Consider the following 72,089-nt stretch of genomic DNA (forward strand, 5'->3'; position numbering starts at 1 on the left):
TATTGGTTCTGTTTCTCTGGACAACCCTGACTCATGCAGACTGTGGAGTTCTGTGCTGGAACATGATCCCCGGGGAGAGCAGGTTCTTGAATGGGGCCTGTCCTCATTTTCTGCCCGGACAACCTGCACATCCAAGCTCCAGTCTCCCCATCTTGCAAACAGATGCTCCTTGGTACCACTCTGAGGCCTAAAGGTGCAGATACCATTGGCATGCACCTCTCAAAGGTCCCAACCACCCAGGCATAAAGGAGGGCACAGAATTCTGAGGTCCTGAAGCGAGGGAGAAATGAGGGATTCGGATGCACACATCCTCCTGGCCTCTTTGGGCTCCTTGTCCCACAGGGAAGTGCAGGTAGAGGGGGACAGGGAGGGACTCTTTAAAATGTGGGGCCCAGAGTAGGGGACCGCTTGCCTGGGCCTGACATGAATGGGTAAGTGCAGGTCTCCCTTAAAGCCGGCAGCCAGCCTCAGCTACTCCACCCCATGGGCAGACAGCCACTGTGGGGATATTTCTTTTTGTCAAGAAACCCACATTTTATATCACTGTTGTTGGCAACTGCTTAAAATGCAATTCACAACACTGTGCAGGCTGAAGGGGTTTCTGGAGGAGCTGAGAATACTTGGCTTATTGACCTGAGTCCTTGGTTTATGGGTGTGATGACTTTGTGAAAATGTATTAAGCTGTACAGGCATCATATGTGCATTTTTCTGCCTGTATGTCATGCTTCAATAAAAAGCTTTATTAAAACAAAACAGAGCCATCCCCAGGCTCAGCAGAAGATGTCTCATGGCTGGCTCTGGCACATGACCCACCAGTTTGGACCCTAACTTCGATGTCTGCTTGGCATTTATTTCTTGGGGCAGGGTCTGGGTGCAAAAAGGAGGTTTTGATCAATTTTCCCCGTGGTTTAGGGCTACTCTCCATGCGGGAACAGAACCTACCAGATGGTACCATCTCAGAGCTTCTTCCAGAGCTTGCCTAGTTCTTACCCAGTAAGGGGCAGAGACGGGCTGCTCACAGCGCTGGCGCCACACTGACCCCTGCTGGTCATGGCCTACTGGGTTTTTCCGTCTGACTTTCTGGGCCCCGCAAGTCAAGGGGCTCCCTGGGGGCAATTTTTTTGCAATGAATTAAATGCATGGGAGTTTCTGGGCAAAGCAGGGCTTTGGATGGGTTTCCAAAGAGTTGAAAAGTGAGCGTCCACACAGGTAGAGACAAATGCACATACTCCTTTCTTGTAGGAGGCGACCCCAGGTGGAGAAGAATTCTCACAGCTCTTGCCAGATGGTCCACCTCTACACGACCCCCTTGCTCCTCCAGGCCAATGGTGTAAGAGCTCGGCTGTCACTACTGCGCAGCCAGGAGCCCACCAGGGATTGATTCCTCCTCTGCCTGGCTTCTGGCAGCGCCCCATGCCCCAACGAAATTCCCCAGGGTCATCCCACATTCCTCTTTCCACAGCTCATCTGTCAGCAATCACGCCGCATTTTCATATTCATATTCACCAAATAATGCTCCTGTCCTCCTCTCCCCTCCCTCATTCAAGTCAAAACAACCCTAAGCACACTGGAAGGGATAGGAGGGTTCTTGAAGGGACATAAGGAAGTTTAAGTAAGTGGCTTCATAACAAGCATTTTTCCCCCCAAGTTAATGGAAACAAGTCTTTATTACATTTTAATATCAGAAAGCTAAAACTCTTATAATTGTATTAACAGCAAATATATAATATCAGTGTGTAACGGAATGACAAGGCAGAAGCCTCCCAGATGGTAGAAAGGGAGAGATATTCAGATAGTAAGAAACCCAATTCAAATCCCAACAGGAGCCCTGGGGAAAACTACCGTGGGGAACGAGGGGACTGATTCTTAATGGGTGTCTTTTCAGAATGGGTAGAGGCTTACCCCACCTGAACAGGAAAGGCTTCCGAAATGGTTAAAGCCCTTCTGAAGAGCAAAGGCTTTAAAATGTAAAAATTAGCTGCATTAAAAGTGTTACAAAAAACTGATACAGAAGGGAAAAATCTTGCATTGTTTCTCTGTGTTTTGATGCCATGAATCTTATCATGTCTTTGAAATGTAAACACAGCCCACTTTCACCTGAAACTGAAGGAAAAAAAAATGGAAAATGAGGCCTTTTAAAAAACAAATGACTATGAAATCATCCTTGCCTGACAGTTGAGCCCACAGCTTATAAAAATGAAGAGAAAGATGTTATGGTGACTGATAGCAAATGGGTTAAGGTTTTTGAGGGTTGAGTAAACTAGGATGTGTGTTGTAGGTAGAAGGTATGAGAAATGGAGATACTTTTTTATTGAAGGAAGAAAGAAGAAAGTCATTTTGTCTTAAAGTAAAATGGTCCAGAGTAAAAAAGGAAAAAGAACAAAACCTAAACAGATATAGTAAGTTGCAGGTTTGTGAAAAAGGAGTCTTTTAAGAAAGGAATTTTATGTATGGTTAAGCTAAGATTGGGATGGATTTATGTAAGTTAAGAATAAAAGGAAAAAGAATTTTACTCTCAGAAGTACATTGTAAAATTAGAATTTTACAAATGCTTTTCTCTCTGTTAGAAGGACAAAGTTTCCTGGAACTATTGGTCTGGTCTTGATAGTAAGAGATTATGAAGAGTTTTTCTTTGCCTTAAATTAATTGTTTTATCAGAACAATTGCATGTGCTTCAAGCTGTCTTAGACCTTCAATTACCTAAGAAAACTGAATCTTCTCAATACTGAGAGTTAAATTTGCTCACGTCAATCTAACCTTCTGTATTTGTTTTTAAAATCTTTTATTGTCACTTGGGTTAAAATCAATTACTAAGCATTTTTTTGTAATGATCTGTGATTCTATTTAGAATTTCCAGAACAAATGGAAAAACCTGGACTTCAGCAGGACAAGAATTAATAACACAGGGCTGAACAAACTGAGGGAAATGATTGGAATTTTTGTGACTTTTCTTTAAAACATTGCTGATTCTCTAATGTTTGCTTTTCCAGATTTAAAGAAACTTTTTCTTCTGGGCCATCTATAGCTTACAACAGTTTGGGAAATCATATCTCTGTAAACAGAACATAAGACGTGTTTCTCCCTTACCTGATCCCTCCAGAATTCTGAAGCTCTCAGTCTTTTTATATTTTTATGCTAATATAATTATTTGCATAACCTCATTAAGCATCTGTTCCCCTTGAAGTAGGGCACAGTTGGAAACCTTGGGTATATTACCAAGGCTTTGATTGGAACGCTGTATTTGAAAAAGAGATAGATACATACTCAGAACTGACCTAACAGCTTTAAGGAACTAAAGTTTAGTGACATTATGAAGCCAGTGAAGCCCTTGGACAATGGGCCTGGTACCTTGCTTACAGGGTTCCTAGGAGCCTTACCAGGTGAGTAAGGTCACTTCCTGGCAAGTGCAGGAACCTCGGGATAGTCAAGAAGAGAGGAATTCACCCAAATCTAAACATATGCAGACAAAGTTTGACTTGGCTTGGCTTCCCTGACCTTGAGAGGCCTTTGTAAATTCAATCTGAGATTCCTTATGAAAACTTCCAGCCAAGCAGAATTAAGAGGATATCACTATTCTTACTGCATTTATGAGAATAGTTGGGCCAAGTTGGTTGGACTTAATTTGCAAACAAATGGTTCTTGTTGATGAAAATGAGTGTAATTTAGAAAGAAAAAATATGTTTCAATAACACACCTTTATGGATATTAAATTCTGATTCAAGTTCTGACTGATTAATTATCTTTGAGGATTTGTTTTTAAACTGGACCGGACAGTGAATTCTTCTGATTTCCTCAGATAACGGGTTATGACTGTCCAACTAACGTTTCCAATTTTCTCCCATCCTTTTGATTTGGCATTGTTGAGAACAGAAGCCTGACAATCTGAAACTAGATGCCTTGATATAAAATTCAGAATAATCACCCTTCACCAATCCCATCCAGCTGGAAGTAGTCAGGTAAGCGATGAGGTCCCTTTGTCCTTGACCCCACAGGATGGTGGAATGGACCGCTGACAGTGGGGAGCGGTGACAGGGTGTGACAGCCTGGAAGCTCTGCCTTCGTATCATCTCGGTCTCCTTTGCTGCTTAATCTTGGGTCAAAAAATCTTCTGCTCACCCCCGCAGCCCTGCACGTAGGCTGGTTAATCAACAAAAGGAATTTTGCTCATGACTTAAGACTGATGCAACCAGCCCTTCACCCTAAACCGGTTTCCTCTGAGGAGATAAGGAAGAATATACAAAAATGACTAGTAGATTGTCAAGGCCTTATAGGGACATCGTGGCCAGACCCACATCAATGAAATGACTGGAGTCGACTAGCCGAAGACCAGGAGTTTGACAGTCCTGCTCAGACCCCTGCTGATATCCAGGTGTCTGAGGCTGGTGTCATCACCTGGCCATAAGCCCCTCCTGCCCCCCTTCCTTAACGTAAAAGAGGCTTGGAATCAACCTTGGTTAAGACGGGGCTTTAGGACGTGAGCCCACGTGGCTTTCCAAATAAAGCCACTCTCCTTGCCCCATCACCTTGTCTCAGCTGACTGGCATGTCGTGTGGGGAGTGACATGAGCTTGGACTTAGTAACAAAGGCTTTGGCCATCGTAAGTGGATGCCCTTTACCAAAAAATACATGGTTTTAAACTTTACTCAAATTGAATTTATAATCCCTTTGAGTTCCTATATGTGCATAGCAAAGAAAGTGGTAAAAGTAGCAAATCCTAAACTATACTGATCATATGTCATTTGTCATTCTTAGTTTGTGGCTTTAAGAAATAGCACACACACCTGACACATGTCCACTCTGTGTCTTTTTAGTTGCAGTGCACAATGTAACAAAATACAGGCTGGGTGAATGTTGCTCACACCTACCATGACCTGTTAAAGGTTAGGTTTCAATACTGACATTTGTAACAAGCATCTGTTCCGCTGGGAAGCGGTGTGGTTGTGCTCGGCCCCTGTAGCAGCTGCTCACACTGCTCCGCTTCGGGGGTAGTAGGGATGGACAGATGATGGCCTCCATCCCAGGATCCACACTAGTGACTCACAAAGCAAGAAAAAGGATGCGGCTGAAGGCCGACCCCGCCTGCAGACCCAGAGGAGTACACATCGTGGGGGATGGGAGGCAGCACGCTGAAATCTAGCTTTCGGAGACTGATTGCTGGTGGCAGCTTTGGGTAACTAATCAGTCAGTGGAGGAGTGGGTAGAAGGACTGGGTTTGAGCAGGCTGTGTGACCTTGCACGTGTCACCTAACATCTCTGAGCTTCAGCTTCCCCGTCTCTAAAAAAGTGAGTGTATTTAGCTCTCAGGGTAAATGGGGTGATTGCTTTAGATGCGTTTCCCAGAAACAGACCTGACACAAGGTTCATTGACAAGTGACTTATTAAGGCGGTGCTTCTGGGGACTTGGGGAGAAGTTGGGGAGGACAGGGAAGGTCAGGGAGCAGGCAAGGTAGCAGTTCCAGGCTGCGTCCTGCAGAGGGCAGCCTCAGCCTGATCCTGCAGGAAGCAGGGGGCTCCGGAGGGTAACTAACCACCCGTTAGACGCAAAGGAGCGGAGCCCATCAGTCCCTGGTTAAGGGCCACTCCAGAGGTGACGGTGGAGGGGCCAAGCTCAGGCGTTTCTGACAGCTCCCTCCATGAGGGCAGTTTGTGGCTGACACAGCTGGAGGAAGACGATGGACGCTAGCAGCCCAAGAGGGGCACTCACTCTCCTCAGAACCCAGCAACCTGGCCTGACTGCAGTGCTAGGGCCCAGGGGCACCCGCGGGAGTCGCCACCTGGGCACACACTGAGCCTGTGTAGTGAGCACATGTAGACTCTGCTGGTGATACGGCGCGTTCAGCGGCTTGATCTCAGTGAAGAGCTGGGTCATGTCGTTCTGACTCTGTTCATGACACACAGTCGTGTCTCCGAGTGGGATTCCCAGGCCGGACGGGGAACGCCTTGCGGGCACGGACCAGGCTGCATTCCTGTCTGTTTAGCTCCGTGTGGAGGCTCAAGGAAGGCTTGTTGAATGAATGAATGGATGGATGAATGAATGATGCCATTTCCAAAGGCACTTCTGGGATAAGACCATGCTTTATAAAAACTGGGTATGCCACCCTCCTCTCTGCCTCATTCCTCAGATCCTGGGCACCTTGCAGCACCTCTGAACTACCATCCTAGCCTGAGCCACCAGCTGCTCTCCTCTGGGACTAAGAGTTCTGAGAACTGCAAAGAGCTCCTTCTGCGAATCCCCCTTCAGACCTCTGCACTGAAGAGCCTTGACCAACCCCAGCTCAGCTCCCAGTCGCCCCTTTGAGCTCCTGTCTGGAAAAGCTCTGGGATGTTCAAAGAATTTACTGTCTTTCCTCCTAACACGGGACAGAGGCCCCTGACCTCCCTTTCTTAGAGCATTTACTAAAAACAAGGGGGGGTGCTTACATCGTGACTCCTCTGCCTGTCCCTTTGAGATCTTTCTGTATCTCCTACAACTCAGGAGTGTCTTCCTCCAGGAAGTGGATGCCATTCCTTGGAAATGTGGCTGTCGGAAGACAGGGCCTCTGCCTCCCAGTCTCGGAGGGAGAGTAGACTTAATGTATAGGATTTCCAGCCAGCGGACACGCTGGCCTCATTGTATTTACACTGCCCCAGCCTTCGTAAGTTTTCACCTGCCTGACTCTACTTGAGTCCCCGGCCCCCCACCCCAGCACGCACCCGCTCCTGCTTCCCCAGGATTCAGGCCCTTTGATTCAGGTCACCTCTGCACAAGTCCTGCTGGCATTCGGCACCTTCCCTGCCCTCGGTGGTTACTGAACAGACCATTGTGGTGGCTCTAACTCATGCGTGGCTTTATCTCTGCGCCAGTTTCCTGACATCCTTTTCCAAAACAGCATGCCGCTTCATTCTCCCCTGAAACTCACTTTATTTTTCTCCATAACATCTATCACTGTTCGGTATTAAAAGAAAACTGTTCTTCTGACACCAAAAGTGTGGGTTTTCCCCCCACCAACTGTGCTCCAGCTCTTGGACACGAACTGGGTGGCCTATAATTGATTTTGGCTCTGACACCACCTGGAATTAACATCAGACCCCCACAGGTTAAATGGCTCAGTCCCACAGGACCACCCTGCTTCAGACGCCAGTCATAGATACCAGGTCCCCCCGGTCCCCAGACTTCTGTCTGACCAGCTCTAAATTGAGGCTTCCTGCGACACCTTCCCCAGGTCTGGTACTCAGCTAGAACGGCTCACAGGGCTCAGAGAAACACTCGACTTACAGCTACCTGTGTCGCCGAGGATGCAGATGACCAGCTGCATGAGGAGGAGCGCAGAGCAAGACCTGGATGGGGCCTGAGTGCAGGAGCGTCCATCCCCGTGGAGCCGAGGCGCGCCACCGTCCTGGCACGTGGGTGTGCTCATCAACCTGGGAGTTCTCCCAGCCCTGTAGCTTAGGGATTTGTGTGGAGGCTTCATTTCGTAGGCATGATCATTCATTTACTCAGTTGCCGGCCCCTCTCTCCTCCCTGGAAGATCGGGGGGCAGGTGGGACTGAACATTCCAAGCTTTGAACTGTGGCTTGGTCTTTCTGGTGACCAGCCCTCATCTAGGAGCTGCCTTGTCAGAACAAAAGACACTCCTATCACCCAGGAAATTCCAAGGGATATAGAAGCTCTGTGTCAGAAACCAGGGGCATAAACCAAAAATAAGTATATATTTATTTTCTTTTTTTAAACCACTTCACTGAGGTAGGATGATATGTAAAAAGCAGTACATATTCAATGTACACAACTGGATGGGTTTGGAGATAAGTATATACTCATGAAACCTTCACTGCCGTCAAGGCCATGGACAGATCCGTACCTCTCAAAGTTTCCTCCATCCCCCTATATTATTATTGTTGTTGTTGTTGTTGTAAAAACATTTAACATAGGATGTACCCTCTTATCATGTTTTAAATAAACATAGTAATGTTAGCAATAGACACTATTACATATTCCTTATGTCACAGTTATCATATGTTTAACTATTCACTTCTTGTTCACCACCAGAAGGTGATAGGTATACTTTGTTCCTTTTTGCACCCCCAATGTCTAGAATAGTGCCCAGCACATAGTAGGTACTCAGTCATGAATGAATGAATAAATACATGAACTTTGGTTTTCTTTTCTAAAAACTGGACACATGGCGTCTGGCCTGAGGTACCAGCCTGGTTAGAGGCCTTCCTCTGGCTCCCCAAGCCTGTCCCCAGGCTTCCCACTGTCTGCATTTGCACCCTGTTGTCTTCAGCTGATCACATGCACCCCTCACCCCCAGACAAAGAATAGGGGCCCTGCCTTCTATGCATCTCAGAGCCTGGCCCAGATTGGTGGTGCGGAGAGGCTGAGCAGATGTCAGCTGGGAGGGACCAAAGCTGGTTTGGAAAGTGTTTTGCACACCCCTAGGGCAGCATGGCTCCAAGTGCCGGTTATCAGGGTGGTTAGGTTATTTCTATAGTTTGCAGATAAGGCCCCAGCAGCCTAGATTGCACAAATATTAATCATTTCTGCAGCCCTGGCCAGGCCAGCACTCTGCAGGAACCTGAGCAACTGGGGGCCTGCCCAGGGCAAATGGAAAGTCACCAGGGAGGGCAGGCTTTGGAGCCGTGCAAACAGGCTAGGCCCCCGAATCCCAAGGGGGCCCGTGTGGGCCCTGGACACCTGCCCTCCTCTCTCCCTCCTCTTCTTCCACCCCTGTGCTCAGTCTCCAAGCAGGGAATGGCCATTCTGCCAGCACGGAGGGCGGCTGCTTTCTTCAGCCCATCTGCTCTCATATATTTATTTCCCAACTTCTGCAAGTATGGCCCTATGCCACGCCTGAGCTGGGCATTGTGGGGGACACAAGGGTGAACCAAAGGGGGCTTTGCCCTCCAGGGGTGCACAGCTAGTAGGACAGGTAGGCTTGTCCAGAGGAGGGCGCACACTTGCCCCACCAACTCACAACTCAAGCGCTCCTGAACAAAAGTGAAGAGCTGTGGTTCTTTGCACATTTATTCCTCTACAGACCTAATATTGCATTATCAACTTTCTGCTCCAGGAAACCCATTTCAAACCACTGAAATATCAAGATTGATCGCAGTAGGCAAATAGAATACAGATATGTGTATTTGCAAATCAAATTTGTAAAACCAAGCATTTAGTATAAACGCTAGCAGAGACATGGCAGTGGGGAGTAGGGATGACATTTTGGGTAGACTGACCTAGTTGCAGCCTCTTAAAATATAAATGTGGCAGTACTGGACTGTGGATACTGCCTCCTTTTCTTGAGAAATCTTGCTTTATTTTGAAATGATGCTCTTCAGTCTTGAAACTGCAGGGCGCTGGGCTGCACGAGTGGCTCTGCCATCCTGCATGTGCACGAAGGGGAGGGGAGCCCAGCTACTGGCCCGAGCTGGAGGCAGAGTGGAGGGGCCAGGAAGATGGCCTGAGGCGCAGGTTTGGGAGGCATTTGGGAGTCACTTCTCAGCGTCCTTGCTGCCTTCCTGTTCCAGACACTGGGCACTCTGAGGACCAGCCCTGCTTGGGTGTAGCTGATGGCAGGCAGCCACTGCCCACCATGACTTCTCACCCTGATGTTCAGGGCCCCGTCTAGCTGGCTTTGTCTGCTTATCTGCCTTTTCTGCCTTGACTTCCAGGGTCCAGCCTGGCCTCCTATCCCCCAGCATCCATGCAACCCTCTGTTGTGCCCCTACTTCTTTAGATTCTAAGCACAGTAGGGTCTTGCCTCCTCAGGCAGCCCTCAGTGATCTATTTGGCTTTACCTGCTGCCTAGGGAGTGCCGTGCAGCCCTTGACATTGTGGAGCACCTTGTTTTCCTTGGCTTTCTCCCCTCCCTTGGCTGGCTCACCTGTGGGGCAGCTGGGGGGCGCTTGACTGGGGCTTAGAGGGTGGCCATGCTCTGGGCTCTCCTTATCTAGCAGGCTGCTAGTCTTGGGTCCGCAGGGCTCCAAAGTCATCAGAAGAGGTCCCTGCAAGCCTTCCAGGGGCCGACTCCCAGGACTGGCCCAACGTCAGTCCTGCCAGACCCTGTTGGTGGAGAGGCAGGTCACAAGGCCAACCCAGAGTCAGAGGTCGGGGAGATAAATAAGGTCCACCTCTGGATGGGGTACTGCCAAGTCACACTGTGAAAGAAGCTTGCCTGTAGGAATGGGAGCATTTTCTGGCCCTTTCTGCATCTCCCATGAGTGGTCAACTTTAACTTCCTGAAAATTTGAGAAGCCTCCTAAGACAGAAGGTAGCGTGGTGTGGTGTGGAGTGTGTTAATCTACCCCTTGCTTGTCTTGGCTGCATATTCAGAATGGCAGCGGCCAGGGCCGGCTTTGTGGGCGTGTAACCTGGGCAGTCACACAGGTCCCCGCTCCCAGAAGAGCCTCACACATGGTTTAATGTCCTGTAGACACCATCTTGAAATTCTTAAAACCTTGAATATGAGCCCCGCATTTTCATCTCATGTCAGGCCCCGGACCTGATGGTGGCAGGTGTTGGTTGTCTGCAGGCACAGAATGGCCTGGCTCTGGGCCCCTGAAGGCACTGGGTCTTCCTGCCCAACAGAAGGACTGGGAGAGCTGGAGCTAGTCCAAGGCCACAGTTAGGGGTGGAGGGGGGACACCTCCGCAGCCCAAGGCTCCTTGGTCATGGAACTCTTGACTCTTGGCCCAAGAATCTTTTGACTGGCAGGCACCCTCCTCCTGCACCTGCCCAGAGGTGGACCCCTTCTACCTTTTAGGATGACTAGGCTCTGGGTTTAAGTTCCCATTAGCTGCCAGCTCTTGCCTAAGCCACAGATGCCCATGAACTCCTTGCACCAGTCCTGCTTCAATGCCGTCCTGACCGCTGCGGCAGACCTCCTTTAGGACTTGATGTAGAAACCCTTTGGGAGGGACCCTGGTGCAGAGCACACACTTAGCCCCCTATCCTTGCAGCATGTGACACCTGACAGGGACATCATTTTGTGCCTCTCTCCCTCTCAAAAATGTATTCTGAGTAGGTTGCTCACTTGCCGCCGGCTTCCCTGCTCCCAGCACAGAGCCGCCATCTCATAGCCCTGTGCATATGGACTCCGAGCCAGTCCTGGAGTCCAGTCCCGGTTCTGCCACTCACTAGCTCCATGGTCTTGGGCAAGAAACCTCTCTTGCCTCAGTTTCTCCATTTGTGAAGACAGGAAAGAGGGTAGCAATAGTGTCTACTTTGTATACTTGTTCTGAAGACCAAGAGTCACCTCTATGAAAAGGGCACAGAGCTGCACAGAGCACCTTGTAAATTACATGTTTGCTGTTCTCGGTGGATGAATGAATGAAACCATAACCATTTAACTCTGTCCCGCGTGTCATTGAAACGTACTGGGCGGGTCTCTCAGACATCACTCATTCATTCCCCGAGCGTCTGCAGGGTGTGTACCATGGCCCAGGTCCTGTGCCAGGGCCGAGGCACGAGAAGTTGAATGTGGCAGCTTGCTCTCAGGACGTGGAGGGTGGAAAGCGCTGCTGGGGAAGTGCAGGTAGCTACTATTTGCTACAGGTGTGAGGACAGAGGGGCCCTGGAGGGGCCTGGGGGAGGGGATCTGTCCCTCCTGGGGTGGGGTGGGAGGGGCACCAGAATGGAGAGGACCTCAAGCTGACTCTGGCAATGATGAGCAGACGCTCTCCTTTAGACAAAGCAGAGGCTGGATTCAGACACTGAGGATTAATGTTTTTTTTAATTATCATAATAGAAAACGACAACAGCAATGGTGTAACAGTCAAAGGAACACAATTCCACAGCCACAATTTTACAGTCACTAAGGTTGGGTATTTCTCCCCAAAGGACCACACTGAAACCCTATCTTAAGAAATAGCCTTTTCACTGTAATAAAAGTTAGTGATCTTATCACGAAACCAGGGGGCCTGAGTAGCAAAGGACAAGAATAGTTAAAATACCTTTTTATTCAGTAAACTACTTACATTTACAAGTTGGTTATGAAAACATTAGTAAGACACAAACATTTCCGATTCTCTCGGAGTGAAGAATTGGTATCTGGGGAGTGGCGAGTTACAAGAATAAGGTTTCTGTAAAACTTGAAATAGTAGAAAGTGTCAATATGCCTTCCACTGGGGGAAACAGAGCAGGGACATGGAAAAGGGTCAGAAACAGAGAAGCAGGTTCGCACAAGGGCTGCTAAGCAACCCCCAACTCCACCCCTTCTTCTCCAAAGTGGTGCTTTTCAGATGCATTGGTGAGAGGCCAGGTCCCTCAAGGTCCCAGGGACAGTTCCTGGGTGGGGAGAACAAGGGCGAAGCTCAGCCCCATCCTCCCATCCACGTCCTAAGATGTTCTCCATCCAGGCTGAGACTGCTCACGAAAGCCAAGACAGCAGAAATGGAGGGTTATGTGGATTTCCAAAAGGCTTTCTACAGTCCAGACCTCCGCCCTCGGCTGGAGTTATTTGAAATCAGGGCAGCAACCATGATCACTGCTGTCGCTTGGAAGAGCTTTGATTTATTCAAAGATTCACAAACGGGGAAAAGTAGAGCTTCGAAAACACCCATCGTTGGGAATCCGAGATAGTATGTCTGAGTGCTCGATTTCCCAACCAACCAAAATTGTTTCTGCACATTGCCCAAGGTTCTCCGGGGAACAAGATTTTCCCCAGTTAAGAACCACTGGCCTAACAGTTCAGAAACTTTGTGGATAGATGCCCTGGGTGACCTGCTGACCAGCCTGACCTGCAACTCTCCCAAACCTCTGAGACACTCAGTTTCCTCAAGTGTAAAAGGTTGGCAGCCCCCTCCCTGCCAGCTTACAGAGCCCTGGTCAGAACCATCTGGATTGTTGGGACAATTCTCTGTAAATGCGGGAACTCTCCAGTTTGTTAACACAGTGAGACAGACACTGGGGCCCTGGTGGCTGCTTGGTCACACGAAGGGGACTCAGTGAGGAATGGAGCTCTGTATTTCTCCAACAGCCACAAAACACAAATTCCCTGAAAATGTTTCCTGTGTATCAGTCAGGATCTATTCCCAAGGCAGGACGGGTCTCAAACCTCTTCCGGAGAGGTGTGGGCAGGCGCAGGTCAGAAGACGGGTGCTCGGTACGTTCAGGGTACTGTACAGCTTGCCCACTCTCACCAAGGGCTTTCTCTGCTTTTATTATCTAGTGTGATAAAAAACGTATGACTTTTACAGTGACTCAGAACAAATAATGTGGATATTTACATGACATAATTTGTGGAGTCAGTTTTATGTACTTCTGGCCATTCCATCATGCTCTGGCTGCGTTACTGCCTCTCGCTCTGGGGGAAGCTGTCCTCTCTTCAGTCGTCACAGTTTCCATTTTGAAAAACAAAAGGAAAGAAAATGCTCAAGGTCCAATCTCAGAAGTGACTCACTGAGCTGGGAATACTGGCCACAGTTTAATTCTGATCACCTGGGTTTCTTAGAGAGGCTTCTTTTCTCCTTGTAGGTTGTGAAGTCTGTCCCTTTGAGCTCTCAGCACTCAGCCTGCCCTCAGCCCGGCTCACTGAATGACCAAGGTCAGGGGCCTGTGGAGTGTGTGGGGTAGGAGAGGTGGGCCGGTGGGCAAGGGTCATTCCAGCTCTGACCACTCCCATGGGACCCCTAAGCACGACTCCCCGAGTGACCCCTCACAGCAGCCCAGTGAGCCCAGGACTTGCCCTGGAGACCAAGGGCATTTGCCAGGACATGGTGAAGGGGGCTGGGTGACAGCTGGCAAAGAACATGATGCCCGTCTCAGAGCTGAGGCTGGTCATCCAGGGCCACCCTGTACTCCCCGGGGAGTGCAGAGCATGCTGGGAGATGCGCCCTGGGCCAGGCATAGGGCGCCAGGCATCCAGGCACTTGTCAGCTCTCCACTAATTGACTAAGTGGCCCCAGCTGCCCTACCCCAAATTAGAGGTCCTATTAGATGCTCTCTAATGCCTCTAACTGCTTTTCCCAGGACTTAGACCTAAACCTGGTTCTCTGGGACCAAACAGCCCCAGCCTGAGGGGCCCTGGCTTGGGATGGGCCATGCCGGAGGCCTCATCCTAGAAGGTGTGGACACAGGGAGATAGACGCAGGGTCACCCCCCGGCCTGTGCAGCCAACTGAGCTGCATCCCAATCTCAGCTCTTCCACTGTGGGTTCTCAGGCTTACGAGCTTAGCCTGGCCTCAGCTTTCCCAACAGAAAAATGGGGCAATAATTAATGTGCATTTTTCTGCATCCTCACTCCTGCCCCCAAGGGGTGATTTGAGAAGTAAATGAAATGCAAAAGGCACACAGCACAGGAAGATGAACAATAAATGCCAGCAGTAAGAATCATAATTATTAACGTCACTACTAATGAGGAACTGGAAGGTCATGCCCCTAGGGAAGGAGAGTACCATCTGTCTGCAAGGATTCAGGTGGCAGAGCAGACAACGGCCAAGTCTCACGTCTCCAGGGAGGGATTCCAGCATATGCTAGGGGTTGGGCTGGCATCCAAGCCCTCCTTTACAATGGGTACAAAATGGCCTGCTGCCTCCCCAGCCAAGTGGTACTAGTCTGTCCTCCCTAAATTTCTCCTCAAATCCTGGGGGATTCCTAAAGGGAAATAATCACCTCTCTGGGGGGCAGAGAGAGGTAGGGGAGTCTCATTTGCCTCTTGACTTGAGCTCATGGAAAAGGGAAGGGACCTGAGTGGCAGCGCAGGAACCGGCAGAGCGGTCATCTGCCCAGGCCCCTCCGGGAGGGTGTGGACACACCCTAAAACACGCCTGGCTGGTGTCCTGGGGTCTCTCCTCCAAAGCTCCGGTGATGGTCCCGTGCCTCTCTTCTGCAGTCCTGGCTTCCTGAGGCACCCCCTGCATGGGCTCCTCTGCTGGCCTTGGCCAGGCCCCTCTTCATGCACCCTAAGGAAGCTGGTCTCTAGGAGTTTCTCTGGCCACACACACTGATGTTCAACTTTACAGGGTGGGAGAGGGGCAGGTGAGAGGGACCATCACCCCTAAAGCCCGGGAGAGAGAGGGCACCAGGCAGGGGGACGAGGGTGCCGTATTCTGGCGATGCTCAGAGACGTAGAAGCCAGAACTGGCCCAGGCCACACCATGAAGTGAGGCTTTGGAAAATGGTTCTCTACAGACTCAGACCTGGTTTAAATGTGCCCTGGAGAGGCCTCCAGCCCCCAAAGGCTGCATGACATGGCAGAAAGAGCCAGATGAGCCAGATTCAAATCCCAGCTCATCATTTTGGTGCTGTGTGGCCTCAGGCAAGTTACTCTACTCTTCTGAGCTTCTGGTTCCTTACCTGTGTATTCGAGCAGTGATGCTGTAAAGGAATTGTAAGGAGTAAATATGCACATGTGGATCTAGCCCAGTGCCTAGACATAATACTCAGACAGTGGTGTCAGAATTCTTGACTTAGCCTAACATCCAGACAGAATACCGGTACCGGCCAAGGCAGGGGGCAGAGTGTAGCACACTCTCTGCCTGGAAAACCTCCCCCTACCTCTTTCATCAGACGCTGACACGCACGTCTATCCTCGTCACCAGAGTGCAGGTAAAATAAAAATAGATAAAGACACCATAGGAGATGAGATGGAGTGACCCTAAGCAGTCTCTGTGATGCAAAGTTTGGACAGACTGGTCCCTAGAACTCCTGACCACCTATGGCCTTGGCACTGAAAAGAGAGAAAGACAAGAGGTGAATTTAACTGACATTTAAATCAGGGGAAAAAAGCATTCATAAGGGAGACCCCTGTGCGCAGAATGACCCGGAGAACACTGGCGCCCCTGGGCTCCTGAAGCCACCCTGTCCTCCTCATGGCAAAATGGGACCCTCTCTCCCACTGCCATCCCCACAGGCCATCTGGAGCACAGGGGACAGCCACCTGCTTTCTGCAGGCCTGCAGGCTTCCCTGGGGATGTGGGGTAGGAAGGTGAAGGTTCCTCAAGAAGGCACCAAGCATGGCCTTGCCTCCCTGCCCAGGCACTGGACCTCCCTCCTTGGGTCTCTCACGAAGACCCTGTCTAAGAAAGACCTTGCTCATGGGGCAGACACGGGCGCTTGACAGAGGGGAGTCTGCTGAGCAAGCAGCTGGGATGAGGGGCACACAATGGCTAATATCCAACCCAGCCGGAGGGCTGCTCCTGCAGACACCAGCGCCCTGCCCACCACTCCAGGAGTCCAGACAGAAGGCCTCACATCCCTTCTCCCTCTCTGCAAAGGTCACGCCAGCTCTCTGCACTCCTGACCTCCACTTGGGCTGAAGCGTTTGTGGATGGACGTGTGGCTACACTGACAGATGGGGCCAATAAGAGGTGGCAGCCCACTGCCGGCACTGTCTGGAGCTTGACTGGTAATCCTGTTATCAGAGCAGCTCGGTGCCAACCTACCAGACATGAGTGGCTGCCTCTGGACAATTAAGATGTCCCTTTGCCTCTCATTAAAAACACTAATTTCTCCTGAGACCACAGTGACAAATTCAGGCTGTTTTCAATTGTCCCCAAACATGCACAAGGGCTTCTTAATCAGCTTTCTAAATTTCTCAAGCACAAGGGGGGTGTGTTTGCCATTTATTTGCTTTTGTACAGTACAGGGAGATGACAAGGAGAAAGCCACTCCTGGCCTGCCAGCGAGTGAGCCCATACGTGAGCCCCTGCCACTGTAGTTGGCAAAGGGGGGCTCCCTAAGAAAGGGGGTTCTGTCCAGGGACTTAGTTCCTAAGGACAGAAGAAACTGAGCCCTCTGCCATACTATTCCTTTAGCACTAAAGCCATACTATCTGTCCCAGCCTGCTCCAGTTTTTATAGGGCTCTCTCGTTTGCTGGGCCCCTCAGCCACTGACTTTTAAGGATGTAAGGAAACTGCCTCAGACAGAGCACATTCACACCTGCAGCAGAGTGCATGGGAGCCACGTGAGTTTAAGTACGTAGGTGTCCAAACGTCCTGCCACCTTGCACAGCTTCAAGACCCTCTGGATATATTCCCCGGGGGCAGCTGAGAAGGCAGGAGTCTGCCCAAGAGAGTGCTTAGCTGGGGTGGAGGAAACTTGGGCTGAGTCAGGAAACATGCCTCCTATTCTGACCCCTCCATTAATTTGCCCACTGACGGCAGGCAAATCACACCCCTCACCCTCCCATCCATCAAATGATTAGGTGGACACAAGCCTTACTCATCTCTAAAATTCCATAACTTCCCAGAGAAGAAAGAGCATCTTCATGCAGGAGGCCTGAAGAGTTAGCTGCTTGGCAGATCAAGTTTTTAAAGGTGCTTCTCTTTTTAAAAAGAAGAGAAAGTCCATCCAGTAGATAAAAACCCCACCCCATCCTGGAAATCCCATCGCGTCAAGTAATGTCCCCAGTCCTTGGGTTTCCTGATGGATTTGGGTCTCAAAAGGGGTCAGGTGACAAAGGTGTCATTCCCAACTCAAACGAGGAACATTCTATGGCCCTTCAAGTGACCACCATCAACATCCCAAGGGGCCGAGTGGGAAACCAAGATTGGGTCGGGAACAGTCAAGTTCTGGTGGCTGCTCTTGCCTGGCACCCCACACACCAGGTGTGCTAATTTTGCATAAAAACAAGACACATAAGTGATTATTTACCGCCAGCAAGCTAGCATCCAGCCACGTCGGTAATGTTAGCCCAATGGGCTGTTCCCTCTGGTCTCAGGTTCTTGGAACGCAGTTCCAAGAATTCCCAATATGCTCCTCAAAGGCTTTGGCTGGTCCTGCCTCTGCATCCAGAAGTTCATGCTCCCAGGTTTTCAGGATCAGCTTGACCACAGTATGGAATATTTAAAATCAGGACTGCTTGGGGATTCCTGATGCACAGACGCTGGCCCTGGAGAGGCCATGTGCACGGCCAGAGCTCCTGGTTCCAGAACATGGGTGCAGCCGCAGGCCAACAGTCCCTCAGAAGGTGAAGGCGTACACCACCCCCACCACCACAATGTTCCCAAGTGTTGCTATGATGGCAATCCAGAGCAAGACGGCGTCATTGGAGGACCGAGGAGGCTCCTCCGGCTGGCCCTGGCCGTTGGAGGCCGCGTGGACGTTGGTGGAGGAGTTAAAGAGGGAGTACTCGGTGCTGAAGTCCTCGTTGGGCGAGTCCATGAAGGCGCCTCCCATCATGGGCAGCTGTGAAGGAGGGAGAGAATTAACCAGGGCTCACAGGGGCCTGGGAAGAACCGCCTCCAGAGGGACCCCTGCCTGGAAGCAAGCCCATACCACATCTAACAGGGCTTCTTCACCTTTTTTAAACTGTGCATATTATAAGCTACAAGCATGTGTATTCACAGCAACCTTTGAGGCAGACACTCTGATGCCCACTTTGCAGATGGAAGCACCAAGGCAGCGAGCGGCTCAGCATCTCACCCCAGAGCTAGCTGGCGTCTCGCTGAGACTTACAGACCCTCCCTCTCTAAATGCGAGGTCCTTCCACGACAGCACACGTATAAAATGCCTTTATTTCTCTTGTAATTTTCAAAGTAACCTACACCCAGTTTAGAGCATTAAGAAACTATAGAAGACGAAAAAGAAAAAAATGCAAATCATTATCTTACCACTTTGGGATAATCACTGTTAACATTTTGACATTTTTCTTTACAATCTTTTTTTTTCTGTGTGTGAGGGAGAAAGGGAGAGAAAACATTTAAACTGTGGTTTTACATCTCTGTATAAAAAAACTATCAAAATACCATTTTAAGAGTTACATAGTATTCTATCATAAATATAAGGCACATTTTAACCATTCTCCTAGAATTAGAGATTTTGGAATTTTGATTTTTCCTATTATAAACAACACACTGATAAACATCCTTATACATGCATTTGCGTGTACATATATGCATATATGTGCTTGTACATGCATTTTCATTTACTGGGGCAGACTCCAGATACAGAACTTCTAAGTCAACAGATGTGAATATATCAGCACTTCGGGCGCCCAGAGACAATGTCCGCAGAGGGTGACTCTAGTTCCCGCCGCCCCAGTGCACTGCCAATGTAAGGACGCTGGTGGGTTTGCATGCTGGGCACCAGGGTGCCCTCTTTCCATCTGTAAAGGTTCCCTGCAGCTGAGGCTCCAGGCTGGGGGTGGAGGAGGTGGGCTTCTCACAGATATGCCCCTGGATATAGCCGTGAAGAGACCCCTCCAGCTCCAGTCCAAGACATCAATGGCCAAGGCATCCAGGCCCTTCCAGAACTTTACAGAGGCTGAACAGGGTATGTTCTCTGCCACCTGTTAGGCCCAGAATGTTTTTCTACAATGGTGTCTGAATGAGAGAATACCAATCAACCGAGTCTTCCTTCAATTCATGTTTACTGGGCATTTCTCCTGTGGTCAAGGAACATGTCAGAGGGTTTAAAATACTTTTGTTGAAACCCTCAGCTATCCTGCTGGAGAGTTCCACTGCGTCCCCATTTCACAGATGGGAAAGCAGAGGTCAAGGCCACCGCCCCAATCCGTGCTGGAGTCAGGGCTGAGAGCATGGAGCTGGGGAGCCTCCTGCTGTGCACACAGCAGCCCCAACTCGGGTCGGACTCCATATGGGGCCCCAGAACCACACTCCAGCAGGTAAGAGGTGAGCTGCACCCAGAATCACGGGGCACAGTGGGAGCCATTTCACTCAGTCACTCGCCTGACAAATGCATAATGGTGGCGTATTCATAGGTGCCACGCTTCTAGACTCTGGACAGAGTGGGGAGCAAGAAGATGAGGCCCTGCCTCCGTGGGGCCCCCCTCTAGTTGGGGGTGAGACAAGGCAGATGGAAGGAGGAGCAGAAAGAAAGAGAGGTGGGGAGGGAGGGGAGAAAATGGAAGAGTGTCTGTGTAGGAATGAGAACCGTCAGAGGGCAACACAAGGAAGCTACTGCGGGCAGCTTTGCGCCCGCCCAGCCCCACAGCTCAGCGGCTACTTTTTAAAGGATGCCCACTACCGAGTCAACAGGTGGCTTTCAAGCATCTGCTCGGGCTGAGAAAAGCAGCCTTTGATGGTCATGCGCTCAGGGGGGCTCAGCATTTCATCCACATTATTTCCCAGCATTCCCCCACCTAAAACAGAGCTGATGCTCAAAGAGTGTTTGCTGAATGAATGAATTCTAGGACCCCTGGCCAAGAATCCTAAGGCCATGCTGAGATTCGGCCTGCAGCTGACATTTCCTCGCTGTGTGACGTAGGCCCACTTCAAACATGCCTACAAAATAACACTGTATATTCTGCATAGATCCACATACACAGAGGGCAAAGCATAAACATGGATTGTAAATATCTGAGCCAGATTCACCACAGTGGCTGCCGCTGAGAAGGGAGACTGCCTTATCTGCAATACTTTATTATAACAAAAGATACAAACATAATGCGATATTAAAGCTGGTCTAACTTGCTCAGCGTCTGTTATGGTTTGGTATTTTTAAACTTTATAAGCTTGAGGAACAAAGCTTTGAGGCCTGGAGTGGGTCATACTCAAGATGGTAATGCTCACCATCGCGGGACTGGCCACTCCCTGGAGCCAGGAGGGGGTCTCACCCCTCAAGGCCCCCATCTCTCAGTGCTGGGGTCACTGTGTGGCACGTGGTGGCCAAGTGTGGTGTGGAGGGGTTGCAGGAGGACTTGGCTGTCACGGACACTGGGATACCATCCCCTGGGGTCCACACAGTCCCCAGCCCACCCCCTAGAGCAGAGCTGTTCCTGCTGAACAGATGGAGATTACATATATCTCCCCTAAGCTGGGCCTCTCTGGAGAAGAACAGAAAATGCTTCCAAAAGGAAACCTTCAAAATGCAGTAACCAGAGGTGTCTCAGACAGACACTTTCCTGGGTAATGACCACCCTTCCGAGGAGGGGAGCCAGAGAGAATGGGTCACTGGCAGAGCTCTGTGACATGGGCGTCTGGCCATACACTGGTGCCCACCAGGCCCTCCTCCCTTAGAAGGCGTCCTTGGGGCACTGGCAATGCGGCGCCCTGGCCCAGCCACAACTAGAATTTGATACTCCTGGGCTGTGGATTTTAAAGTTAAATTCCTATGGGGGTAGAAACATTCCTTTTGTCCCATGTCCCCAGGGGGCTCTGGCACTCCAGTGCTGCTAGGTGTCAGAAGACCCTTGTTCTGGCCCCACGGGGGCCCTGCCTCCCACTCTGAGCCTTGCTTACCAGGGAGAAGCTCAGATGATTGACCACCAATGCTCAGAGGTCCTTGCCAGACACTGAGAGGGCCAGCCAGGGTCAGCTGGAGATGGCCCTAAAGTGAGACCCTTGCAGAGAGGATGTCAGAGAAGCCCTAGATAAAATCCTCAGAGAATCCCCAGGACACTGAGTTATATCGGAATTTCAGATAAATGGCAACATAAATTTTTGGGGATAATTATGTCCCAAATATTACACTGGGCATACTTAGAGTGAGAAAGCATACTAAAAAATGATCTGACATTCAGATTTCACTGGGAGTCCTGTATCTTTATTTGCTAAATCTGGCAACTCTATGTGTGGCCAATCTGAGAAATAAATGCAATTTCAGAATTTGTTCAAGGGACCAGGCCTTCAGCTTTGTCTCTTGAGAGTACACCATCTGTGGCCCAGTCTCTCTGGGTGACTTAGTTAACTGGAAAATTCCAGGGACGTCTTCAGCCAGCCTGCAAACACTATAAAGATAATTTCTCTCCTTGCTAAATTCTAGGGTCTCTATGGTCCTAATATAAAGCTTGGATAGATTCAGAGTGTTGTCCATCCATTCATTATTCATTCAACAAACGCTGAAGGTACACCCTGCCCTAGGAGGTGATGAGACAGATGCTAGAAATGACCTCTGACCTTGGAGGGTGTAACATTCAGAAGGAATGTAGCTATACAATGGCATTGCATGCACGTTCACAGAGACAAAAGCAGGTACTGGGATCTCATGTGAAGCAGGGTATGTCGGGGTGCGTAGCTTGGGCTGAGGAATCAGGCAAGGGGCTGAGCCTCAGCTCTGTTCCTTTCTGGCTGTGTGACATGGGCAAGTGACTGATCCGTTCTGGAACTCAGTTTCCTTATCTGTAAAATGAGGATAATAGTGGGAACCGCCCCACAGGTTGTGGGAATGAAGTGTGCACATGTGCCTGAAACATGCCACACCCAGCTGTAGGCACTCAAAGCTTGTGAGCCCCGGATGCTGGCCACGTGTCTGTGGCAGTGACGGGGAGCCTAACATGCCAGAGAAACCCTTCTCTCTGGTCAGAGGAACCAATAAAAGGGCCCCCTTGGACTGAAGAGTATGGGGAGTCCCCTCATCCTTTCTCCTTTTCTCTTACGCTTTGCCCATCAGGCAAACCGATGCGCATGGCTATGTGACAGCCTAGGAAAATGCAGTTGACAGACACACTGACTCTTGCCAGAGGGTTACGCAAGAAAGTCCCCGGAGCCGAAGAGTATCCCAGGAGGAGAAAGCTGGAGGAAGACCCCCTAAATCTGTATGAATCTGTACACCTTCTGGGCTCCCTCCAAGCTGTGCATTCGCAGCAGCCACCAAAGACGCGCGGTCAAGGCTTTGAGAATGGAACCAGCACGGACGCCCTGCCCAAGGCCAGACCCACCCCTGTGAGGTGTCTGTGCAGACAGAGCCCAACAGCATTGCCAAGGCCTTCCAGTCTGACTGACGCTGGCATCATTGCTTACAGAAGGTGAGGCAGAAATCTTATGACGAAAGAAATCTCCAAATGGTTTCACTGGCAAATACTATCAAATAAGTATGGAAGAATAATACCAATTCTGCACAGCCTCTTCCAGAAAACAGAAGAGACGACGCTTTCCAACTCATTTTATGGAACACTTCCCAGATCACGCTCATGGTGTCTGCATTATCCTACTACCAAAATCAAAGACAGAACAAGAAAACAAAATTGAAGATCAATATCCTAATTGAATGTAGGCAAAAAGTAGACAACAGATACTAGCAAATTGAATCTAGCAATATATAAAAGAGAGATATGTGGGACTGGGTCAACATTCACTATCCTTTAACATAATTCACTAATTAACAGAAATAAAAAGAAACATAACAGAATCAAATCAACAGATGCAGAAAAAGAGTTTAACAAAAGTATAGACATCTATTCATGGTAAAAACTCTTAGCATACCAGAAACAGAAAGAACTCCTGAAATCCAATGAGAACATCCACAAAAACAAAAAGCAAAAATAACCTCATATCGAAAATATGCCCGTGCCTGGGAGGGAAAGAGAGCCCGGTCTGTTATGAAGAAAACGGGGCCAGACAAGGTAAAGGAGGCTGGTGCCACATGCACAGTCCCTGCTAGACAGCAAGGCTGTTTCATGGAGTTGGTCGGAATGGGGTCCCAGCATGGAAAGATGTGAATGTCAGGAAATCAAATAAAGACTAAGATGGGATTTCTGGAATTCCTCAAAAGGACCCCACAGTCCTGTACCCTGGGTCAAGAGGGCTTTTAAGAAGAACCTTAAATCCTTTTCAGCTGGCATGTCCAGAGAGAGGGCTACCCCTTCGTAACCCTCTGCTCCTGAAGGCGACCATCTGCCATCGGGGGAGCTGAGACCTTGTCCCAAAGCGCAGATCAACAGCTGCTTAAAAACCCCTCTGGCCTCAGCTCACCAAATTTTCAAACAAACATGATGGTTTTTGCGTCATCTACCTCCCAGAGATTTTGCAAGCATCCAGTGAAAAGATTTTTGTTTATGTGATAAAAGTCACGATTTTGCCATGTGCTGTGATTCAGGGCAGGGTGACCTGAGCTGTCACCTTAAATCCTGAGTGTTTTGCTCATAGCAGGTACTCCATATATGCTCACTGGCTTGTTTGGGCAAAATCAAGCTGTACCATGCTCCACAGGAAACGTGTCCGTTGGAGAGAAACCATCTCAGAAACATGGGTATAAAGGTCCCTCCGAGGACTGACAAGGCCCAGGGCACCCCAGAAAAAACTTGCTTGACAGCCCAGGAGCAAAGAAGGAACTTCAGTTCTCTGTTGGAAAACTCTGGTCCAGTTACAGCCGAAAAGTTTGGAAAAGGGACCTGGGCCTATTCCTTGAGGGGTCTGATTGTTCCCATGGCTGCTAGTTTGCTGAGAAGGAGGAATTTTCTCTAAGAAGAGGTAGGAAATGCCTCCTTTCCAATTGAAAACAACATTTACAAATGATTATGTAAAATTGCATGTGGGTGGCTGTAATCTCAATGCCAGCTTTTGCAACAGGCAGGGAACAAAGAGTAATAAATGACAGAGTGCAGAGACCCACTGACTTTCTTTCCTGATTAACTGGGAGCAGTCAGACCGTGATGCCCACCACGATTCAAGAGGAAGAATGGAGCTAGGAGTTCAGGCCTGCAGGCAAACTCAAGTTCTGTCCCCACGGAGGGTGCAGTGCAGCCCCAGACATGCTACTGCACCCCACACACCTTTTCTTCACCTGACCTGTGGGTGACACCATGACTGCAGGACAGTGGGGTGGTTCAGAGATGACATGCACACCTGGCAGGCGCTGGGGAAGCACAGAGACTTGCTGGAGAAAAGCAGTAAGCAGATAAGAAAGCCTCCTGCAAGGGCTTTTGACTTCAAAGGTGCTCAAGGCCCAGGTCAGTGGGTAGACGATTTACCTTCAGGAAGTTGGATTAAAGCCTCATTAAGAAGGGAGGTGGTTGCTGAGAAGACTAAGTATTAGAATAATTATCTGATGGAGGATTAGTGAGAAAGCTGTGCGATTATCTGAGCATTTATTTTTCTACATCTTGCTTACCCACAGGCATCACCGGTTATCTACTGGCTAACGAGTTTTCCTGAAAATAAAATGCAGTGAATTAAGCCCACGCACACTCACCATATTTGCAACTGTAGCCTAGATGTTCATCACAACCACCAGAGCAATCCCACTGGGCTCTCTGGGTAGCCAAGTTTGCTATTTGTAAACCACTTCAACAAGAGCAAACAGCTCAAGTGAGCTTAGGGACTGCAGTAAGTCAACACACATGCCCCCCAGCTACCCCCAGACAGAAAGTGCAGGGACGAGGAGTCGGGCCATCCATATTCCATGTCTGATTTGGCAGCTGGGGCAGGCGACACAGGAACAGCGTGTCTCCCAAAGTGGAGGCTCTTTAGGGCATTATAAGGACAGGACAGTTGTTAAGACTGATGAAAAGAAAGCAGAGGAAGAGCAGGTGATCTAAGAGGGCACCTTTTCTAGAGGAGGCGCCAAGCAACGGGGCAGACCCTGCTCCCAGCTCATCCCTGCACCCCACAATGTCCTGCACAGGACTTGCACCAGCTCTGTGCCCAGGGAGCCCGCACTCTGCAAGCTCCCATCTCCGAGCTCACGCTGACTCCCGCTCTGCACTGCAAACTCTAAAGCACCATGGAAATGTGAAGGATGCCAGTTACTGCTGCTCTTTCAATTCCTCGCTTGGGCTGAGCTCAGATCTAAAAACACACCAGCTAAATTGCAGAGCTTCTGAGCCCAGGGAGTAAGCCGTAAGGAAGGGTACGCGGGCACCTGGCAGCCAGTTCAAGTCCCGGCTTTCCAAGCCTCAGGTGCTTCATCTGAAAAATGCACACAGTTTTAATTTCTACTTGAGAGCATGGCGGTAAGCCTGAGCTGTGCGGACCCAGGTAAACCACTGAGCAGACAGCCTGGCACCCAGCAAACAGCAGGGGTTCTCATGGTTGGACTGCCACTGTAGAGTGATCTGAGGAACCAACAGCAGCTGGAAGGTCAACTCCCCCAACCACTGTGACATCAATCAAGAGGCAGGAGGAGGCCTGGTGCTTCCACATTCCTCTCCAGAAGGGATGCAGGAGACAGAGGCCTGCATGCTCTTCCCCCAAGATATCCATTAGCACCTCTTAATCTTCCTGACCAAAGATATGTAAACATTGGAACTGATCTCCGAGGGCCTAGTAGACATCATTTGTCAGGAGGAGCTGAGCAGACTGTTCTTTTGTGGAAGACAACACTGCTGCCCCCGAACCCCAGTCTGCCTACAGGGTGGTCCACTTGCTTGTCACTGCTGTGCCATGAGCTGCCCGGTTCATCAGCTCAAGCCCTTCCAGGGCATGTCCCGAGGACTAGCCTCAGATTGGGATAGAGCAACAGGCAGCTTCAACCATCAGGCCTGTCTGCAGCCCACTCTGAGAACCAATGTGAGCTCCTCTGGCCCCATCCTAGGCCCAGTGTCCAGGTCATACACAACCAGGAGGGGGCTAAAGAGAGTTTGGACCAGGGTTTTCCAACCTTGATTCCAGGAGTTTTTCCATCTCTCCATACAGTAAGTCTCTCTTGTGGTCCCCCCTCCACCCTACTTTGCATATCAAGAAACAGAAAATGCAACATCATACCAGCACCATTTACTGGCCAGGCTCTGCACACACATAGCCTTGTCTGACCCCCAACAAATCCACAAGACAGGAAACGTCATTACCCCTAAACAGATGAGCAACCTAAGGCTTAGGAACATAGATTACGTGCTCTAGTCTCCGAGCTGGTTTCAAACTCAGCATTCCAATGTCTGTCTGACTCCACATCACCATGATATGCTGAGTCCCTAAACAGAGCCCGGAGAGGGGATGTTAGTCACCTGGCCCCAAGGTCATACAGTGTGTAAGTAGCATTGCCAAGGCCACAGAGCAGGTCTCTGGAGGCCCACTTCCAAGCTTCCCCCACCTCTCAACGCCAGGGAAGGTGCTTTGGGCAGTTCTGTGCTCCCATGCAGGAGGCTCACAGAGGGCCCTGGCATGTGAATGCCCAGCAAATTGCTCCTGAATGCCACCAGCATGCTCAGTGATCTGCAAGAGGCTTGCAAAATCAGATTACACCCCACAGTCCTCTGTTTTGCTTTAGCTAATCAGGTCCCTCCAGGGAGCGGCTAGAATGGCTGCTTTGCTCACCAGGCAGCAAACTCATGTCTTCAGCCCCACACTGTGTTTCAGGAGCTCAGGCTACTGAAATGGCCCCATAATGGCTGAGCACGTGTCACATGTAGTAACTTACCATGCTTATAATCTCCTTTCACTCGTCCATAAATCCTAGGAGGTGGGTTCTATGATCCAGATGAGGAAATTGAAGCTTAGAAAGTAACTCATTCAGGGCCCCAGAGCCCAGATGTGAACCAGGCTCTGTGCTCTCTGCTCTGGGCTTCCTGGTACCAGTTTTCCAGGTCCTCACTGCTGGTTGGGGGGTTCAGGGCAAGGATGGTGATTCTGCCCATCTGATAGGAGACAGGGGACAGGAGCCTGAGGACTAGGTGAGGGCGGGATGGTGAAGACAGAGGAGAGAGGACCAAATATTGGAAGGATGGGCTCCAAAGTCATGGTGACCGCTGGTTCTGGCGCCTTCTCCCCATAGCCTTCTCTGTTCCAGGCATGGTGAGGATGCTTCAAGCGTGCTAGCTCAAGAAACCCCTTAGGTAGGATTTACACCCCTTAGGTAGGATTTATACCCTTTTCAGGCTGTAGAAACTGAGCATCAGAGAGGTTAGCAGTTTGCTCAAGGTGACAGAGCTCAGGCATGTCCAAGTGAGATGTAAGCCCAGATTTGGGCCCTGCAGTTTTGACGGATACAAATACACAGCTGGGTGACAGTTCTCCGTGGGTCTCTTGTGTTCTGCAAGCCTTCTGAGCAAAGGCACTGACAGCTCTTGCTATGGACCATCCTTTCAAAGATGTCTGTGCAGCAAACAGCCCTGAAGAAAGGGACAGCGCCCCCTGCTGGGGTGGAAGACACGCTTGTTTTCTAACCAGGAAACTCCCTTTGAGGGAATATCTCCCTCTGAGACAAAGGTTGGGCAGGTTTGCTGCCAACTCCCTCTGAAAGAGGAGGGTTTCCTAAGCCTGCGGTTGTTACACAAACCCAGCACGTGCACAGAATCCACCCCTGCAGCTCTGGATCCCTCCCAGGGGACCAGTTGGCTAAGGGGCACTTGAACACGAGGCTCAAGCTGCTGGCTGTGCTTCGAGGAATAAGCCCTTTTTCCAGGAGCCTGTGTCTTCTGTCAGCATCGTTTACATTGTAGCAGGCTAACTTCCAAACAGGGTAAAATTTCAGACACTCACAGATCTTGTTGTATCTGTGTTAAGGTTCAAAAACATGAGTTGCATGAACTCTGGAAAGGAGAATTGGCTGAGGAGCAGCTCTCAGGACACAGACCTCTCTCACCAGTGTGAGCTGAAGGCACAACATTGGAGAGGCAAGATGTAGCCTTCAGAGGCCACATTAATGGGTGTATCAGCACTAGATCCAAGGAGGTGATAGATTCTTCTGTAGCCTTAGGTCTGGTTCTGAGAAAACTGATTCATAAACACCACCTCACCTGGTGAAGATTCCAGAGAGAATGTTCATTTGGGAAAGTCGTTGAGGGACACGGCTACATTTAGTTAAAAAAAAAAAAAAGAGGACACGGGATGCAGAGAGAAGATACACAGTGACGGTTCAAATATACTACTGATTACTGGCATTTGTGCAGTCCTGTACATCCACTGTCTCATTTCATTCTGCCCATGCTGGCTGTTACTACTCTCATTTAACAGGCAGAGAGACAGGCTCCAGGAAGTTAAGTATCTTGCTCAAGTCATGAGTGGCAGAGCCAGGCCTGGAACTCGGACCTACTGCCACCCCATCTCAGGAGCTCTCTGTGACCCCGGCAATCACAGGACAGGCTGCCACATGCTGGGAGGGACAGACTCACCTCCTAGGGCCAACGGGCAGAGTTAAAGGGAAGATGATTTGACTCAAGAAGCTCATAGTGAGGAAGTCCCATTCACTGACCACTCACTAGGTGCCACAGTACTGTATTTAATCCTCAAAATCCTGACATTTACCATTACTTACCACAACGACCATCATCCCATTGCGAAGCGGAGTCTGTCGGGCCTGGAGAGATGACCGGACCTCCCCAGCTCTGTGCTGGAGGGGCCACAGGTGAACCCAAAGCTACATGATTTCAGTGACAGTCACTGCCTTGCAAGACAGTGAGTTCTGCATCACTGAAGGTACATGGACGGTGGCTCAGCCTTCATAAGGATTGCTGGGGAGAGATTCTGGCTTATTACAGTAGCTCTGCCTAGGCGGCCTGGCTGGGGTCCTAGAGCAGTGCAAATGCATGAGTCAGAACTCATTCAGGTGCCCTGACCCGGGGCTCATGCCCATGGCCCAGGCTTTTATTAAGCACCTACTATGGGCTAGCCCCTGGGGCTCCAAAGAGGAATATAGCAGCTTGTCCCATTACCCTGAGGGTCACCTAGACAGAGAGGGGAGGCATCCATGTGTATAAAGACAGGGCTGCTCTATAAGGCTTCAGTGTCATGGGGGTGGATTTTGAGCTTTAAGTCGCCTGAGGTACCCCCCACCAAGGCTTCATGATGTCAGCAGCACTGTCATCATTTTTTCTTTTTGCACTTCCTCCCCAGATGGGTGGCTGGGGACGGATAGGATGAGGCACGCAGCACACGTGGCTGGGTGTGCTACCCCAACAGTGCTCAGTATGTGGCAGCCTTCTGGGTGGTGGGTGGCCAGTGGGAGACAGAGGGGCTGAGGGCAGCCAGGCAAACTAACTTCTCGGAGCCTTGAGATTTCTTTCCTGGAGGTGGGCTCTGCTGTCCTTATGAGACCAGTGCCTACTGCTGGGCCCAGGCCAGGATTACAGGGACTGTAGGCTCTGTGCAGGCACGTGGCAGGGATAGGACCACAGAAGGGTGTCCACTCCCTTTCACAGCCTGAGCAGCCCAGGGGGAGTCAGCCCAGGGTTGGGATGGGGCCTGCTCACCCTCTGCCACCTCCCTGAAGGAACCAGAGTCCTCCAGATCCTCTAGATGGCTGCTGGGAAACAGAGGTGAGTGGACAGTAGCGGCTGGGTGGCCGGTCCCTGGCCGCCTTTTATGGGAGCTGCCGGGATCTGGTGCTGTCACTGACTGTCCCCAGCTGCCTTCTCATTTACCTGCACATTACCTGTCACACCTGGAGAGCAGTGACGGCACTGTGCCCGGTGCCTAGAGCACTGTCTGACCCAAACTCGGTGCTTATGAATATTTGAGAAACGAATGGACGCGTGGGAATGTGCTGCATCTGGTGAAGTATCAGTGGTCCCTATTCATTGTTGAAGGCCAAGAGCGTTAGTGAAATCCACACTGCGGAGCACCGCACTCTGGGAGAGCACTTCAGTCATCCCCAGGGATATAAAAAGCCCTTCTGAATCCCAGACGACCTCAGGTAGGGTGACCAACCATTCTGGTTTGCCCAGGACTCTCCGGGTTTCAACACTGAAAGTCCTGCATCCTGAGAAACCCCTCAGCCCGGGGCAGACCTGGACTGTTGGTTGCCTTACCTTCAAGTCACCACTTTGATGGTAAAGGGCAGAGGTTAAGAGGAGTCAGCCCCTCCTTTCAAACCCAGGTCCCATCAGTTACCTGCTGCAGAGGCCCACCCTCTCCGCGCGGGGCGGGGTGACCCTAGTTCACACCATGGGGCAATTCAGAGGAAAGAACCAAATGCTGCCTGGGAAGCCCAAGGTCAGGGCCCCACATGTGGCAGACCCCCTGCAGGGGAGGGGCAAGGGAGGGTGCTGGGGCCTGGGGAGTTTGAGGGACAGGGTGTGGGTGTCGGTGTGGGTGTGGAGGCAGGGCTGGGTTTTGTCAGTATTGGCGACCTCGGGGGAAGCTATGATCCAGACCTAAGGAGGAAGTACCCAGCAAGCTGACACGAGACACGGTTCTCTATCCAGCCTTTCTCATGTTTCAACTGATTCCTGGCTCTCTTGATTCATTTATTAAATATTTACCAGGTCTGGCCCTGGGCTGGGCGGCCATGCTCCTGGCATAAGCGAGACATCAACCTTTGTCTTCCAGAAACCTCAGACAAGAGAGATGCTCAGATGGGGAGCTGGGCAGGGCAGCAGGACAAGAGGAGGGAGGCAGGAGCACGTCCAGCAGGAGAAAGCTTCTCTCTCAGGCTCTTTCAGCCTTGCAGCCCCACCCCCACCTCTGGCGCCAGCAAGTCTGGGCTTTGGAGTAACTCACTTCAGCCACAATCCTCTGCCTATCCAGACGCCATGGAGGAGGAGGCAGGCTAACGCAGGGCTGGGCTGCAGAGGTCTGTGGCACAACCACACTTGTTAGGGGCTCAGGTCTCTCTGGTCCCCTAGTTCAACACTGCAATCTGTCAGCTCCGGTGCCTGGGCCTGAGCTCAGACCAACCTGGTGTGACACCCTCCTATGTGGGTGACTTTGGGTCAGAACCACAGGCTCTCTGAGTTTTGGTATCCTCTCTGAATTGGACAAGTGGTAGGGCAGGTCATGCCACACAGAGCCTGGCCCTCAGCAGGTACTCAAGGTTCATTTAGACCATTAACCCCTTCTCCTTCCACCTGGGGCAGGCTCCTGCCTCAACTGCCTGTGTGCTGAGAATGACCTCCTGCGTGTAATGTGTGCTCACACAACGTTGGTGAGAATGACAAAGATGATGGAGGCTGGTGATAGCTGCTTTTGGCTCCTCGACACCCCGGACATCACAGAGGAGGCGGGAGACGCAGGCGGCACTGCCGTGGCTCTGCAAAGAGAGGCGCGGGAGCAGAGGGTCTGGGACAGCACATCAGTCACCCCCCTCAGGTCTTCCTCAAAGTCACTGGAATCCAAGTCTTGATGCATTTCTAACCAGCGCTCAGAGCTCCGTACTGAGGAGACGGATGAAGGGGTGTCATGGGGCCTGGACAGGACAGACAGGGCCGCTACTGGCTCCCCCCAGGTGGGCCTGAGGCTGGAGCAAGCTGCTTCCTCCCTGTCGCATTCACCTTTCTGGGGAATGAGACTCCGCAGAGTCCAGGTGCCCGGGATAGAGGCCCAGGGGATCTCAGCCCTGCTCACTAAGCTGCTCAACTTCTGCCTGCCAGCACGCACACCTGACACCTGGATCACGACCAGGCTCCTCGATGGAACATACTGAGGACAGAAAGCAATCAATCAAAACTAGCCCAGAACTGAGGCAGACTTAGAATTCATAGAGCAGGATATTAAAACAGTTGTTACAAGTCTATTCCATATGTTCAAAAAGGTAAAGGAAATGTTGAACATGTTAAGAAGATAACAGGATAGAAAAAAGACCCACATTAAACTGCTAGACATGAGAACTACAGTGTTTGAGATAAAAAATACACTGGATGTAATTTACAGGGATTAGATATTCAAAGAAAATATTGGTGGACTTGAAAACATATCAGTCATACTTATCCAAAGGGAAACATACACAGAAAAAGTGGCTCAAAAATTAACAAGCATTAAGATAATGTCAGGCAGTGTAATATATGTATAAATGGGGTCTCCTAAGGAGATGAGAGAGAGGGGGACAGAAGAAATATGTAAAGAAATAATGGAAAATTCATATGACTCAATAGTAAAAAAAAAACCCAAAAAATTTCAGTTAAAAAATTGGCAGAGGACCTGAGTAAGCATTTTTCCAAAAAAGACATTCAAATGGCCAACAGGTACATGAAAAGGTATTCAACATCATTAACCATACAATGAGATACCACTGACACCTCTTCAAATGGCTATTATCACAAAGATAAGAGACAGAAAGTGTTGGAAAGATATGAAGAAAAGAGAACCCTTGTGCACTGTTGGTGGGAATGTAAACTGGCGCAGCCACTATGGAGGTTCAAAAAATTAAGTTAAAAAATTAAAAATATAACTACCATGTGATTCACCAATTCCACTTCTGGGTATATATCTGAGGGAAATGAAATCACTATTCTGAAGAGAGATTTGTACCTCCATGTTCACTGCAGCATGTTTTACAACAGCCAGGACATTAAAACAACCTAAGTGTCCACTGACAGATGAATACAATTCAGCCATAAAAAGAAGAAAATTTGCCATTTATATCACCATAGATGGACCTTGGGGACATAGAAATATTGTATGATCTCAATTACATGTGGAATCTAAAAAAAACAAACTCATAGAGACTCACAGAAAAAAGAGACCAAACTGGTGGTTGCTATAGGCAGAGGGTGGGGAAACTGGATGAAGGTGGTCAAAGGTGCAAACTTCCAGTTATAAGTAAGTCTGGGGATGTAATGTATAGCATGGTGACTACAGTTAATAGTACTGTATTATATATCTGAAAATTGCTAAGAAGGTAGATCTTAGAAGTTCTCATCACAAGAAAAAGGAATTGTAACAATATGAGGGGAAGGATGTTAACTAGGCTTATTATTTGCAATATATACACATATGAAATCATTATGTTGTACTCCTTATACTTATACATCGTTGAGAACAGTAAAAGTAGCCACAGGGAAAAAAATACACAGTATGTTCAGCAGAACAAAATAAGGATGGTAGCTGATTTCTCACTAGAAACCGTGCAGGCAGGAAGGCAGAGCAATATCTTTAAAGTACTGAAAAACAACTGTCAACCTGGAATTCCATGTCTGGCGAAAAGTAACTTTCAAAAATGAAAGCCAAAAAAAAGATGTCCTTCCCCAACGTATAAAAGCTGAAAGAATTCATCACCAGCATGTCTGCACTACTAGAAATGTTAAAGTCCTTTAGGCAGAAAGAAAATGATACCACATAGAACTACAGATCTACACAAAGGAATAAAGAATGCCAGAAACAATAACCATATGGGAAAATATGTAAGATTATTTTTCTTCCTCTTCAAATCGCTTTAAAAGATCATTGCCTTTTAACAAAAATACAAACAAATGTAGTGTGAGGTTTATAACATACCAGGAGTGAGATGTGCAATAATAACAGCATAAACACTGAGGGGGAAAAAAAGAAACACATTGTTATAAGGTTCTTACACTATATGTGAAGTGGCATAACATCACTTGTAGACAGGCTGTGATAAGTTACAGATATGTACTATAAATCCCACAGCCACCACTCAAACAACAAAACAGTTTTAGCTAAAGTCAACAGAGGTAACGTGGAATAACAAAAATTTCTCAATTAACTCCAAAAAAGCAGAAAAAGAGAACAAAGAACAGATGGGACCAATAGGAAATAAACAGTAAGATAGTAGATTTAAACCCTACTATATAAAAATTACATTAATTATAAATGGCTTAAAGACCCCAATCAGAAGGCAGAGACTGTCAGATTAGGTTTTAAGATTAAGCTGAAGTGGCACAGAGATCTGGCTCTGAATCCCAGCTGTGTGCTGTAGGCAAGTGACTGTTTCTCCAAGCCTCAATTCCCTCATCTGTAAAATGGACTTTAAAACTGTCTACTCCATGGGGCCATCATAAGGATTTAGTGAGAATCTGTATATTGTTCAGCTCAGGGCTTGCCTGGTTCCTCTTAAGCACTGGATAAATGGCAGCTGTCATGGGAGGATATAGAGGGGCATCCTGAGGGATCAGAACAGGAAGTAAATACAGCTGGTTCTCCATCACCTCAGAATAGAAGGAGCTGGGGTTCAGAACCCCAAAGCAGGATTGAGCACACAGCAGGTGCTTCATAAACATTCAAGTATTTAATTAGACTTGGAACACACCTTCAGATGCCTCGGTTCTCTTTGATCTATGAGATACAATTATTGCAAGCCCAGTGGAATTTCCTGGCTCAAAACAGTATCCAGAAATTTGCTCTACAAAAACCACCACAGACCGGTACTTCCTTAACTGCCCACTACACCCTTGCAAAAATGTAGTGCTACATTCTCTCCGGAGGCAGGTCTAATTAGAATGACAAAATACTTAAATATTTTAAATGGAAGTTTGAAGCACAAGATAGGCCCTTTGGTTAAGAACATTTGAGATAAAAAGCAACTTGTAGTTTATTGATAATTCTTGCTTTAAGAAAAAGGAACTGTTGCTGCCTGGGGAAAACATTCTCCAAGAGCACATTGCCAGACTCCCTAGAATTCTATTTTTCTGGGCATTCTTTGTTCTTCTGGGAAAGAGAAAGTTCTGCTGCTTTCTCGTAGCTCTTTCGGAATGATCTCTCAGGCCTTTGAGTGTAGCTAAGACCATTTCAAGAGGTAACGGAGTCGCCTGTTCAACACTACCAGATGTCTTCTGCAGGGATTTTTCCCCTCCATGAAAAATGATTAACATGCAAATTAACCAAGCATCCCAAGGGAGGGCAGGGGATATATCAGCATCTCTGCTTTGATTAGACCACACACATTATCTTCCAGAAAGATCCACGCAGTGTCAACATAATCTGTCAGGTGTGACTATGTCCTACCTGGCAAGGCCGAGGTTCTAAGGGCCAAAGTGAGGAGGGAATGGAGGCAGGGAGGGCCTGCTCTTCAAATGCAGGAAGCCTCCTTGGATGTCCCCAGCTGGTAGTGACGCCCGCATCCTTAGGCTTCTTCACTCCACCCTCCATAACTCAAGATACTTACTGTCTTACCAGGTGGTGCTTATCACATTGAACTACATGAAATGATCATTTTGTAGGCCAGAAATGGTCACATATCAACAACTTCATATGGGTCAGCCTAATAAAGTCATGGCCTACCTCCTTAGGAAGAATGTATTTCTCTCCTGGGCTTAGTTTACAAGTTTCTGTCAAGCTCTACACCATACTGGGAGGTAGCCCCAGCTGCCCGAAGAAACAGTCGCAGGATGAAATGCCAAGGGGAGAGAACAGTCAAGCTGAACAGCTGCCAGATGTGTATGAAGAAGTCAAGCTGAAGTCCAGACTCCAGCCGCCAGCTGCCCACTGATGCCTCTGTGGCAGAAACGAGCGCTTAGCCGAGGCCTTCCCAAAGTCTGGTCCCACAAAATTGTGCACAAAAGAGATGATTGCTTTAAGCCAGTGAGTAGCCAAAATAATGAGCAGTAAGGAATCAAAACAGCTCACATCATGGTTGGTTGACTTAATAAATTTTTTAATTTGAAAATCCAGACTGTGTATAAAAATTGGAACCTTAAGGTCGCTTAAAAACCCGGAAGAACCCGCAGTTCTCAGCCCGTGTGCCTGCGAGTGAGGAACTGCAGCTCAGGGCCCCTGCTCTGCGGGTCACCACAGTCCCCCACCCCACTCTGCTCCACTCCAGGATGTCACCTGCCTGGACTCAGTCCCCTTGGCTTCATTTCCCACTCCCTCCCCACCAACCACATGGTGACTTGCAGTCCCCACCCCCTGTAGGAGCCACTATTTCAAGACTCTCTCCATTTGAAGCCTTTGCACGTGCCACCCCCTGCCTGAAACATCCTCACTCCTCTGTCTACAGAACAGCCAAGAATCCCTCAAATTCAGCTCAGTTTGAACCTCAGAAGCCTTCCCTGTGCTCCGAAGCTGGGTTGAAGGCCTCCTCAGAGCACCTGTGTTAACTGGCCCTCTGTCACATATCACACAGCAGGACCAGTGACCCTCTCCTCCCCAGCACTCCATGCCCGGAGGGACTGGCACATGGGAAACATTTGCACATGATTCTAATGGCACATGAGCAGGCATTTGGCACCTTGAATTTGGCAACACTGGAAACCTGGAGATTAAGACTAGTCACTGTGGGGACAGTGCAAGACAAATAAGACTTAGCTTGGATGCCACAGGGGTGCTTGTCCATGGGGGTTGCAGCCTAGGAACATGTGAGTGGGCACTCCTTGTCCCTCATGTTCAGCCCCTGCACTGGCCCCAAGCATAGTGGGCTCCTTAAATGCTCCCTCCCTTCCTGTGCTGTGGAGATCTAGGGGTCTGCATTTCTTGCATGATACTGGGCTTCCCCCAGAGCAAGTGCTCCAGGAGACCCAGGTAGAACCCACAGCCTTCGTACAAGCTGCTCTCAGAAGTTCCGGAATGTCACTCACACTTCATTCTTTGGGTCAAGAAAGTCACTAAGGCCAGTCCGGATTTAAGGAGAGGGGATTGAATTCCACCTTCACCCCTGATGTGGGGGCCACCGTGCACTGCAGGGAGGGAAGCAATAATGGGGCCATCTTTGGGGACAGGATACCCCACCTCTCACAGGGGTTTGGGGCTCAGTCCTCAAGTCTGTGATTCTCCCCTGCTCCCCAGCCCCTACAGATCTGGGTGAACCTGCCCTCCTGCCCATTCTGGCCAGAGAGAAGCAGATGCTCCTGTTCACTGTTCACAGAGGCTCCGGAGATCCAGGGACTGTGTGAGGTGCTGCCGGGAAGTTTCCAGGCTGAAGGAGGGGGCAGCTGACCACCTCCAGGGCTCAGGGCCGAGGTGAGGCTCACAAGCTGTCTTCACATTTTCAGTGCCGCATCACACAGCCCCGTGTTCCCACACCAGGGAGGGCACAGCTGCCTCCAAGAATTTGCCAGATTGCTGATGTCCATTTTGCACATTTAAGATGGATGTCTTGTAATGCTTAGCTCTTGAGAGGGAAATCTTTCTGAAATGCTTCTATCCTCTGGGTCTTTTAAAGCCATGGACAGGAATCCCAGGTCACAAAGCACTGAGGGGAGGAGGCTTGGGTTCTGGAGTCCCAGCGATCTCATTCCTTCACGTTGTGGGCTGATCCTTCACGTTGGGAGTTGTGCACTCCCAACTCCCCTCAGCCCTCCAGCTCTATCCTCTACTGGGGCTGGTATTTCCCCAAAGCCCTGCTTCAATTAGAAACCTTTCTTTGCTCAACAACCAGCAGTGACTCCTACTGCCTACTGACGAATGGGAACTTCTCACACTACAGTCACACCCTCTGTGACCTGGCCCTTGCCTCTCCCTCCCAGCTCCCCTGTAACCCCAACACCCAAGCTCCTGGGGGAGCTTATACTGGATTTTCCTTCTCCTACCTCTCTGCCTAGAATGCCCTCTTCCAGGTCCACTAGGGGAAATCTCTCTATAGTTCTAATCCACCAGAACCCACATCCTCAAGAGTCCTGATGATGAAGAGGATTCAGGGGGCAGGCATTTGGCACCTCAAATACACTCTTTTCCTGTTATTGTTTTCATGCACATAGACCTTGGTCCACCCTCATCCAATCATCTAACACATACTTGTTGAGGGCCCACTATATGTCCAGCATCATGGTCCACCCAGCATTTGATCCATTCCCCTTGCTGGGAATGGCCCAGCCCATCATTTCCCCAATACTGTAAGCACCCAAAAAGAAAACCCACACCCCATTCAACTTCATCCCCAGCAGCCCCGTCCCAGTGCCAGGCACCCAGCGGGTACTCAGCAAACAAATGGATGGAGGCACTAACATTCCTCTGTCAAACTGCCCACTGCTTATGTGTGGGGACAGGGACAGTCACATACACCTGGTGGTCACTGCACACTCATTGCCCGAGCCGAGCACTCACTGCCGCCAAGCACTGTTAAATGCTGCAGATAAAGGAGTAAATGTTCCCATCCCTGGGGGTTTAAGTGGGACAGAGCAACACCAGAGAGTAATCTTTAAGTATGTCCAACCTGTCCCTGATATTGTGTCTTTCTCAGGGTGAAGCAATAAGGTGGGAAATCCAGCAGTTTTGCAGATACTCAGACACAGATTTGAAACCCGTTTTTTTCCTTACTGTGTCCTTAGACGAATTATTTAATCTCACTGACACTTGGTACCCTGAACTGTAAAATGGGGATACAGTGCCTTCCCCATAGACTTGTAAGGATTTATGGTAACAGAGTGTGCAAGTGGCCAGCATCTGGCACATTGCAGGTGCTCAACAAACCCATCTGACAACACTTGATGTTTCTGTTCCTTCCAGGCCAACTCAGGCCTGAGTGTGTAATGAATGCCCAAACATCCATTTGTCTACAGGAATAAACTGCCTACAGAAACCTGAATAGTAACAACAACAAGAAGAGAAACAAAGAAAAGGATGTGCAGGCTCTGCCGATAGGCTCTGAAAAACCCTGTTTATTTTGTCAAGTTACCATAGCAACTCCTGATGCTTCAGCCTGCTCCAGGGTTACCAGTGATCAATTTATCTTGTTACCACAGAAACGCCAGCTATTTGGCAGGATCCAGAGAGGGGAAGGCGGAGGCACATGTTATGTGAGCAGCTCCCCTCTAGAACTAAAACCCAATGAAGCCTTCTCAGTTATTATGTAGCTAAAATCACCACTACCTAAAATGATGTCCACATGACAATATTTATAAACAGGTGTAGGAGCAGGAGACAGAAAATAAGGCAAATAAAGACCAATGTTGCTCATGGAAGCCATCTGCATTAAGGAAAACTTGTTAAGAGGCTGCCATGAGCTGGAAGCGGTTCCCTTTACCCAGCTTGGGGATTCTGCACCCTTTCTTGTTTGTTTAGGGATTCGCTGTCCATACAGCCTGGATTTTGCTTTTACATTTTAGACAGGCTTCCACCAAGGTGAGGTTTGGGGGAAAAGAATGTCCCCTCAAACTTCATTCCCTGGAAAATTAAATAGCAGTAAGCTGGTTAAACATAACCAGCCCCAGAGAAGGTGCGAGGTCTGAATTTGGTACATAGCAACTTACTCTCCCTGATCAAATGTGGCTCTAACCTGCAGCCAGTGAGTCACGCACACTGGATCCTCGGAAAAGCCACAAACAGCGCCAGAAAGCGGGTGTCTCTGCCTTTGTTCTAGCTCAAGAGAGTTGACCACAAACATACAGATCACCCAACCCTCCCGACGCAAAGGAATTCTCCTGCAGCAAAGATCAAGCCGAGAGAGGTCGTGTTTTTCCCGGTCAGTGGGAATCTGTTTTGTGTCCAGAAAAGAGTTACGGTTGTGCCCTGGTTACAGACTCAGCACAAAGCAAAATGAATAAATAAAATAGAGCGATCTCTGCGCTTCAGCTCTCGGCTGGTCACACATCGGGTCTCACCGCCTTGCCTCGGCTGCAGAGCCGGTGGTCTCCAGCCAAAGGGCAGAAAAGGGAGGTAGGGGGAGCGCCCGAGATCACCGGCAAGTGAAAGATCCACCGGCGGCTCGGGAAGATGCCGACTGGGGAAGAGCGAGCTTGCCCGCCCACTCCGGTTTGCACAGATCTGGGCTGCCCCGCTCTGGGGGGTCCTGAGTATCAGGAGGGGGTGGCGGGGTGGGATGGGTAGGGAGGGGGCGATATGCACGGCCCAGACGTCTCGCAGCCTGGGAAGGGGTCGACCCTCGGCGTGCAGGGCGCATGGCCCGCCCCACCCCTGGAAGCCGCGCTCACGCCTCCGAGGGATGAGAGCGCGAGGTGGGGATGCCCGGCTGGGAACAAAGGGCCGGAGCAGAGATCCCGGGGGGGCACCACCGCCCGGCCCTTGCTCCCCCGGCACGCCCAGCCTCTGCGGAAAGGGCAAGACCGTGGCCCGAACCTCCCCCAACTTGGCTGCCGAGGCGCGCGGGGAAGGCGCCCCGTTACCTGCGCGGCCATAAAGGACAGATCCATGGTGTCGCTGCAGCGGCGGCTGCCGTGGCTACCCGCCCTCGAGTCCTCGCTGCCGCTGCTGCTGCGAGTTCAGCCGCCTGCGCAGCCGGCGCGGAGCGGGCCGAGCAGCGAACAGGGCCCCGCGGACCCCGCGGCGGCGTTGGCCTCAGCTGCCCGGCGTGGCAGCGCGCTCAGCAGGCTCTGCGCCCTGCGCTCCAGGCTGGGGACTCAGGCCGGGCCGGAGCAGGGCGGGGCGGGGCACGGGGACCTGGAGCCCCTCACGTGACCGCTCCCGGCCCCACCCACCGAGGGCGGGCCCGGCGGAGCCCCCGAGTGCTCACGGCCTCCTCCCTGCAGCTGGCTGAAGAAACTGAGACCCGGAGCCGCCCAGCTGGTGGGTGCAGGGACCAGCCTGGGACTCAAGGAGGGCGCTGTTGGCGCCCCGCCCCGGGGTCCGGAGGCGAACCCTCCGGGGGGCGGTGAGCTGTGCTTCTGGGGGCTCGCGAGCCTTGCTCAGGGGCCGAGGACCCCGGGCAGGGTGACCCCGCTTTCTGTGATAACCCTGTGCCCGGAGTGCGGTGTGCTCCCGGCTCTGAAACTGTCAGAAGAAAGCATAAATCCCAGCTCGGCGCTGCTCTGTGCAGCTTGGGCAGCCCAGCCTGGGCTTCCTCGTCTGTGAAATGGAGACCACAGAACCCTAGAGTGAGATGAGATCGTGTGTCTGGCACTTAGTGTCTGAAATAAGTGTGAACTCGAACACAGCTAGTAACATAACAGAGACTAAGCTGTGAATGGCGCTTTGTAAGATGGCACAGTGTGCGACTTGCCCAACTGGTGCTCTATTGCTGCTCCGATCTTTTCTTCCCTCAAACAAGTAGCCCAAACCGTGCAGACGCCTTAGCTCAGGCGAGAACAGCAGAGATGGAGGAAGGGGCCTACGGGGTGTGTGCGTGTCTGTGTGTGTGTGTGTGTGTGTGTGTGTGTGTGTGTGCGCGCGCGCGCGCGTGTGTGTGTCCGCCCACAGGTCTCAATGAGTATTACTTGTTCCTCCTGGGGTGTCCTATATCCAGACACCCAGATAGATGGTTAAATATTATTTCTGGGTGTGTCTGTGAGGGTGTTTCAGAAGAGTAGCATTTGAATTGGTCTGCTGAGCAAAGCAGATAACCCTCTCGGGTGTGGGTGAGCACCATGCAATCTCTTGAGAGTCTGAAGAGAACAAAAAGGAGAAGGAAGGTCGAATTCACTGAGTGCCCAGCTGCACATCAGTCTTTTCCCACCCGTGGTGTTCCTAGTTTTTGGGCTTTCAGACTTGGATAGGAATCTATACCGTTACCTCTGGCTCTCATATGTAACATTATTGTATATATCCTATTCATCTGTCTCCAGAGAACCTTGAATTATACAGTTACTATATAGCCTCCTACCATTATATACATATTATTATATACTATAATGCAGTTACTATAGCTCATGCTAATGATAATAAGTTTTTCTCTTTTAGGAGTCTCTTGGCTATTCTTGGCCCCATGCTCTTCTGGATACACTTAAAAAATGCCTTGTCAGCCTCCCCCAATAACCTGTCTGGATTTGATCACAACTATGATAGTTCTATTTGTGGATAATTGATACCTTAAAGATAATGAATATTTCTCTTCAAGAACAAGGCATATCTTTTTAAACACTTAGGTCTTCTTTAATGTTTTTATATAAAGATATTGCAAACATTTTGCTGAAAACTCCATGAATTCTTTTTTAAATTAATTTTTTTATTTTGAGATCATTGTACATTCACATGTGTTTATAAGAAATAAGACAGGAGTCCAGTGCAGGCTGTACTTAGTTTCCCCTAAAAGTAATATCTTGCAAAATTACAGTACAATGTCACAACCAATAAATTGATATTGATTGGTGAAGATAAATTCAGAACATTTTTATCATTACAAGGATCCTTCATGTTGCTCTTTTACAGTCTCATCTACTCGCCTGCCCCACTCAGTCTTTAACCTCTGACAACCATTAATCTTGTTCTCCATTTCTATAATTTTATCATTTCAAGAATGTTATATAAATGGAATCACGCAGTATGTAACATTTGGGGACTGGGATTTTTCACTCACCATTTGTCTGGAGAGTTGCCCAGGATGTCATGTGTATCAATGGTTCCTTTTCATTGCCAAGTAGTATTCCATGGTGTGGAATACTACCTGTAAACATACACACCTGTTGAAGGACTTCCGGGTTATTTCCAGTTTTAAGCTATTATAGATAAGGTAGTTATAAACATTCATATGGTTCATTTATCTACAGATTTTTGTGTGAACATGTCTTAATTTCTCTGGGTTAAATGCTAAGGAGTTCAATTGCTGGGTCATATGGTAGTTGTATATATGAGTGGTTTCCCCACTTCCTTCTCAGCATTTGGTGTTGCCTATTTTTTTTGTAGCTATTTTGATAGGTATGTAGTGATATTTAATTATGATTTTAATTTACATTTCCCTAATGACTAATGATGTCGAACATCTTCAAGTGCTTATTTGCTGCCTGTATATCCTTTTTGGCAAATGTCTGTTAATATCTTTTACCCAGTTTCTAATTAGATTGTTTAGTTTGTGTGTTTATTTTTACTGTTGAGTCTTGAGAATTCTTTAGAAACTACTCCATCATTCATGAGGTTTGCAATGTTTCTCACCATCTACAGTTTGTCCTTTCAACTTCCTAACAGGGTTATTTACAGAGCAAATGTTTTAAATTGTGGTGAAGTCCATTTTATCATATTTACTTTCATGGATTGTGTTTTTGGTGTCAGGTGTAAGAAGTCTTTTGCCTATCCCACAATTCTGAAGATTTTCTTCTAAAAGATTTATAGTTTCATGTTTTACATACAAGTGTGTAATCGATTTTGAGTTAATTTTTTATAGCATGTGTGAGATTTAGGTAGAGGTTCAGATTTTGCCTGTGGACCATTCATCCAAAAGACTATCTTTCTCCCACTGAACTGCTTTTACTCCTTTGTCAAAACCAGTTGGTCCATTTCTGGGCTCTTCACCATTTCTTCACCATTGATCCATGTGTCTATCCCTTTGCTGATAGCAATTTTGTTTACTGTAGCTAGATGGTAAGTCTTGAAATTGGGTAGACAGATTTCTCCTACCTTGTTTCTTTTATTTTCATAAGTGTCTTAGCTATTTTAGTTCCCTTGCATTTCTATATGCATTTTAGGATAATCTGGTCTGTATCTACAAAAAATCTTACTGGGGTCCAGTTATGTTAAATTTATGCATCAGCCTAGGAGAAATTACATCTTTACTATGTCAAGTCTTCCAATCTGTGCAAGACAGTATGTCTTTCCATTTATTTATAACTTCTTTGATTTTTTTCAAATGTGTAGTTTTCAGCATTCAAGGCCTTGGGCATGTTTTATTAAGTTTACACCTAAGTATTTTTGTTTGTTTATTTTGAGTAATTGTAAATGGTATTGCACTTGTAATTTTGGTGTCCATGTATTCATTGCTTGTAAATAGAAAAAGCATTGATTGTGTATGTTACGCCTGTGACCTATTAGTTCTTGGAGTTTTTTTTGTAGATTCCTTGGGATTTGTTATGTAGATAGTCATGTCACCTGCAAATAGTGACCATTTTGTTTATTATTTTCCAGTCTTGTTTGTTTGTTATTTCCATACCTTGCCTTATTACACTGACCAGAAATGCGAGGCTCAATAGGAGTGGTGTGAGCAGACACCCACATTTCAATTGCTCCTCATGAGAGCCCAGGAGGCAGGCAAGCAGTGACGAAGCTGGGGACATCTGCCTGGGTGGCGCCGTTTGAAGAACGGTCCTGTACCTTTGCTGCTGTGTGATGACCTGGAGCAGACATCTCATCTCAAAGGAGCTCTGTAGACAAAGGGCCTGGGCTATTACTTGCGTGGCAGGCCTGCCTTGCTCAAGGGGGACCCAGACCTCTTCCAGGACAAAGGTCTGAATTAAAACAGAGAAAAGGAAGATGTCTGTCTGTTTTCTTGCTTTGTTTTTATTTTTTTAAATCCACTTTCCTGAGCAACCCCTTGTGGTCAATGCATCAAGCTGTGTGTCCTCGGACAAGTCTCTCCTCTCTGGGCTTCATCTCTAAAAGAAGGGTAGGCATGGCCCCATCAATCATGAGTCCATTTTTAATGCCCATTATAGCCTGGCAGTGAACAGAACTATTTAATCACCATGTCCTTGAAGAAACAAAACATTCTTATATTACCACATTCAGAGTGACAAGGACAAGATGGTTTGAAAGGTCGTCCACAAAAACTTGAACTGAGGTATTTTTAGATCACTCTAGTGCATGTAATTTACATAAATGTACCCATTTTACATATATAGGTCCAAGAATCTTGATACATTTATACACCCTTGTACCCAGAACTACAATCAAAATGTGAAGCATTCCGTTGCCCTCTAACAGTTACCTCTCGTCTCTTTGTACTCAACTGCTCCACCCATCTCCAGCCTCAAGAAAATATTCATCAGGATTCTGATCTACAGATGAGATTTGTCTTCTCTGGAGTTTTTTACGGATGAAACCATATAGATTGTACTCTTTTCTTTGGCTTCCTTCATCAGCATGCTGTTTTTGAGAATCAAGCATGTTGTGGCATGTATCGGTAGTTCCGTTTTTATTGCTGAATAGCATTCTTAGGTATGGATGTCCCACGGTTTGTTTTATCTATTCTCCTGTTGATGGACGCTGAGGATGTTTCTAAGTCTGTGGTTATTATGAATACAGTGCCTATGAACATTTGTGTCCAAGTCTTTGTATAGCTGTTTTGTTTTCATTTTCTTGAATATAAACCTCAGAATAGAATTGCTTAATTGTATGCTTATCATAAATTGCCAAACTGTTTTACAAAGTGCTTGTACATTTTACATTCCTACCAATAGCGTATGAGAATTCCAGGTGCTTCATATTTTCACCAACACATGGCATTTTCATGGTTTTTAATTTAAGCCATTCTAGTGGGCATAAAGTGGTACTTCATTATGGTTTAAGCTTGTATTTCTCTAATGATTGACAATGTTGAACATCTCTTTTACCTGCTTATAATTGGCCATTCATATATTTTTGTTTGTAAAGGGTTTCAATCTTTCATCCATTTAAAAAATTGAACCAATTGTCTTTTTATTATTTACTTATAACTGTTCCTATGTGTTTTGAGTACAAATGCTATGTCAGACATATGTACTGCACATATTTTCTCTCAGTTTGTGGCTTTTTAAATTTTCTTAATGATGTTTTTTAAAGAAAAGTTCTTCATTTTGATAAAATCCAATGGATTTTCTTTTTCTGTTATGTTTCATGCGTTTTGTGTCCTGTCTAAAAAAAACTTTGTCTACCTTAAGGTCATGAAGATTTTCTTTTTTCTCCCAGAAGTTTAGTAGTTATAGCTTTAATGCTTGGGTCTATGATCTATTTTTGTTTTTATGTATAGTGTGAAGTGAAGGTTGAGGTTCTTTTTTTTTCCTTCCCAAATGGATGTATAGTTATGCCAGCACTGTGGCTGTAATGACTCTCCTTTCTTTTTTTTTTAAGATGTTTAGCCCTTTGGTTCTTCTTCTTTTTTTTTTTTATTGAAGGGTAGTTGACACACAGTATTACATTAGTTTCAGGTGTACAACACAGTGATTTAACATTTATATACATGATAATTCTAGGTACCAGCTATCACCATACCAAAGTTGTTACAATATTTTGACTATATTCCTTATGCTATACATTACATCCCAGTTACTTATTTATTTTACAATTGGAAGTGTGTACTTTTTTTTTTTTTTTGTGAGGGCATCTCTCATATTTATTGATCAAATGGTTGTTAACCAGAATAAAATTCTGTATAGGGGGTCAATGCTCAATGCACAACCATTAATCCACCCCAAGCCTAATTTTCATCAGTCTCCAATCTTCTGAAGCATAACGAACAAGTTCTTACATGGTGAACAAATTCTTACATAGTGAATAAGTTATATGGTGAACATTACAAGGGCAGTCATCACAGAGGCTTTCGGTTTTGCTCATGCATTATGGACTATAAACAGTCAGTTCAAATATGAATATTCATTTGATTTTTATACTTGATTTATATGTTGATACCACATTTCTCTCTTTATTATTATTATTTTTAATAAAATGCTGAAGTGGTAGGTAGATAGAAGATAAAGGTAGAAAACATAGTTTAGTGTTGTAAGAGAGCAAATGTAGATGATCATGTGTGTGCCTGTAGACTATGTGTTAATCCAAGCTAGACAAGGGCAATAAAACATCCACGTATGCAGAAGACTTCTCTCAGAACAGGGGGGGAGGTTCTAAGCCTCACCTCTGTTGATCCCCATTTTCTCACCTGATGGCCCTCCTGCAACTGTGCCTGTCTTAGATTGTTCCTCCCTTGAGGAATCTTACCCGTCTCTGGCTAACCAATGACTATCCTTTCTTGATTGCATTTCTGAGGCCCAGGACTAGACTTATGAAGACAGAAAGTAAAGGTGGCATGCACTCTCAGGGGTCAGCTCCGCACTTGTGTGGCCCTGAGAGTGAATGATTCCTTAAATTTTGATACCCAGACACCTTGCTGGCCTCATTCACTGACTAGTAAGCACCTCGTAGGCAGATCTTCACATTAGCAATGCCACTAATAGCTCTCCCTGGGCAACCTCAGCCAGGTGTGTAATAATCCAGTGGGGATATCCAGACTTCTGTCCTGAGCTCCAGATAGGGATATCTGTCTACTTTGCAACTTCTCTGAGATGGCATCTCATATTTAACCTGGCCGCCTTCCACCAGCTCCATCACAACAGACAATGGCACTACCCAGGTCCTCCTAGAACAGTTCTGCATGTTGCACACTGCATAAGAATGCTTAGCAGACAAGAGAGTAGGGGTTCAAATCCAGCCGTGTTCCTCTTGTTGAATCCTGTGTGTGGGTAAGAGGCTGTGTGTCCAGAGGAAGGGGTGCCTTTGTTGCTTCCCCCAAAGGCCTCACAAGGACCAGAAGATTCTGGAGTAATATCCTTCAGTCTCCTGTCTCTTATACACCTGCTCTCAGCCCACTGTACTCTGGCCACAGTGGGCTCTTTCTTTCCCAGGGCACACCTAGTGTGTTCCCTTGCAGGGACATAGTCTTTGCTCTTCCTTCGGCTTGCAACTCTCTTCTTCCAGATATTTCTTTTGATGTCAGGTTTCATGTTAAAAGCCACCTCCTCCATGTGGCTTTCTGAAGTTTAAGTAATCTGTCCTTAAAGTAAAAAGCACCTCATTTTATTTTGTCCATGGTGTATCTCCATTTTTAATTTTGTTTTCTTGTTGGGAGAGGCAATCTGTTACGGCCTGAGCATCTCAGGTCACAGACCACCTGCATTTCTTGGTCCTGGCAGCTTGGCGTGGGGATGGAGAGGGGGATGCATTTTTGCAGGGCACATTTAGGGGATCTGGGTTCCAGGGACAGTCTCCAGAGTGCTGTTGTGCCAAGTGCTGCATACATAATTCATGTGTGCAGGGACGTGGGATCCTGAGAGGAAGAACATTCTGTCCCTTGAAAGGCTCTTGGCCCGAAGGCCACAGCAGGGAGGCCTGGCCTTGTCATTGTGCCTCATCTGGGATCCAGATGGAGAGAACAGGAGGCCAGAGACCCTCTAGTGAACACCCTCCCTTCCTGGGAGGACTTTAAACGGATCTAAGAATTCATGAGTTCCTAACTGAGCAGCTTGATAAATTATTCAAGGCACATCACTGGGACAGAGATGACCTAGGACCCACCCCTCATTTGAGCAGGCAGAGAAAATCAAGGCCAGCAGTGAGGACAGCAAAACACACAGGAAATCCTGCTGTCCTTTGAGGCCTGGCCCCAACGCCCCCTCCTCTGTCAACTCATTTTTTCTGATCATTCACCACAGGTCTCCCCCACCCCCCTGGCCACCCTCCCTCCCCTAGTTTTTTCAAAATGTGACCCCTAGACCACCAGTATCTGGATCACCAGGGGACCTAGTTAAAGGCAGATCCCTCCTGAATCAGATTCTCTGGCTGGGGGGCATGCAGTCGGGACAGCCCCCACTTCTCCAATGATTCTGATGCTGGCTCATCTTCCAACTGAAATTAAGCCTTCATCTCCCTACACCTTCCAAGTACTCTGTTATGAACTTGCAATTTAATTCCATTCTGTTAGACGGATTTCCTGAGCACCTACACTGTGTTGCACACAGGCACAAGCCCAAAGTTAAGAAGCTTGTTCAGGTCACTCAGCAAATATGGGCTGAGGCAGGATTTGAACCCAGACCCAACTGAGTCAAGAGCCTGCGTGTCTTCTATGCTATGGTTCCTGCCTGTGAGGAGCCTATGATTTAGTAAGACCAAAGTAAAACAAATCATTATAAAGTGAGGAAGAATTCATTCATTCATTCATTTATACTTTAATTTAACAAGTATTTCATTCATCCATTCAGCATATTTCCTGAGCACCTACTGTGTGCCTGGAAAGGGTGGAGAAAGCTGTGCAGATCCTCCACAGCAGTGACAAGGAGCTACAGTGTGGTTTGAAGCTCCCTGCTGGCAGAGGCTGAAGATAGTATTTGCATGTTGACTACCACTTGCTAGCTGGAAGACACCAGGCACACAGTGCCCTGCTGAGCTGGGGTTTTCATCTCTAAAAATGGAGATTGACACACCAGTCCAGTGGCTAGTGTCACAAAGACAAGAAATAACACATTTTAGTGAAGAAATGGAAACAAGGGAACTCATGTGCACTGTTGGTGAAAATGCAAATTGGTGCTGCCACTGTGGAAAACTGGATTTTTCTCAAAACACAAACAAACCAAAAATACCATATGGTCCAGTAATTCCACTCCTGGGTATTTTGGGTATTTACCTGAAGAAAACAAAATACTAATTTGAAAAGATAAATGCATCCCTTATTTGCAGAATTATTTACAATTGCCAAGATATGGAAACTACTTAAGTGTCCATTGATAAAAGAATGGATAAAAAGACATGTATATATATTCTGAGGAATATTATTCAGCCACGCAAAAGAATGAAATCTTGACGTTTGTAATGACATGGATGGACCTAGAGGGTATTATGCTAAGTAAAGTAAGTCAGACAGAGAAAGACAAATGCCATATGATTTCACTTATATGTGGAATCTAAAAACCAAAACAAATGAATAAAAAAGAGAAACAGACTCATAAATACAGAGAACAAACTGATGGTTGCCATAGGAGAGGATGGTGGGGGGAGTGAAATAGGTGAAGGGGATTAAGAGGTACAAACTCTTAGTTATAAAAATAGGTAAGTCATGGGGATGAAAAGTACAGCATAGGGAATATAGTCAATAATATTGTAATAACTTTGTATTGTAACTGTATTGATCATGGTGACATTCTGTAATGTATATAGTTGTCAAATCACTATATTATCCACCTGAGACCAATATAATATTGTCTCAGTAAAAAAGGAGGGGGGCATTGAATGGGATGGGAAGAGTACCTAGCACTGTACCTGGCACATAGTAGGTGTGCTGTCAATGGAAGGAGAAAGGGAAAGATAGTTGAAGTCCATGGGGGGAAGGGAAGGTATCATTTTATACATGGATTTCTCATTTACTTATGTTAATTCTACTTTAAACGTTTGTTCTGTTAGAACGAGTACATCAGAGGATTACGGAGAGAGGTAATATGGTTTCTTATTTATCCATGAAATGCGCCAGCACCTAGCAAGTGCCTGGCTTAAATGAAGTGCTCTGGAAATGTTTCCTGCATGCACGAACCAATGAGCTAATAAGCATTTATGGTTGAATGAATGGGTAAAATTAAGAAAGAGGATGTAGGAAGCAAAACATGCCCTCCTGTCCCCCTTGATGGCCTTACCTGCTTTCCTTTGCCTTTGCACACACATCAGGGCTGATACTTGAAATGAGTGAATGCCAGACACTAGAAGCTCGTCTGTTGGTCCCACTGCTTCCTTACTGGTGCAGGGTCCTGCAGCATGGGAAGGAAGTGGGGAACTACAGCAGGATTCCTGGGCCATTGCTCAGGGAATTAGAGACCCACATGTCCATCAGCATTTCTTAATAGGAGGGCAGAGGAACCTCATATTCCCAAACCATTACTAAGCTCCTACCAAGAGCCAGACACTGTGCCAGGCTCCCTGGAAGGGTGAATACACCCTCCCTTGACCATAATTCCACAGGAGGGAAACATACCAAGTTCATAAATGGAGGCAAGGCCATCACCGAATGTGAAACAGTACAGATCGACACTGTCCAATACAGGAGCCACTGGCCATGTGTGGTTATTGAGCAACTTGAAATATGGCCAGTCTGAATTAATTGAGAAAGAAGTGTAACATGCATGGGATTTTGGAGGCTTAGTATAAAAAAAAGTGATGATTTTTAATACTGATCACCTGTTGAAATGACAATATATTGGGCCAAAATGATATATTGGGCCAAATAAACATTATTGAGATCATTTCACCTGTTCCTTTTTTTGCCTTTTTAAATGTGGCTACCAAAAAATTCTAAGCTGCATCTGTGGCTCGCCTTCTATTTCTGTTGAAGACCTCTGGCAGACACAGTTCAGAACAAAAAGCTGCTCTGTGCTGCCGGGATGGGATGTGGGAGGGCTGGAGGGGTCTGGGCCAGCTTTGTGGCCTTCAAGAATAGGCTGGTTTGGGGCAGGTGAGCAGAGGCAGACAGACAACGTGCTCTAGCCAGGCGACAATTTTAACCAAACTGAGTCCCTGGCTTTCCTAGTAGACAAAATGGAGGCATTTCAAAACCAGCCACGCTCATTTCACCATCTGGGGAAGGCAACCGTCCACTCCACCCTGGCATCCAGGCCAAGACCAGGGTTCTTGACCAGGAGCTGGGGTGTGGAGCGCCTGAGCCTCCGAAAGCCGTGCCCATCTGCCTGTGTCTCTCACTCCCTCTCCCCAAAGCCCCGGCTCAGTCCTTCCATGCCACCCACACTTGCTTCTCCTCATAGGCGGCTGCCAGAGCTCCAGGCGCTGCCCCCAGAAGGTGATTGCTGCTTTTGCTTCCTTTGTCAGCTGCACCTCCAGAGTCCCAGGAACTCATTTTAATTAAAGCACTGATTGCATTGGGAGGAAATGGTGGGACGTGAGGGTCCGCTGGGGCTGGCAGCAGGGCTGTGACACAGGAAGATGCTTTTTCCTCCAGCTCGGCCTGCCAGGGCAGCACATGCAACTGTCTCCTAGTGACAAGGCCAGCAACTGTAATGCTGGGGGTGGCAATCGTGTGGTCACCGGCTGCTCCTGTTTCCCACATGTCGATTCCCCGAGCCCCTTGGTGCCCACATTGGGCACTCCTGAAAGCCGTCCTGCCTGGGCTGCGTCTGCATGTTCGAGTCGCTGTTCGGGGAGGAGAAGCAGCTTCCTTAAAATCACAACTAATGACCAGAAGGGCAGGACTTGAATTCTGGTGGTCTGTCCACGGCCACAGCCTCTGTCCAAAAGAGGAGTAAGATATGCCTCTGGGGACTTCCAGGGTCAGAGCCTGCCTGCGTTCGGCCTCTGCGGCTATCTGGCTGACTTGATTTCTGGAAGCCTCAGTTGCTACATTGTGTCAAGTGGGGTTCACATCACCCACCTCACAGGACAGTGAGGATTCAGTTAACATCAGGGGCCTCCCCTGCAGCCCCTGCCTGCTCTCCCATGGCCCCTCATAACGCCCTGGATGGAGCATGAGGGCTCCCTGGACCCCCCACCACCGGCCCTGTCCCTGCCACGCTCTCTGCTTCCTTCCTCCCATTTCCCCCTTTGACGTCTCTGCACCGGCCACTCTGAGCTGTTTTGATGAACACAAATGAGACAGGTTCTCTCTCCCCCAGCCTTTGCCCCTAGTTCCCCTTCTGCCTGGAACCCACTGCTCCCTCCTGTCCCTGTCCCTCCTGCCTGTACCCTGCCCATCCCTCCCGTGGATGCTGAGGCCCCTCCTCCGGAATCTCCCAGCTGGGAGCGTCCAGGTCCAGCCCTCCTCGGAGGTTAGTCGCTGACCTCACTGAATGCGTCCCTACATTGGAAGCTTCTGGAACGTGCACACCTGGCTTTCCTCTGTGATTGCAATCGCTGTTTCCTAGACCCGAGAGCGGAGGTGAGCAAGAACTTGGGAGCAGGCCTTGTGTGGATGCTGTTACGGGTTGAATTGCATCCCCTGTGAAAAAGAAGATATACTGCAGTCCATACCCCAGAACCTTCCCAGCTGTCACACAGAGTCGTTGGACCAGCTGTCAACTTCTCTACCACCCAACTTCTCAGCTTTGGGGTTCACTCCATGATCCAGACCTGGACAATCTGCGATTACATCCCACAGTCCATCAGAGGATACATTCCCAGAAGAGTCAAGCAAGTGCTTTCTCTGGAAATACTAGGAAAAAAGAGGTTTCTTATCTCTTGAGGCCACGAAGTTGGTGGAAGGCAAGCCTGGAGCTGCTGGCAGCCTCTTGCGCCTGGGAGGGGAAAGGCCGGCTGAAAGCAAAGGTCATCCGAGTGGAAAGACAGAGTGAGACGGATTTATGACAACTCCCTTTGAGCGCTGGAACTCCCCAGCCCTGCAACTTGTAACTAAGTGAGCCAATACATCTTCTCTTTTGCTAAGGCAGTGTAAATTGATTTTCTGTCATTTGCAGTTGAAAAAGTCCTGACATACAAGCATTCAAGCTGATTCTTGGGGTGAGGGTAGTTGGAGCAAAGGAGCACCGGGATTTTTGTAATGCTTTGAACTTCAGCATTCTTTCTCCTTCGACTGTCTGTAAATGACTTGAAAACTCCCATCACCAACTGTACTACTTCCACAGCTGTGCGAACCCAACAGCAATGTAGACCTACTTAGCCACCGAGGTATGGAAATCTTCACTGTTTGACTGAATTTAGCTTTTCCCCCTCTCATAAGGGGTGTGTAAAGGTGAACAGAATGATCTTTGGACTTTATTGGGCAGTTCTTTATTTTCATATAATTTCAAACACTAAAAAGTTGTAAGAATAGTACAAAGAATTCCACATACCTTCTTCACCCAGATTCACCAGTTATTGATATTTTGTGCTTTGTCATTCTTTCTCTATATACAAATTCAAATTATTAATTTTTCTGAACTATTGGAAAGATCGCAGATATCATGCATCTGTACCCATACATAGTTACGTATTTTTAAGAACAAGAATATTCATCTTACAGTATAATGATCAAAATCAGACAATTTATAATGTATATAATACTATTATTTAATCTATAGAATTTATTCAAATTTCACCAATTGTCTCATAATATCCTTTCAGTCATTTTTATTCTAATCCAGGGTCCAATTTGTTGAGTAAGTATTGCACTTAATTTTTATTGCTTTTCCATCCCTGTTAGTCTGGAATGGCTCATTAGCTTATCTTTATTTTTCTTGACCTGGGCATTTTTATTTCATAGAATGTTCCTTAAGTCTGTCTGGGCTGCTACAAAAAAATCCCATAGACATGGTGGCTTATAAGCAACAGAAATTTATTTCTCACAGCTCTGGAGGCTGGCAGCACAAGATCAAGGTGTCAGCAGATTCTGTGTCTGGTGAGGACCTGCTTTCTGATTCAAAGCTTCCAGCTATGTCCTCCCACAGGGGTTACAGAGAGAGAGAGAGCACACATTCTCTGGTGTCTCTTCTTATAAGGGCACCAGTCCCATCATGAGTGTCCCATCCTCATGAACTCATCTAACCCTGATTATCTCCCAAAAGCCTCACCTTCAAATACCATCGCATTGGGGTTTGGGGCTTCAAGGTATGAATTTTGTGAGGACACAATTTAGTCCAAAGCAACTACATTATTTTGATGCTTACATTGTTTCAGACTGTCCATTGGAAACCCCTTTAGGTTGGTTTCTGTGTCCTTTTTACATGTTCTTGTCCTTTTTTTTTTTTTTGAGCACTTACTTCTGAGATACAATCACATATCATGCTTCTCCTGTCCCACCAGGGGAACCAGACATTTTTCAAAGGAGCCCTAGTGTCCTTCAGTGAGCCTGGTGTTTAGAAATCCAGATCTGCCAATCACTGGACTTTAGAACCCAGAGTGGGGCAACACCTGAAACTCTGGTGAGTCTCTCTAGAAGCTTAGACACCCTGGGGAAGCTTGGTCCCTTATCTGTAAAATGCAAACATTTTCCAGTTGTTGCAACCATTTTATTTTTAGCTATGATGTGCTTTGTTCAAAGAAGCCCAATGGGTAAAACTGATGTGACAGGGGGAGTGCCTGAGAAATAATTGGTGTCCAGCCTGTTTGGCTACTGAAGACACTTCATTAGGAGTGAAAAAGGACTTGTCCCCTCCCCTGCCTCAGCAGGATGGGCAGCCAGGCTTTGAGTTCCAAGCTGGGAGCTCTCTTTCCTCAATGAGGATTTACTAGCTTTTCTGTTTCATGAGTAAGCTGGTCCCTCCCGCAGAGGAAGGGGTAGCTTATTTCTGAGCTAGAGGAAGGGTATGGAGTGGCCCTCAGACTGGAGAACTAGCTTTTGCAGGTTCCCGGATAGAGGCACCCAGGCTCTGTCCCCACAAACGGCCACCACGGACAGAGACAGTGAACACGGGAACCACAAAGTAGAGAGCCAGGTCTCGGCCTCAATTTTATGGTCTAAGTAAACCTTGGGGTTTCTGGAATAACTGGAGGAGGGGAGAGAAGTCCTCCAGTGTTAGATATTGGGCTTCTTGGAAACCTTTATGAGACAAACTCAGAGCTGGATCTGATTCTATTTTTTATTTGATTTTTATTTAAAATGTGGCATTTTGTGTTACAGGCGTGGGTTGGGGGGCTGTTTATGCTTGGCAACTAGACCAAAGGAGGTTCTCCTGTTGAAAAAGGCCATCCAAGGGCACATGGAATTTCCCTATTCTAGAAACACTCGATGCTGAGATTTGACACGTGGCATCACCATAGCCAGCCCTGGGTGTGGCAGTGGAAACATCTCAGGACCTGAAATCAAAGGGTTTCACTTATAAAGTGACAACAGAGACAGTGCAGCACAGAGCTGTCAGGAAAGTTGAATGAGATGATCCAGGAAAAGTGCCTGGCCCGTGGCTGCCCACAGGACATGCTCAATAAAACAGGCTATTATTCTCTATTATTCTTGGTTACTAATTAATTGACTTACTTTTTAGTTGACTCATGGGGCTCTGGGTCCTTGTTCTTTACAGTGAGTCCATAAACGACTGGCCTGTTTGACCCACTTCCTGGGCTTTGATTCAGGGTGTCCTATGGACAGATGTCCCTGGCAAATGCCCAGGCACCAAAAATTGTTACCACCTTTGTTTTTACCATAGGGAGCTTTTGTCTCACACTCCACACATGTCAACCAACCTTGATATCAACAAGCTGACAGGGATGGGCTTGGGCATATATGTTTGAGCCACTAGCATTGCCAGAAAGGTTCAACCTTGCGTTATTTTGCAAAGAGCTTCCTGCCACCTGATGGGCACACCAGGGACTGTGGGCATCCTGCCTTTTCTTGGCACTGTACACTCCAGGAGGCCTAGAAGCAGGAGAAGAGAACCCCAGGACAGTGACCTTGATTTCCAATAATGGATATTACACTAATTAGGCAATTATTTTCCAAGATGAAAATCATGACTTTGGGGGAAGTACTGATACATTCCATCCTACTGAGCGCGCATTATCACCATGGATGCCTGCCTGGGCCTGCCAATGGGGACAGCATGTCTGTCCCTTCCCCGCTGGGAAAGACTTGCAAAGCATCAGGATGAGGCCCTGGGGGGATGTTTTGCAGCTAATGAGGCAGAAGATAATGAGGCCGAGGGCCCGGTCCACATCATACCACTTGGACTCAATTGAAAACTATTTTTCAATTGCTACAGTGGAAACTGAAACTGAGAGGTAGCATGTGGAGCAAGAAAGACAGCTGAAGTCATAATATCCTTCCATGTGTGTTCCCCAGACACCCTCATCGGAGCCTAGTGTGGTGGAAAGACCACCAGCTCGCTGTCAAGGGACTTGGGGTCTCACCCTGCTGTGCAGCCGCTGGTTGAGGGACCCGCGACTTCTCTCCAGTTGGGCTGGATTAGAGGTCTTCCAGCCTTTCCAAGGCAATGTAGAGCCGTGGGTGAGAGTGCCTGACGTGGGCACTCAATCTCATCGGCTGGTCGCAGCACTCTGCCTTTCTGACCTGTACTTTTCTCTCCTGTAAATGGAGGTGATCACAGTAACTGTGTCCTTGGGAGTGGTGAGGTCAAAGCGAGATGATGAATTAAAGGGAATTGCTCATACATAATTCTCAAGAAGTATTTCTACTTTGTCTCCTATCCTATCATCCTGGGCTCCACAAATGGTGTACATGTTCTGCAGAAAAAGTCAGGGGACTGTGTTCTTTTGCTCTTCTTGATTTTTTAATCATGTCCTTCCTCCCCACATTCCTTTGCTTAGAGACCCTGCTTCATCCTCAGCTCTGAAAAGGGGCAGGTCTGGCACCAGGGGCCCTTGAGATCCTGTCTGTAACTTCCTGGATGCCTGGCTGGCAGCGGGCCCTGTAGATGCTCCTTGGCTTAGGAATTTGGCATTGAGATGTGAGGGCTGGGGCATCAGTCATGGGAGCTGGGATGATTTTCCACTGAGAGGAAACACAGAAGGCAAGCAGAGAGCAAGATTAGAGAAACCATATAGCCTGGGAGAGATAAACACAGAGCTGGTTCCATTAGAAGTAGGGGGGATGGGGAGTCTAATATTAGGGGGCAAGTTCAGCTGTTAAGGTAGATAAACAAAATACCTGTGGCTTACACAGGACTGAAGGGTAATCTCTCTTACAAAACTGTCCAAGTTGGTTTACTGAGCTTTACTCTGCAAAGTCACTTGGGTCCAGGCTCCTCCCACCTTGTACCACACCATCCCTTGGTGGTGTCCTTGACCCCAGGGTCCAAGAGCCTGTCTCCCGCCCCTCCAGATCTGCACCCTAGCAATGGCAGGAGGAGGCTGGCATATTCCCAGCTTCAGGCATTCCTGCACCTGATATCCATGAACTTCCTTGGACATTTCACTAAGCCCATTTGTATTTGAGCTCCCCTGAGAACATTTCTGCTCCTTGCAGTCATGTCTCTAGCACATCCTAATACTTACAGGAAAAAATAAGTCAATGGATCAAATGTAGATTTTACTACATTTAAGTTTTATTCCAATAATTGAAAACAGAATCAGAAATGTATGTGCTGTTGTTAAGATTGATCAAAATCGAACATCTTAGTTCAGGCATGAGGCTCACACTGTCCATTACAAAGATGTGGAAACTGACATTATTTATCTTTATAGGGCCAAAAGGATGGGAGGATAACATTTCGAAATACTGATATATATTTTTTTTCATTGTAGGTAATTACTTTTACCCTATAATCTTCCCACCACTCAGAGTAGACTGGGCAGCTGGGGCTTATGGCCTCAGGGGAATGACTGTTCTCCGAGAGAACAAAGTTGTCTATTGAGTTTAAGTACATGATTTTTCTACTAACAGCCAAAACAACAGTCATGCAAGCCAAGATTTCAATCAATTGTGAAAGCAAGTATCTTGTTTAAGTTCCAAAAGTTTTCTTTGTGCAGGAAAATCTAAACCCTGCAGGACTTGACACAAAAGGAGTTTATTGTAAACAACAGTCTGGAAAAATGCAGGGTGATATAAAAGTTAGTTTCTGTACAAAAGCAAATAAAATCATCTGGCTGGGGGCAGAGGAAAGAATCAGGTAGGACAGAATCAGAAGCTAACTGGGCCTGAGGGGGAGGAGTATTAAAACTTCAGAGGGGTTTGGAGGAGCCTGTAATGAAAGGGACTTTGATTGGCTTTCCAGCAGGTAACCCAGGGGATTGGCAAGTCCTGGAGAGGAGGTCCTGGAGGGGCAGAGCAGGGGCGGCACTGCGTTATGTACATATAGAATTGCCTTATTCCATCCTTATGGTGGTATTATGATTCCCACTGTATAGAAAAGGAAACTGAGGCTCATAAAGGTCAACCACCTCACTGAGACTGCATGTAGGCTAGGTCATGCTGAAGTAACAAACAGATGCAAAGTTTCAGTGGCTTGAAAGAACAAGGTTATTATTTCTCATTCATGCTACATCTTCATAGTAGCGTGTGCTTATCACATCACAGACCCAGGCTGACGGAGTTGCTGCCATCTTTAATGCTGACGGTCTCCATGCCAGAGGGAAAGGAACCCTGGAGAGGGACCTCACCCTGCTCTGAGACAAAAGCGATACAGCTTTCTTCTGCCCACAACTCCCTGATGAAAAGTAGCTACGCGTCTCCATCCAGTCGCAGGGATCCTACCAGATACCCAGAGGAAGGAGTGAACTGAATCCATTAGGAGCACCACTGACCATCACATTCCCGTGATTATTAAGTGGCCAAGCGGAGATGCAAAACCCTGCTCTGTCATCCATCCACCCATGCAGTAAATATTCGAGAGCTTTCTTCTCCCCCTCCCCCCTTCCCCTCTTTTCCCTTCCTCCTCCTCCCCTTTCTTCGTACTCTTTCCCTCTTCCTTCTCCTATCTTCCTCTTCCAACTAGTATATTATTATTACTTATCTAAGAGGAATTAGAGTAACCTCTGGAGACAAAAATGTTTAAGAACACAGTTGTGTCTGTTGCACTGAAAGAGTTCATAGTCAGTGGGCCCGCCCGGCGATGGAGCACGCGACCGTCATACACTGTGACAAGGGTGTGGAGGAGTGACCTGAAGTGGTGATGCCCAGGTCTCTGGTTTGGCCAACCCAGTGGGTGGCTTTGCCATTTCTTGAGGTGATGACACCGGAGAAGGGAAGAAGCTAAGGTTGTATTTTGAAGTATGCTGTTGTTGAGGTGCTGGTAGGCAGACAGACAAGCAGTTTCTGAGCTCAGAAAAGAATCCTGGGTTGGAGAAAGAGATGTTGGAGTTACAGAGTTACAGCAGATGATGGCTGACTCCAAAGCTTGTGCGTGTAAATTCTCCCACAGACTGGCTAGATTAGGCCACGTGACCTAGAGGGATTGTATATTCAACATTGACTGCACGCCTACTACGTGCCTGACCCTGTGCTTGACGCTGAGTATCCCACAGTGAGTAATGGCTGCTCCCTAGGGATGTAGCGGGTCCCTCCTAGTTTCAGGACTCCGTGGCCAGCTCAAGGTAAAAAAGCAAAACAAGAACAAATGATATTTATATCCCCTTGGGAAACCAAAGCTTCCCAGGGATTTCTGATCAGACACGAGAAACCCTGCATGAATCATCCGTACACAGTAAAGCCATCAACTGTGGTGACAAAGGCTATCTAGCGTTGCATATAAGTATCAGGACTGTTGCAAAAAAATCCCATGTAGCTTTAGAATCTAATTAGCCACCTGTTAGCCACCTTCTGAAGGAGAGGATTGTCAGAATGCAAGATAAACAAGCCACAAAGAGCTATAAATCAGACGATTCAATCCAAAGGGGCAATGATCCTGGAGACCCGTCTTTGAATAAACAACCAACCAACCCTTAGAAATGAAACCAAGGAGGGGTGCTCAGTACGCAACCCATACTGGGCCGTGGAGGAGAGGTCCCGGGCTGCCCCCCGCAGAAGAATCCCTGAGGGTTGTCTAGGTTCTCTGCACAGGGTAAGACTAAAGGTAAGACGTGACCTAGAAACTCCATTTGTAGATGTATGTCTTAGAGAAATAAAAATATACTGCGTAAGGAAAGAAACACAGGAATATTTTGAAAACAATGCAGTTATAGGATGACGTGCAATGAAAAGGAAAGGAGAGCAGGGGAGAGGAAAGAAACTACCTCGGTGACCATTGATTAAGGAATGGACAAATGAGCTAGTATGTCTGAAGTGTGGATGCTATGCCGCACTCTGAAAATGAGGTGATATTCTCAGTGCTGACATGCAAGATTTCTAATTAAAGGAAAAACTATCCACATTTGTATTAATGTATAAAAGATAGAAAATCAAATTTATCCTTTTTTGTGTACAATTCTGTAAGTTTTGACAAACACAGGCAGTCATGTAAACAACACTATCAAGACATAGAAGAGTTCATCTACTCCCAAAAGACCCCCAGCCATGCTCCTCTGTGATCACCCACACCCCCTTCCCCAGTCACAGGCAACCACTGAGCTGTTGTCCAGCCCTATACTTTTGTCTATGCAAGAATATCACAGAAATTGAGTTATATCGTAGGTAGACCTCTGAGTCTGGTACTTTCACTCAGTGTAATGCATTTGAGATACAACCACGTCCTTGTGTGTCTCAATGGCTCATTCTCTTTATTGCTGAGGAGTTTTCACTGCATGCATGCACCGGTTTATTTATCTATTCCCCTATTTGATGGACTCGAGGTTGTTTCTTTTTATTTCTTCTTCTCCTTTTACTTTTTCTTCTTCTTTTTAGGGAATTACAAATTAGCCACTATAAACATTCATGTACAATTTTTAAAAATTGAGGTATAATTCAATTAAAATTTTTAAAAATGTTAGCATATTAACATGTACAATTCGGTATATTCACAGAATTATGCAACCATAACTGCTATGTAATTCCAGAACATTTTTGTCACATTGATAAGAAACCCCATATTTAATAGCACTTACTCCCAATTTTTTCCTTCTCTCAGCTTGTGGCAACTACTAATCTATTTCCTATTTCTATGGATTTGCCTATTCAGGACATTTCATATAAATGGAGTCACACACTATGTGGCACCGGTGACTGGCTTCCTTTACCTAGCGTGATGTTCTGAAGGTTCATCGGTGTTGTAGCATGCATCACTACTTCATTTCTTTTTATGGCTGAAAATATTCCATTGTACAGATATGCCACATTTTGTTACCCATTAATTGATGGATATTTGAGTGTTTTCACTTTCTGGTATGTAAATGTCCATAGACATTTATGTACAGATTTTTATATAGCTATTTGCTTTCAATTCTTTTGGGGTGGAATTGTTGGCTTTTATGGGACCCATGTATTTAACTTTTTGGAGCTGCTGAACTGTTTTCCAAAGGGGCTGTATCATTTTATGTTTCCACCAGAACATTTGAGAGTTCCAATTTCTCCACATCCTTACCAACACTTGCTGTTTTATGTTTTGTAATTCTAGTCATCCTTGTGAACCTGAAATGTTACCTCATTGTGACTTGTACTTACTTAATGGCTAATGATGTTAGCATTTTTTCATGTGTTTATTGGCCATTTGTGTATCTTCATTGGAGAAATGTTTATTCACGCCCTTTGCTCATTTTCAAATTGGGGTGTTATCATATTGTTGAATGTTAACAGCTCTTTATGTATCTGGTCCCTTCTCAGATACATGGTTTGCACATATTTTCTCCCATTCTGTGGGTTGTCTTTTCACTTTCTTGATGGTATTATTTGCAGCGCAAAGGTTCCTAATTTTTATGTCATCCAACTTAACTATCTTACTATCTTTACTAGAAGTAGTAAAGGGAATCCCATTGGCTGAAAAGAAAGAAGACCAGACAGTTACCTGAATCCGCATGTCCACATGACAAAATGAGAGGCATGGTAAAGGTAACTGCATAGTAAATGTAAAGGATGGAAAAAGTGTACTTTTCATAAATACACTCATCTTTTCCCTTATATCTGATTTGAAAAACCTGCATAAATTAAAAGTTATAAATCTATGTTTATAAGCACAAAATATATACAGATGTAATTTGTATGGTAGCACAAAGTAGGGGGTGAACTATCTAGGAGCAAAGATTTTATGTACTGTTAAAATTAAGTTCATATTAATTTGAACTAGATTATTAATATTTTAATTGTAACTCCCAGGACAACCACTAAGATAAGAACTCAAATATAGATATTCCTTTCTTCTACCAGTTACTTGTTACCTGATCCTTGTTAATCTAGTGGCAGAATTGACTACACAATTTGAAGGGCCTAGTGAACAATGAAAATGTGGGACCCTATGGTCAAAAATTATTGAACCTTTTAAGACAGCAACAACAGAGTGTCAGACCAAGTGCAGGACCCTCTGGCACAGGCCCCATGTGACTGTGCACAAAGTCATCCCTCTAGTGGGGGCCAGGGAGGCAATTTTTTTTGTTTTGATTGAGCCTCAGTTTTAGAAGAAGCTTTGGACTGCGGAGGTGGGACTTCTCAGTCATCCTGCCCGCCCGCAACTGCGGCTCTTGTTACCGATCCCCTTTTACCTGGGATCGTGTCTCAGAGGCAACAAGGAATGAAGCCAGCAGACGAGAGTACAGAGCCACCGGCAAGTTGTAATGAAAGAGTAAAAGAAGAAAAGATCCTGCTAATCAGGAGGTGCCAGCAAAGATTTTGATGAGGAGTGAAATGAAAGGCTCCTGCTAATTAGGCAGGACTCCAAGGGAGGGTGCCAGTGTCTAGGATTTCCAAGCTTCTCGAAAGGACTAAGTCCACACCAATGGCTGGGAGTGTTGCTGTACCGGATGCTGGGGCTGAGATGAGGTCCGGACACTCCCTTGTTCCTCGGGCTGAATTTTCCCAGATGTCCAGGATGTGGCTTCTTGTTTACCGTGGAGCCTTGACCCTGACTGTAGCTTAGCAGGGCCTTGAGCTCTGTCTGCCTGCATCCCACTAATACCTGCCTCATTCTGGCCACTGGACAGTGACCATGCACCTTTCCCCAAAGCAGAGGGCATATTTTTGTTCCCCTGCCCCTGCTACAATGAGTTTTCACCAGCACCGTGGAGGTGACAGTGTTCATTGCCCTGTGACAATAATCGGTTATTCTCTGACCTCAGCTCTGTGAGGGCTCAAGAAAAGTTATGAATTTATAAACTGACATTTTGTTGTTGTCGTAAAAGTGGAAGCAATGCTCTTTCCATTATCCTACATACTAAGAGGAGACTGGAAGTCTGTGAATAGCTAAGTCTTTTTTAGTATGGAAAATTGCAATACAATGACCACATCACTCAGCTACAACAACCATCAGATACAAGACCCCTCTCATTTTGTATCATTTCCTTCCACCTCAGAGGATTATTTTGCATAAATCCTATACATCATCAAATTTCAAATAGAATGTCATTATAAGATACCCTTCAAGTCAATAAATATGTCACAGCAATGAAATAATAGTTTAGTATGAACTCATTTGTGTTCAAATAAATATATAAGTGCACAGGCCAAAGTCTGGAAAAAGCAGCAGCAAACTGATAGAAGCAGCTGTATTTTGGGAGAGGAGGGGGTTTGGGTAGGAGTCAAGGGTAAGATATGTTTTATCTTAAATGTCCTATTAACCATGAGAACATAGTCTATATCACTTGTGCAGTCTCAAAAGTGTGAAAAGGTATTAAGAAATGAATAAAAACAAACTTTGGTTTGAATCCCAACTCCATTGCTAACCATACGTGTGACCTTGGACAACTCACATCTCCTCTGGGGTTAAGGAGCGAGTAGGGGTGGGGAGACTGGAGGGCTTTGGGAGGCAGGCAAGAATCCCTAATTGTACTGAGAATGAACTGACTCACTTCATGTAAACTTTCTGGCATATCGTAGGCACTCAATAAACATGAGGAACCTAATGGTCCTTCTGTGTCCCCACCCAATGTAGAATTATAAAAAGGGGTAAACTAATTGAGGGATATTAAATCATAATTATAATGAGCTTCTTCTGCCCCTGTGTGGTGTGTTTAAGTTATTGCTAGGATTTTTCTAACAAGAAAAATCAAAATGAATGTTATTGTTCCCTGAAATTGGATTAATCTCTTTTACCTCTTGAACTCCAAGACTGATTCTGCAGCGTCTTATTTAGGTTTCTATTTCTGCCAAGGGCTTATACTAGCTGTTTGTCTATTTCTGTCAAGGGCTTATATTAACTTGAAAAATCCCTTGAGGTAAGAACTTGTTTAATTTCCCCTCTCTCTCTTTCCTTCTTTATTTCTAACAAAAAGTGGGATAAAACAGTACCAAGCCTGCAGAGCTGACTAGATTGCTTCAAGTGTGTGAGAACATTGTGCAAACTACAAATTACTTTCCAGATGTACTCATCTGCTAACTCAGACTTTTGTTAAGGATGTTTACCGGCTACACAGTGACAATTTGGAGGGCATGGCTCATTCACTCACAGGACTTGTGGCCTCGTAGGTAGTGAGAGAGAATGAGTGTCAAGAACTACCAAAGGACTATAGCTGGTATTGTACAAAGCGCTGTGGGATCCTAGAGAAGGAAGGGAGCCTTCGGTTGGGGATGCAGGGCAGTGAAACCTTAGCATATTGTAGATTTGAGCTGCAGCTCAAGGTCTGAGTGACAGTTCACTGTGTAGAGAGCGATGATATGAGCAACAATATCATCAACAAATATAGGGGTGGAAGGGGTGGAAGACAGGGGCGTTCTGGGACCATCTCTGGGTTCTCTGTGGCTGCACCTTAAAGGGTGGTGGGTGTGGCTGGAGAATGGTCTAGAAATGGTAGGTTGAGCAAGAGCATGAAAAACCTTGAATACTGTACTGAGAAATAAATATGAACACAAATCACCCAAGCTTAGCCTGGTGCCTTCTGGAAAGCACTGTCAATAATTGTGAAATGGACGTGAACAATAAGAAGCTTCACTATTTCTACCTCGAATTGTCTTTTGTCTTTTACTTGGAGAGAGGTGATTTTCAAAGTTTTAGCCTCACCAAGTCTTTTTTAACAATAAATTTCTTCAAATGCTTTCACTATGCCAACATGTGAAATATACATTCATTATATAGAAAAGTTTCATGCCGTGCCAATGTGATGAGTTTTTCCCTAAGAGGTTGATCATTTTTTTAAAAAATAGGGCCTGTTATTAGAGGCTAGTGCACATGTATACTTTTTGGAATATGAAAGACTAGGTAATTGTATCTAGCTTTTGGAACAACTAAAAATGGAGCTAAGTGCCTTTTGCCAGAAGATAAATTTCTCTCAAAAGAACTTGATTATCATTTTTGCAGTTGACAGGAAACATTAATCAAGGTTGCTGCTTGGAAGCTTTTAAGGAAAAGGAAGAGAACAGAACCAAAATGAAATATATCTGGATGGAATGGAGACTAAGAATAAATTAGGATGTAAAGTTTTTCTGTTCTTAAGAATACATTTAAAGTTTTATAATTATGATTACAGAGAAGACAAGCCTTCAACTCAAAATTGGCTCCCTAGTTACCTTTGTAGGTGGGCTATTATCCAAACTCTCAATTTATAGAGAAGTCAAGTTTAGTCAGTAGAAAAAGGAGCAAAGATTTGACTACATATATCACAAAATATGAGGGAAAAAAATCAGTGACTTTGTGAACAACAGGTGCCTTCACAGATTAAAACAATATTCAAGTTTTTACCTGTGAAACTGGCAACAATTTCAAAATATCAATCATTGTTGGCAGGAGGAGGATAAAAAGGGCACAAATACTGGTGTAGTAGATGGTATAGTGTGAATATTCCCACTGAAGGACAGAGGCATGCATTTCCTCAGCTGCCAGGAGTGGTGGCTGCTAATGGGTGGCTCACAGCTGAGTCCCTCCCTGGGAACTAACTCCCTAGGGCATCCAATGGCCGGTCCACACTCAGTCACAGAAGTGCGAGTTCTCTGCCTTGACTCAGAACAGCTGGAGGCACTATCCCTGTTCTAGAATTCCCTGTGTGGTCAAGCTCTGTTGCAATTGCACTTCAGTTCAACTTTCTTTTCTGCCAGTTTTGATTCTCTCACCTGCTCCCCAAGAGGTGTCAATGTGAGAATTTTCCCCAAAAAAACCTGCACAAAAATCTCCATCCTATGTCTGTTTCATTCTAAGACAACTGCCATGAGGAATAACTTATTTCTTCTTGTCAAATCTATTAATGTTAAACTTTATTAAATCTTATTTTAGTTTCACATTTATAAAGTACTTTTCACCATGAATCATTGTATACCCATATTTTCTCCTTCTTTTAGTAGTCAAAAATATTTTATGTAACTACAATTCATCTGTAGAGAAAATGAAAGTTCCTATGGCGGGATTCTCACCTGGCCCTGGTTGGCTTGCTCACTACACACGTGTGAGCAATACGTTATTACTGACTCTATATAAAGAGCTCCGCCCAGTGCTCTGGGCTGCACGGTGCAGGAGAGCAGAGGCTGGAGTGGCATCAGTGCCTAGGACAGAGGCTGAGACGACTGTGGGGACAGAGAGGCCTGGAGGCAGAGACCAGCTTGCTGCATGCAGACTTGCCCTGATGTGGATGGGATTCTAGTACTTGACCTGCTATGGTAAGAATAAAGTTGGGTATAAACCCTTTCACCCCCAGAACGTTCCATTGTCAATTTTTGGTCTCACCGAATCAAGAATGAACTTGCCCGGGGTTGAAACCCATTGGAGAGGCATCATCTTGAATTCATACCAGTGTAATGTGTGACATGGAATCTAATTAAATCTCTTCCCATAGGGAATAAGCCACCTTCCTCTCTATGGACTTGAATGGCATGTGATTTCACAAGTGAACATCTGATCATCTAAACTTGGGAACTTGTGACGGAAGGTCCAGTTTTGGCAGTACCAGCACGATTCCGATGTGGCCAGCAGGGGGCTCTACTGAATAAGAAATGGGCCTCTCCTAACTGGCTAGGGTCCCCCAACAGATCGCTTTCTCTGAACAAAATTAACTCTGAAATTGGCAGAGCTAGACGCTCCCCAGCTCCTGGCTAGAGTGGTGGAAGAGAGGTCTCTTTCTGCTGTCGAGGGTGTAGAGATCTATGCCAAAGGGTCTGGTGGAGGAGGAAATGGAGCTCTGCTCCCACAGTGCCCACGCAGAATAGTCGGTCTTAAATCAAAAGTTGCCTGTTGCTGCAAGGGCTCTGACAGAAGCTCCAGAAGCATTTCTGTTAGTCTCCAGAGACCCGAAGCTTGACCATCAGTGAGGGTCCAGCATGCCTTTACATAAGCTACGGCACTTGCATTTATAAATTCTTTGATTACATTTTTCTCAGCAATAACCCATAACTCTTTTGTGCCAGGATTCCAGGCTTGGGAGAAGGACCTCAGCTCTGTTGTCACAGCTCTGGTATTGACATCACCACAAATTCATTCCACTGGCTCCCAAGAGCGCTTCATTCCATTAAAATCTGCAGGATGAGCAGCAGGGGCTCCGTCAGCTGACAGTCCTGGGCCTTGCTCATTAGCTGAGAGCCGGAGATGACTTCTCTGCAATCACAATCTTGAGGAGATGTGGCCTTGGCCACAGCAGTGTGAGCAGGGAAACAGCGTAGCTTCTAACTCCAGCTCTGCCATTGGCCAACACCACGTGCCACTGCATGTGAGCTTCTCCCTCTCCGAGCCTCATCTGTGAGTGAGGCCATAGCATAAGCTGAGCCCTTATTTTCTTGGAGGAGGCCCCTAATCTTAATTTTATGGGATGATGGTGTGGACGCCACCAATGTACTGCAGCTCTGTGGTACAGTTGGATCTTGTCTTTGTTAACCAGGGTGGGGCTGGGTCAGGGTGCTGAACACAGGTTCTACCTCTCCGGTAGCAGGCAGGGCTCCCAGGACCACATACATGGGGATCACCAGGCTGCCTGTCAAACATGCAGACTCCCAGGCCCCTGCCCAGTCCTGCTGAGCCAGAGGGGATGGTGTGGGCCCAATGCCCTTCATGTAATTGACTCCTGGGGGATTCAGATTTGCAGTGAAGCATGACCGCTGGTCACAGGATAAAGTCCAGCCTCTAGCTTAGCTCATCAGCCCTGTAGAACCTGGTCCTGCCGAGCACCATCCCAGACCCTTGATGGCTACTGCAGTGCCTGGCACATGGTAGGCAGTGGGACAGTGATGACAATGACGGCTGAGTGAAATTGGACTGGTGTAGAAGTGGCTTCTAACAGGGAAGGGACAACGCAGCAGCTGCAAAGCTAAACCAGAGATAAAACACCACAAGCTTTTGAATCCAACAAACCTGGGCTCAAGTCCCACCTCTGTTATTTACTGTGAATCTTGGGCCAGTCACTTAACGTCTCTGAACTTCAAATTCCTCCTGTGTAAAAGTGGGAACCTCAACCATGATGAGCTGCTGGGGTGACTGGACACATATTTATGAAGTGCCTGGCAGAGTGGGTACTCAGTAAACTAACATTTATGTTCTAGATTTATGTTATCTATACTAGATTTATGTTCCAGCTGGCCCCTGTTGAACCATCCTGTGGAATTTCTTGTGATCTCAGCTCAGGAATTTAATGTTATAAAATGAATAAAATGTTTAATGGTATAAATATAGGCATGTGTGACAAAAAGCAAGAGGCCAACTTCCTGAAATTTACATTGCCAGCCACATTGCCAAGGCTGATCTCAATCTTCCTAGGCTCTTTTTCAAATATTGAACCAGCCTTGCATACCTGGGATAAATCCCACTTGGTTTTGCTCTATAATTCTTTTAATATATTGTCAGATTTAATTTGCTAATATTTTCTTGGGGATTTTTGCATCTATATTCATGAGACGTGTTGGTCTGTAGTTTTCTTTTCTTGCAATGTCTTTGTCTGGTTTGGGTTTTAGGGTCATGGTGGTCGCCTAGAATGAATTGGGAAGTATGTCTTTTGCTTCCATCCATTGAATGAGATTGTAGAGAACTGGTGAAATTTCTTCCTTAAGTGTTTGGTAGAATTTACCAGTGAATCCATCTGGACATGATGCTCTCTATTTTGGCAGGTTAATAATTATCGATTCAGTTTCATATTGTATGAGTTCTGACAGATTGTGTATTTCAAGGAATTGGTCCCTCTCATCTAGGTTATCAGATGTGTGAGCCTAGAGTTCATAGTATTCCTTTATTATCCTTTTAATGTTTTTACGTCCTGTAGCAATGTTCCCTCTTACATTTCTGATATTAGTGACTTGTGTTCTTTCTCTTTTTTTCTTAGTTGGGTAGCAGCTTATCAATTTTATTGATCTTTAAAAAGAAACAACTTTTGGTTTCATTGGTTTTCTTTCTTGATTTCCTATTTTCAATTTTAGTGATTTCTGCTCTAATTCTTATTAATTTCTTTTCTTCTGTTCACTTTGGATTTCATTTGTTCTTCCTTGTCTTGTTTCCTACAGTTAAAATGTAGAGTGCTGATACTGGATCTTTCTTTTTTCCTAATATATGCATTCAGTGCTACAAATTTCCCTCTAAGCACTGCTTTTGCTACATCCCATAAATTTGGGAAGTTGTATTTTCATTTAATTCAAACTATTTTAAAATTTATCTTGAGAGTTATTCTTTGACTATATGTTATTCAGAAGTGTGTTGCTTAGGTTCCCTTCTTTTCAAGGACAAAAACCTAGTTTAGAGCAGGGAGACCTGTCAGGCGGCGGTTGGTTGCCCCTCTGGAGGGCCAGTGCAGCGCCCGCTCCTCTCACTACATGGCTCCTCGGTGCACTAGGAACCTTCAAGGCACAAGGGCTCCTCATTTTAAAGCAAAAGACATGCAAGCCAAGACTGGTAAATAACTCCAAATGACATAATCTGGTGTGAGGGCTACAGAGACCACGGAGCAGGGACCTTGGGCTTAGGGAGCTCACAGCTGAGAAGGGATACAGATGAGCTGCATCAATAGGACCTATGAGAGCTTGGTGTGCAGAAGGCTCCCCATGCTCACCAGGAAAGGGTGGTCACTTCCAGCCAAGAGCACAGAGAGAGCCCGGTTTGGAAAAGCAGACAGGTGTGCATCAGGCGAGTCTGGAGCATGGGGAGGTGTGGAAGGGCATTGAGGGAGGGTGTTCCAGACAGAGGAAGAAGTGTGGGAAAGTGCAGGAATGAGACAACCTGGTGCCGCAGGGAACCTCAGACCTCGTTGTGACCCTATGTGGGAGTGAAGAGTGCAGTGAAAACTGGTTTTTCTTTAAAATAACAGTGTTTAAAAATTTATATATAAATGAATGGTATTTATAATAAATAAAAAATATAAAATAAAGTGAACCTAAAATATACGACCTACTTTTTCCTAGAGGCCAATCTGGTTTTAGTTTCTCCATAAGTAAACTTCAGGGTATTGGAATGAGATCATTTAATTGTGTTGGTAGCTAAATCGTGCCTCCAAAGAGCCTTATGTGTCTCTGCATGATATAAAGCAGATCAAGGTGAATCGGTTGTTTGAAGTAGTTAGAGGAATCAGTATGGCTTTGGGGTCCCTGTGGCCCCTTAGGAGACACTCCCATAGGCCATAGCTAGGTGATCTCTAAGGGCTCCTCTACTACTGAAATGCTACAATTCTGAGTCTTTCAATAGCTTCAAAGTCGTGTCCTTAACCATGAAGATGGCCAAAGCTGGCGTCATTAGGAAAGTCTTCAGAGGATTTATTACATATTTAACAAAGGGCCTAATGTGTGAAGTTATTTCCACCCCCCTCTAGGTGAGACATTCTAATCCCTAAGAGGCCCATTTTTGAGCTTTAGAGGACTTTGAATATCCTCCTGCAAGTGAAGGCAGGTTAAGAACTGCTGGCCAAGTTAGATGATTTTGCATTTTCAAAAGCCAGAGTTTCCTTGGGGAAGAGTGAGCAAGTCCTGTTTTCCTGGTGGCTGATGGCTGGTTTCAAGGGGAACTGCCTTGCACAGAAATGGGTAAGGGTTTCAACTCAGATACAGCAGGTGCAGAGCCCAGATTCTGACCCGGGTGCTCTGTGGAGCTGAGACTGGATCTTGTCCCTGTGGTTTCCACACTCCTAACTATCAGAGGTGGGAAGGACATAAACCTTCAGGCTTCCGTGCATAAAGCTCAAAACCCTGTGGTCCCTAAGTGTGGGAAAAGACATCCTTAGAATGGGGAATGGATGCTCCTCGAAGAGCTCCCTGTGCCAGGAAGGCTAAGACTCCGCTGGCCCAAATGCACTGGAACAAAGCTGTCTGTATGGAGAGGGACGGTCCAAGAGGCTGGCTCTCTGCAGGGCTGGGTACCCAAGAAGTGAGCTGTCCCCCAGGCTGACTATCTCAGATAATTTCCTGTGTACCCATCACTGTTTCCCGGTGGGATGAGCAGTGGGAGAAGGGCCTTCATAGGAGAGTCCGGGCCACACAGCTTCCTGAAGGTCTGGAGTGAGAAAGTGGAGAGGAGGCATCAGTGAGTCCTCCAGCCCCTCTCTCACATCTCAGAAAAAAAGCAGATAAAGATGAGTCTAATCAAAACCTGCAGACTGGTAGGAAGACGTTCCAGAAATCCTGGTACCAACACGCAGCTTCCATAACCCTTCCTCCAAAATCACTTCCAGTTGCTATATTCAATTTCAAATCCAGGATTTTCAGATGATGTCTGATCATCTTCCCATCAGGCCTACATGGATGGCTCCTTTTGGTCCAGAAATCTCTGAGCAGGTAAAAACAAGTCACTTGCCAACTCCAGTCCTAATGCATAATGATGGAACTTGGAAAATATGACTTCATTTAAGCACTCCCATTTGGAGGAAAAAAGGATGGGAGATGCACAGCAGTTCTCTGTCCAGCGTGATTCTGAAATCCTAGTGTGAGGACACTGCCCAAGCCTTACCCTTGGGGCCAGGGAGGGGCCACATTAGCCGTCACTCTCTGGGAGATGCCCTCTTGTTCATGTTTCTCCCTTAGTCCTGGTTCTATCCTCTGGGGTGGGTGGCATTCTTTCTTTTTAGTGAAACTTCTTGGTAGCATGCAAATTGGTCACTGAGGAATCAGCTTGGCTCTTTGCCCCACTTGATGTTCCAGCATGTTGGTATAAGTATGGTCTTGAGACTGGAACAGTGAAAGGCTTGCTCAGGCTGGCTGTGGGTTCCTTTGGTAATATAACCCTCAGAAATAGCACATTTCTGATATATTTGCTCCCACTGGGTCCATGCACCTGTAACTACACCTACAGCTTGTTTGAAACTAGTTTCCAATCTGCATTATTTCTTC

General features: G+C 47.0%; 1 protein-coding gene across 1 annotated transcript; it reads right to left on the reverse strand.

The window, feature by feature from the left end:
• Nucleotides 1-11,689: 11,689 nt before the first annotated feature.
• Nucleotides 11,690-40,452, reverse strand: C8H14orf132 (chromosome 8 C14orf132 homolog). The gene is made up of 2 exons (XM_017678438.3): nt 40,204-40,452; nt 11,690-18,104 (listed from the first exon to the last, which is right to left on the reverse strand). The coding sequence occupies exons 1-2, from the start codon at nt 40,228-40,230 to the stop codon at nt 17,880-17,882; spliced, it is 252 nt and encodes an 83-aa protein (XP_017533927.1). The 5' UTR covers nt 40,231-40,452; the 3' UTR covers nt 11,690-17,879.
• Between the last annotated feature and the right edge of the window lie 31,637 nt (nt 40,453-72,089).

This window comes from Manis javanica, chromosome 8 (genome assembly GCF_040802235.1).
Source record: "Manis javanica isolate MJ-LG chromosome 8, MJ_LKY, whole genome shotgun sequence".
NCBI classification, from domain to species: domain Eukaryota; kingdom Metazoa; phylum Chordata; class Mammalia; order Pholidota; family Manidae; genus Manis; species Manis javanica.

Coding starts and splice junctions, on each gene's coding strand:
- C8H14orf132 (XM_017678438.3), bottom strand. CDS start 40,230: ATGGATCTGTCCTTTATGGCCGCGCAG. Junction 18,105..40,203: donor TGTCCTTTATGGCCGCGCAG/GTAACGGGGCGC, acceptor CCTCCTTCACAG/CTGCCCATGATGGGAGGCGC.